This window comes from Dasypus novemcinctus, chromosome 12 (assembly GCF_030445035.2).
Source record: "Dasypus novemcinctus isolate mDasNov1 chromosome 12, mDasNov1.1.hap2, whole genome shotgun sequence".
Taxonomy (NCBI): domain Eukaryota; kingdom Metazoa; phylum Chordata; class Mammalia; order Cingulata; family Dasypodidae; genus Dasypus; species Dasypus novemcinctus.
This window is the reverse complement of record NC_080684.1, coordinates 18993936-19066024: the sequence shown is the minus strand read 5'-3', so window position 1 is coordinate 19066024 and position 72089 is coordinate 18993936. Positions and strand designations below refer to the sequence as shown.

General features: G+C 36.7%; 2 protein-coding genes across 2 annotated transcripts; one reads left to right on the top strand and one right to left on the bottom strand.

Moving 5' to 3' along the window:
- Positions 1 to 8902: 8902 nt before the first annotated feature.
- LOC131280788 (olfactory receptor 8S1-like) lies at positions 8903 to 9862 on the bottom strand. The gene has a single exon (XM_058309274.1). The coding sequence runs from the start codon at positions 9860 to 9862 to the stop codon at positions 8903 to 8905; it is 960 nt and encodes a 319-aa protein (XP_058165257.1).
- A 37794-nt stretch (positions 9863 to 47656) lies between these two features.
- LOC101423671 (olfactory receptor 8S1-like) lies at positions 47657 to 48592 on the top strand. The gene has a single exon (XM_004484432.2). The coding sequence runs from the start codon at positions 47657 to 47659 to the stop codon at positions 48590 to 48592; it is 936 nt and encodes a 311-aa protein (XP_004484489.2).
- The last annotated feature ends 23497 nt before the right edge of the window (positions 48593 to 72089 follow it).

Sequence of the window (72089 nt, the reverse complement as noted above, 5' to 3'; positions counted from 1 at the left end):
ATCTCCAGTCACAGAAAAGCTCATTAGGTGTCTTGCACCGTGAGTGGAGGATGGGCACTGGCCTCTGTGGTGTGGAGTGCTCTACTTAATTGACTTCACTCCAGAAGGGCAATCTCCTTTCATTCTTTCAAGGATGTTGCGGGATTCTCTACTGGTCTCCTGGGCCCTGACTACTGGAATGCCTTACTCAACTGCCATCTTGCCCTCATCCTTTAACTTATTTTTGAGGATACTGAATCTTTCCTCATCTATGTCCTGCCTACTGATATTTCTACCAAAGGTAGTTTTCATTTTTGTTATGATGTGTGTATTAGTCAGCCAAAGGGATGCTGATGCAAAATACCAGAAACTGATTGGTTTTTATAAAGGATATTTATTTGGGATAAGGAGCTTACAGATACCAGGTCATAAAGCATAAGTTACTTCCCTGACCAAAGTCTATTTGGAGCAAGATGGCTGCCGACAGCTGCAAGGGTTCAGACTTCTTGGGTTTCTATATTCCTGGGGCTTGCTTTACTCTGGCTTCAAGATTTCATTTCTGGGGCTGGCTTCTCTTTTTCCTCCTTAAGGTCAGCTGTAGACTATTAGGTGAATGGCTCTGTCTCTTTCCCCAGAGCTCTGGTTTAAGACTTCAGTATCAAACTCCAATATCAAAACTCCAACATCAGAGACCCTTGCATCAAAAGCCCCAACTCTGTCCTTAGCCGTGCCTTTTATCTTTGAGTCCCCACTCTCCAAGGAGTAGGAACTCAATGCCCTAATGACATGGCCCAATCAAAGCCCTAATCATAACTCAATCATGCCCAGGTATAGATCAGATTACAAGCATAATCCAATATTTTTTTTTAATTTATCAATTATATCAAACTGCTACAATGTGTTTGATTTCTAGCATTTCTTTTTGTTCTTTCTTAGATTTTTCATCTCTCTGCTTACATTATCCACCTGTTCTTGTATGTTGTGCACATTTTCATCATATCCCTTAAGATAATTATCATAATTATTTTAAAGGTTTTGTCTGATAATTCCAAATTCTGTGTCATATCTGAATGTGGTTCCGATGGTTGTATCTCTGTTCTGACTTTCTGCCTTTAGCATGAATTGCAATTTTTTTCTTTAAAGTTGGAAGTGATGTATTTGGTAATAGAAACTGAAATAAATAGGCCTTTTGTGTGGATTCTGTAGTAATCTTTCTAGTAGTCAGGTTACACTTAATGTTTGCTGTAGGGGAAGGAGACAGAGGCTTCGTATTCCTACACTGTCCTTGCCTTTGTCTCCCTTGTTGTCTTTAAGCTTCCCTAAGAACCTCTCCTCAGATAGACTCTTCATTCTGGTGCCATTTCAGTGGTAAGGTGGTGGAAAAAAAGAAGAATCGTAAAATCTTGTCATTAAGTTTTAGTCTTTATAGAGCCTGTATCTCTGGAATATAGCCTTCAGTATTTAGCTGGCAGCTTAGAAAGATGTCCTAGTCAGTAAGTCAGATAGGATTAGCTTAAATATCTTTTCAGGTCAATTTTGAACATGAATCTGTCCTGGGCCTGTGTGTGACAATCGAGATTATGAAGGAAGTGGGATCTTTACAAAGCCCTTGTTCTTCTGAGTATGTCCATCCCTGCCACTTTTTCCCCCAGCTTCTGATAGGTCTATTGCTTCCTCCAGCTGTTACCCATTACACCAGGTGACAGTGGTTAATATCTTTTCTTTTATATTCTTTAAATAGATACCACCATGGAAGTTGCCTCAGTCCTGAAAACACCCACAACACAGGTTAAACAAAGACAAGCTTTGTGTTAAAACTTCAGGAAATTACCGGACTGGTCAAAACACAGTCCCACACTTCTTTCAGAATTAAGTCTACATTGCCCTCTCTTATACCAGAACTTGCATTAGAATTGTGAGATACCATTTTCAAGGTCATCAAGTTTTTAGAATTATTTGTTATGAAGAGAAATATAATTTATACAGATGTTTGCACTTGGAAATTGAGTGCTGCAATAACAAATACCTATACAGGTAACTGGTTTCCGAATTTGGGAGCTGAGAGGTTTTTGTGTACCATGATAGAGAAACGTTAAAATATCTGAATGGACAGTTAGTAGAAACTGGACTTTGAGGATGCTGCTTGGGATTGTTTAAAAGGAATTAAGGAATGAGTTATCAGAAATTGGGAAAATGTGGATCCTTGATACATAATTGCAGAGATTCTATTTACAATGTGGTTTGCAGTTACTTGGAAAGCAGAAAGTGTACTGAATAAATTTGCTTATTAAGAAACCTAAATAAATTAACATATATGACATGCTCATATGTTTGAATCATCAGTTTTGTTATTTCTAAATATTACCCAATTTGATCTATAGATTCGTTATAATTTCCATCAAAATTCCATAAAGCAAATTATAGAAATTATCACAGGTTCTGCCTACAGGCTAGGAGTGGATATTGTATATGAAGTAAGAGAAAGCATTAGAGATCCCTGGGGACATCTTAGAGTCCTGCCTGCCGCATACATGGCAAAGGTCTTCTTCACAAGTTATAATGAATTCTTACAGATTAGTACTAAGAAGACAAAATTAAATAAACATGGGCAGCATATTCCAAACAATCATTGTATAAAAAAGATACATAATTTGACAATAAATACATAAAAAAAAAGATCAACATCATTCAAAGTTAGGGAAATGCTAGGTAAACCACAAGCTGTTCCCAAAAACTTGTATTAGTCAGGTTTTCTAGGGAAACAGAACCAACAGGAGATATCTATAAATATTATGATATTTTATAAAATTGTCTGATTGTCTCATGCTACTCTTAGAATACAAAAGTTCACATTCCATAGGAAAGACTGCAAACTGGAAACTCCAATGAAGGTTTATTACAAGTAGTAATAGGTTAATACAAGTAGAGACAGGAATTCTCTTTTCTGACTGCTGAAATCATCACTTCCTATTTAAAGGCCTTCAGATGATTGGAGAAGATGTCTCTCCTTGCAGTAGACAATCTCCTCAGTTGACTATAAATATAATTAGGAGTAGATTAATTTACTAATGATTTAAGGCCAAGAAATGTCTTCACAGTAATAATTAGACCCCTGTTTGCTTGACCAAGATGACATAGGAGCCTAACCATCACAGTCCACCCCTTGTCCACTTGGCAATCATTCACATCATCTTAAGCCATACTTAATCTCTAAATAAAAAAACACCTGACATATTTTTTGCCTAATAACACTCTACTGCTCTGCGCAAAACTTTAAATATATCAAAACTCTCCAGAATAGGGTGCAAATCCTTGGGTAGTATTCACTCTTAAATTTGTTATTCTATAACTTAAATATTATGACATAAAATTAATATGACTTACGTGATATGAAAAGGGGATAAGATAGGCAATAAAATAAAGATCTTTTATGTATAAAGCATATACTAACCTACCCATAACAAAACAAGGAAGAAATATTTATTACCATTACAGTCCTTGTTTCCCTAACTGGTCACATGGTCGTAGTTTGTACTTCTCACTACCTTCTTCCACTACTCATTCCATGTCCCCACAAGATATTTAACTATTGGTTCTGGCAACTTTATTTATAATAGCCCAAAATAGGAAATGACATATATGTCCACCAGCAGGTAAAAGAATGAAATGTCATCAATGAATCTCAGAACTAGTATGCAGAGTAAACAAAAAGCCATACAGTAAGTACATGTTATATGAGTTCATCTATGAAACTCTAGAAAAATATAAATTTGATTTTAAATTACAAAAAGCAGATCAGTTATTACCTGCACCTGCTATAAACTAGGCCCAAGATCACTGGATATGCTAAACTCCATTGCATTTCCTCATACAACCAAACACATAGGATATTTTAAAGTTATAACATTTGACTAGAACAAAAACACTAAATGCCTTGTAATACATTTCACAGAATGTGCGAAAGAAATCTAAAATTAAAATTCCAAAGTATTTCTTAGGGATATTATATGCAGCTAGCTAAATGGAGATATATAACTTGTTTATGAATTGAAAGACTCAGTTTGTAAAGGCATCAACACTTGTCACCTTGATCTATAGATTCAATCCCAACCAGAATTCTAGACATTTTTTGCTGTCCACAATGTGATTCTACAATTTATGTGATAATACAAATGTTAGAATGGTCCAAATTCTCCAAAAAGAATAAACTTTGGAGGAACCCAATGTTACCAGATGTATAACCTATTAGAATGATATTATTAGTACACTGTGTTTTTGGAATAAAAATAAACAAAATGGTCAATGGAATGAAAGTAATTTTCAAAATAAAAAGACACATTTTACAGTCCTATGTATGTATGTATGTATTATATATCTATCTATCTGTCTATCTATATATTTATACAGTTATCTGGTTTATGATAAAGATGACGTTTCAGTGCAGTGGGGAATAAAATAGTGCTTGGGCGATTGCAGTTCCATATGCAAAAAAGAATGAACTTTGATCCTTATTATACATTATGTACACTAGCCAATTCCGTAAAAACACAGAAGAACATTTTTGTAAGTTTAGAGTAGAGAAAAATTTATTAATTGAACATAAAATTTCAAACTATAATGGAAGAAGGAACACTGGACTGTATTAAAATTAAAATTTTTGTTCATCGAAAGACAACACGAAGAGAATGAAAGGCAATCACGGAATGGGAGTAAGAGAGGTGTTCAACTTCATTAGTTACCTGGAAAATGTAATATACAAACAAACGAAAACATATTTCACCCAACAGATACTAAAACGAAAAGAAATTTAAAAATCATAGTGTAATCACAAAATCAATCAACTGGAACTTTAATACACCAAAATCGAAAAGTGCTGGAATCTATCTACTAAGTTGAAACATATGCATAGTCTATAATCCAGCAAAGATAGCCTTGGTTATACACTCAAAACAACGAACACCTCCTTCACATAGAGACAAAAAGAATATTCATAGCTACACTTTTCATAATGATTGGATACCAAAAACTGCTCAAATATACATCAACCACAGAATGGTTCAATAAATTGTGTATTCACACAAAAGAAATCTATTCGGCACTGAAGAAGGTCAACAATGTACTAATACACATAACAACATGGGTTGTACAAGTAGATTCTGGAGTGAATGATATCAAGCTATACTGTACAAGAACAAAAGAAAGGCAAAGTAATCTCTGGAGTTAAAAGTTATGATAGTGAACTCTCTGACAAGGATGATATTTCACATGGGGCACTTGTTTTGGTTGTTGATTCCTTAATGTTGGAGTCTCTGAGAAAATTCACATGGTGTACACTAAGAGCTGTGCATTTTCTCTATTATGTTATACTTCAGTAAAAATAATAACAAAGAATGTTGAAAATCTCCTTGGTAATTGATAGTGCTCATTTTATAGAACTGAGTTCTATTCAATGAGAGAGGAAAAAATGATTCCTGCTTAGAAACATTGAGAGTGATCAACAAACGTGTTCAATTAAAATCTCTATGAATAGAAAGTATGAAAAGATAATATGCCAAAATATGGGAAGTTAAATTATTTTGTAAGGCATCTCACAGCATTTCATATCATGAGCAATCAGGAAATTCTACTTAATGTGAACTCACCAGATATCCAGTTGCATGCAGTTCTAATCTAACTCCTCCTCAACTCTATCAATACTTTGCTATTTGTAACATTGTAAACATTTTCCCAGGTTTTTCCTCAGAGCTGCAATCACCAACTACTTTCCCAGGCTGTAGATTCAGGGATTCACTAGAGAAGTGCCCATATCATATTTTATGGAGAAGAAAACTCCAAAATGATCCTCATGTTCTCATTAGATGACAGAGTAAAACTGTGACATAGAATAATCTCACAGCAATGAAGTGGGAGCTTCAGGTGGAAAAGGCCTTCATTCTGCCTGTGGTGGAGCTGATCCTGAGGATGTGGAGACAATGTGCATGTAGAGAAGACAATCAGAGAATGGAACAAAGCATGCAGACCAGGTGCCATAAGAGCAGGACAAAGGGAAGAGAACAGCTTCGTAGAAGTCCAGGTTCACTGTCAGAGGGAGGATACCTGCTGTGTATAGCACGCACAGGTTATATGAGTTCCACACAAATTGCATATACAGCTTACTATTCACTAATTTTCTTAGAGCACAGGATAGCTGATAGCAGCATTATGGTCATGGGCCACTGATGAGAGAAGGCAAACCACTGTTGCACCAATATGAAACTCAGAGAAAACTTGAGCTAGAAAGTCCTTCTCACACATGGTTTTATTCTGAGATAAGAGGTTTATCCTTCAGGTTGGGCAACAGCAGAAGAGAAGCAGATATTCAAGACAGCACAAAGGAGTGGAAAAGGGAGATTCAGCAGAGTATGGATGCAAAACTCTTTTTCATCCCAATGAGATGAGACACATTAAAAACTGTGTGGACACTATAGACAGGGCAGAAAACCCTAGGAATTCATCATCCAGAGACTTAAATCTTTGCAATGTTCATAAGCCATTTGAGCATGAATCTCAGCCAAGGTGCAGGCAGCATCTATACTCCAGTTCATTATACTAACCCAGGACAACTAACAAAAGGATGGTGGACAACGCCCATCCCAAAAAACAAAGAGCATCTACAACTTCAGGGAAGAAACTTCCACCCATCTGCTTCATGAAATCTAAGACCCCTCTAAATTGGAAGCAAAACAGGCATCACCATCCCCAAATTCTCAAGTTTTAGGAATGAATGAACATAAAGGGGGAATGAAACTATGGACTAAAGTAGACTTATTATTCTAGTAATGGAAGAACTTGTAAGATTGCCATAAAGGCAGTGATCACCATTGGTTCTGAGGGAAGGGACAGGAAAGAAAAGGTGTAACATAGGGTATTTTGGGGACATTGGAATTGCTCTGCAGGGCATTGAAATAACAGATACAGGCCATTATACTTTATGCCAAAACCTATAAAATTGTGTGGTGCAAAGTGTAAACCATAATGAAAACTGCTTACCACGGTTAGTAGGAATACTTCAATGTGGATTCACCAATTGTTACAAATGTACCACCCTAAAGAAAGATGTTGAGGAAGAGTGGGGAGTGGGGAGTGGGATATGGGGGAATCCCCTATATTTTCAATGTAACATTTATATAACCTAAAGTTTCTATACATTTTTTTTAAAAATTAAAAAAATAAAGAAAATAAAACACTATGTATAGGAAAATAAAGGGTAAGGATATGCAGCCAAATTAATTTTCTTTAGGGTAAGGACATGCAGTAAATTAATTTTCTTTACTCCATGAAATTAATATTTCATTAGTTTCCTGTAAAAGTTGTTAGTATTTATAATTTCAAATTCTAATTAATATTTATTTCAAAATATGTGTATTAATATGTTTTACAAGTTCCTCTGTGTTACAATTAGGTTGAAAAATTAGTTGATTTGATTTTTAACTGTCTGGGTATCCATTGTGTTCTTACACTCTGCTCTGGATATGGTAAACCCTGAGTATAAACAATGTACATTGAGTTGGTGCCAGTTTGATTAAAAAATTAAACAAATATGAGAATATTTTTAAAAAGGAAAAAGATTTGAAACATTTTATTAGAGAATATATAAAGCATACCATATAAATAATTGTTGAACTGTGACATCCTAGAGGAAATTACTTTTGGCCCAAAAGGTGAAAAACGTATTTTTTTTCCTGAAAAGGCTAAATATATCTTCAGACCAAAAATGAACTTGTAGGCATAAATTATTTTTATTCGTAAGAAATTTAGAAAAATTTACAGCCGTAGAGTATACATAAACATGCCAATAAGAATGAGCATTAAGGAAAAATTACTTTTTAAAACATTACCTCTTATATTTTGTAATTGGGTAATCAATAAACTTCAGAATATTCAGGGAAGTAGAGGTATAGGCGTTCTACAGGAGGCATTTTGGGGCTAGTGTGTGCCTGGGTGAGAAAGAGGACAACATGAAGTGGGGGGCAAAGAGAGGGAAGGAGAGGGCCACCAATCCTGCCTGTTAGACACTTAGCTGAGAACTCGCTGAGCTCCCCATATTTTAGGCCCCTCCCACGTCCCTTTCATCTTCAATTCTTAAATCTTTTGCCTTAAAGTGGAGTTTTGGGGGAAATTTGTCATTCACTGCAGCCTGAAGTTAAGTTCCTGGGTTAGTGCCTGGATCAGGCACACCCCTCACTTAAGGCAACCTGATGTTCTGCACTGCTCAGCTGGTCTCAACTTGTAATTCCTGTTTTTCCCTTTCTGACTCTTTTGCTGTTCACTAAAACATGCTCTTTTCCTCCCCAAACTGTGTTTTCTCCTCTTACATCCTAACATCCTGCTCAAAGACCAAAATATTCTTTTGCCAAATTGTCTATGTAATGAAATCATAGCACTGATGTTTCTTTAAATTTACTTTCTAAGGATGGTACAAGCTCAATTCCTGGGAATCCCTTATACATCCCTCATTTCTGGGTTGTCCTACCTCCCTTGGGTGCTGTTCTGGGCACAGGACTCTCTGTTCCACACACTTCACTTACCTAATATTGCAGCTCCCTCACAACCCTCTTTTCTAAACTCAAGACCAACCAGCTAGTTCTATGTTCCCTACTCTGATGTTTTAGACACTTGGTGATTTTATTCCATGTTGCTCATTGAAATTCACAGAAAAATGAATCAAGATGATTATGACACAATAATCCATGGAAAAGGATTGGATTAATATTGTTGTTTGATACTTTGCTTTGTCTATAAACAAAAATGAATCAGAACCATAATTCTTGATATCACCTCCACATAGCACTGCGAATTTTTTAGTTAAGTTTCTGAATCCAGTATCAGGGAATAACAGGAAACTCTCCTATTGTCCACGCATCAGGTAAATTGCTGTAGTAAATTATTTACACATCACTTCCTGTGTGTGGTTAGTTAATTGGAGATATTTTTTCAAGGTCCTTCTCACAGCTGCTTTCACCTCATTATTTTTTAGACTATAGATGAGTGGATTCACTAAGGGAGTAATTACATTGTATTGTACAGAGAAGATCAACTCCAATGGTGATCCCGAGGTTGGCATAAGATAGCGCAGGAAAGCTGAGCCATAATACAGGAGCACTGCAGTGAGGTGGGAGGAGCATGTGGAGAAGGCTTTGCCTCTACCTGAGGAGGAGGTGATGCTCAGGATGGTAGAGACAATGCAAGCATAAGAGACAATGATCAGTAAGCAGGTTCCAAGTGCATGTAGGACACTGGAGCAGAGCAGGACAATAAAATTAGTGGTGATACTTGAACAGGACAGAGGGAAGAGTGAGGGCAGCTCACAGCTGAAGTGGGGGATGGAATCGTCTTCACAGAAGTCCAAGTTCATAGCAAGAAGGGCATTGATAAATGCATCCAGAAATCCCAGGCCCCATGACCCCCACACCAGCCCCTTACAGAGCTGGTTGCTCATCATCTGTCCATAGTGTAGAGGGTGGCAGATGGCAACATAGCGGTCATAGGCCATCGCTGAGAGCAGGCAGGCTTCTGTGCCCCCAAACTCAAACACAAAGAAGACCTGTGCCAGGCAGCCTCCAACAGAGATGGTTTTCCTCTGAGAGAGGAGATTCTCCAGAAGCTTTGGCACTGTGGCAGAAGAGAAGCAAAAATCCAGGAAGGAGAGGTGACTCAGGAAGAAGTACATGGGTGTGTGGAGCTGAGGATCTGTCCTGATGACCAGCAGCATCCACAGGTTCCCCATCAGGGTCAGGATGTAAATTCCCAGGAACAGCACAAATAGCAGAGCCTGGATCTGAGGGTCAGCAGACAGTCCAAGGAGGACGAAATTGCCGATGGTACTGTGGTTCCCCAAGGCCATTTAGAAATGCCGCTCTCTAGAAATAAAATAAGTATAGCCCTGCAACCGCTATTGTCCACATTCATTGCATAGGCTGTCATCCCATTAACTTTATAGATGCTTTCACTGATTCTTTTGAATTCTTTCTTCATGTGCAATTTGCTGCTTCAGTTCTGAAATTTGAGACATCATACTATGGGCTATAATCTATATCAAAGATTGCTGAGGAAATTCACAAAATTTCCCAATCTGGACCATAACTCAGTTTCTTACCTGCCATTGAAACTGTGGTCAACAATATTCCTAAAACTTTGTAGATTCTAGTGGACTTTCTAGCAGGATCTTCCAAAACTGTTTTTTTCTGCAGTTACTCCGTCTTTTACTCCAGCTAAAATCTACCCAGCGTGCATAACTGCGTGATGGTATTAGTGATCTTCCTTAGGTTTTTCACAGGGCACTTTCACAAACATTTTCTATTTCATAGTTTAGACATGCCTGAAATATAAAGGCCTTAGCATTTTTGTTTGCAAGTATGCATATGTTTCTTCGTGTGTGTGTGGTTTTTTTAAATGTATTTGGAGGATGGATAAGAAGGAATAAAGGAGGAATTTGCATAATCTATTTTGGTGGGTAGAAAATTGAGTATCAGTAACTTGACCAAATTGAAAATTTGGACAGTCAAAATTTGATTCCACTGTGAATGTTTCTGGGACAGGAGGTCATAATACTGTAAAGAATCTTCTGACCATGGTTTTTTCCTCGAAATCCTTTATCATCTGTTATCTATGATTTTCATGGTAGTCTACCTACTACCCTACAGAGAGGCTAATGCTGAAGGCAGACTAGAGTACTTGCCTCTGATCACCCCATGGGCATCTCTCACTCTCTCTGCCTTTTCTCAAGCATCTGCATAGCTTGGAATGCCCTCTCTTTCAACACAGGTCTCATTTACATTTTGGCTCACACTGAAATTACAATTTCTTTCTGAGATCTTACTTGAACACTTCTCTCTCTGAACTCACTATGATATGCAGCAATAGGAAAGCTATTGTTTACTGAGTGCCTGATAAGTGTTAAGCATACCTAAACCATAGTGTTCAATCCTCAGAGAAAATTGGGGGCAAATCATCATCTTGAGACTTTTCAAATAATGAAACAAAATATTTACATATATTTCTAAGTAATTAACACCATCATTCCAACTCTCATGTCTCTGATGGCAAAGACCATGCTTTCTCTATAATGACTTTCTATCTCACTACTTAAATACTTCATAGAAATTGCTATTTTTTCTCCACATTATGATCTAATTCACAAGAAACAACTTTCATCCTAGTATGCCATCACATGAGTCACATGACCCACTCTTGCTACCATAGTTGGTGTAGTATGTGTGTTTCTTTTTTTCTTGTGATCAGTAGTTGTATTGTGCAGTATTTTGTATCCATGACACTTTATCCATTCAAGGGAATTGCATATAATAGAATTCCAATGAGTAAATCTTAACTGCAAGAAATAGTGAAATGAAAAGTACAGACTCTACAGCTAATATTTTTTGGTGAAAGAATCCAGATCCTTAAGCTCAGTAAAGACTCACACTATGAAGTGGAAAGTAAAGGAAAAGATATCTTGTGTGTGTGTTTTATGTGTGTGTGTGTGTAGGGAGCATCAGATTGTTGTAGCAATGGAAGGTTAGACAGTGGACTTCCCTGATGTATCGTCATCTACCAGATCCTTGCACCTGAGTCTTCCCATACTCCCTGTTCAATTTTTGAGTTTACTAGAAAAGACACAACTTAAATCTACAACCATGCCCATCAATCTGTCCTTCTATTCAATCATCCATTCATTCATTTTGTAATTCATTCATCCCATTCATAATCCTCCTTTGTATTTGGTAATTGTCATATTATCTCTCCAAAAGCCCATTTTTACAGAAAACAGATATTTGGAGATTGTCTGCTGTTTGTCAGACTATGTTATGCATTTGAGAGGAAGACATCTTTGTATACAAAGAAATTTGACTGTTATATAAATATTTTTTGTCTTTTAGAGTTTCTCACCCCTCCTTAGAATCCAGGGTTAAATTCTCTTCTTATGCTTTTTACTCATGCCTTGCTTGAACCCTGAATTGGGGCTCTACACTCAGATTGTACCTTTTCAAGAACTCCCATGCCTAGCTTGGTAATTTCAAACACCGTCTGACCAGTCCTTTGGATTTTTAGCCTCCCCTGTAATATCGACCTTTTTCCTGAGACCACAGATTCTGATATGAGTGTTGTTCAAAATCTCACCAACAATTTTTAATCTGGAGATGCAGTCACCTGCCATTGTCTTTTCTACACATTTCCCAATGTTAATATTAAATATTTATACAACTTTGTTTCCGTCAAGAGCTTCTTAGTTTCATTTTACATCTCACTTCTACTTAGTGGGTTAATACATAGCATAGATGGCTCAAATTAACTCTGCTTTAGTTCTGAAGGTGAACAACGAGCTGAAAAATATCAATATTAAAGATCACCTCTATCACTACATTGTTCAAGTCCATTTGGGAAAAAAAATGTCAGTTGTATCTATCTACACTAGCAAACCCTAAGACAAAAACAAGAATTAAAAAAACAAAAAAAGAAATTAAGGCCACTCTTCAAGAATTTGAACATATTTGTTTTAGAAAAATCTCTGTGAATTAGCCAGGTAATTGCTTCAATTCTTGTGAATTTATTCTTTGTCCACGTTATTTTCACCTACCCTTCCAGGAGGATCACAGTGCCTTCAATGACAATGAAGTTTGAGTGACTCGGCCCAGATTCCTGGTAGTTAGAGAAGTGATGATCTGTATTCTTAAAGGGAGAATAGGGATCAATGCAAAAGTTAGTATTAGTTCCAGTGACTCTATGATAGGGAAACTGGCTTTACCAATTTGCACTGGAATACACATTAGAACACTTCTGTATAATATCACTTTACAGATCAGCAGATGTTGAATTTCTGGGTTATATTAAATGTAATACCATTTTACTATCTATTCCACTGTTTAAACTAATACAACAGCAATTCAAAACAATCACAATATTAAAACTTTTAGGTTTAATGATTAATGATGGTGATGATAGTGATGCTGATGACATTGAAGAAAATAATACTAGACAGATGTTACGTGTGTTAACAGGGAAGTGGATTTGGCTCAACTGATAGAGCATCTGCCTATCACATAGGAGGTCCAGGGTTCATGAGCTGGCCCTTGCACAGTGCTGATGCACTCAAGGAGTGCTGTGTCTCACAGGGGTGTTCTCTGCATAGAGGAGCCCCATGTTCAAGGAGTGCACCCAGTAAGGAGAGCCGCCCCACTCGAAAAAAGCACAGCCTGCCCAGGAGTGGCACCGCACACATGGAGAGCTGAAACAGCAAGATGATGCAACAAAAAGAGACACAGATTCTTGGTACCACTAACAAGAATAGAAGGGGACACAGAACAACACACAGCAAATGGACACAGAGAGCAGACAATGGGGGGCTGGGAAGAGGAGAGAAATAAAAAAAATAAATCTTTACATGTGTTAACATACTTATTTCTCACACCAGTCTTATGAGATAGTGGCCATTTGTAACCTTTAACCTTCTTCTTTTAAACATACGCATGACTGAAGCAGAAAGCAGTAAAATAATTTGCCCAAAGACAAAGTATCAAAGGGTAGAGTTTGAATTTGAGCCCAGTGTTTGGCGAGTAATTTATCACATCCTTTCCATGGGGACAGGTAGCTGGGAAAGACTCCTTGAGTAAGCCACATAAAACATCAGATTCTTAACACCTTGTCAGCCTCAAATGTAATTAATTTTAAAGTGTTAGTTCACTTCAGCAATGCTAATGCTGGGATTGATGAGTTAATTGGAAGAGAAAAGAAAGAGATCCCAGAATTCCTGTGTTCTTTGAATTGGAAATTTTTCTACATGTCCAAAAATGGGAAGATATGGATCATCAAAGACAGTATAAATAGTAGGGTTTCAGGGAGGTCCTTGGACTGGGGAGTAGTGGATGGAGTAAAAACATCACTGAATATAGTTGTTTCCTTTAGTATTTGTTATCTTTAAATCCTCTATTTGCTACAACATTTACATTATTTTCATCAGTTTTGAAGATTGAAGGAATTAGTAATAAATGAAATGCAACTTTCTATGGCATATACAAATTGTCCCTAGAAAATGACCTACAATCTACCACATACTCTGATGTATTCTCCCCACTCCTCTCCCAAAGATTATGCTCCTGCTGCTGGACCATGCTTTCATTGTACTTCTAGAACTTGGAGTAATTCTGAGTTTGAACACAGATTGCATGAAATCTTTAATCCCAATGCCCAAGGTAGTCACTGAGGCCAGAGCAATTTCCCCAGGTAGCTGTTCACAGTAAATGAACTCACAGACCCCACTGTTCAGAAAATGTAAAAGTCTGTCCAGATTTTTGGGGTTCAGTCTTCAGCACATAGAAAATGTACAAAAAGACTCCTGGGGAAAAAGATGCATTTCAGGGAGCCAGAAGGAGCCCTCACTTAAGGAAAGGAATGAAGTGATCAGAAGAGATGCAGGGAAGGGGGCTGAAGGGGAACATCAGTCAATAATAGAGGACATTACCCAGCTCAGGGATTTTCTGGCTCATAAGATTTGCTGCAGTGCTGATCTTCTCCTGCGGCCACTCGTCTCTGTGTTCATGAGGACTAAGTACAGGAACTTCAAATGAAGTTTTTTTTTTCTATTGGAAAATCCCAGTACTTCAGAAGCTTCGGGGCTCATATTCTTTGAGTTCTGGCTGGGTCCTGTCTTTCCTTCCCACTTGCCTAAAGGTCTAAAATTCTCAACAAAGGTGAGAGGGACATCTTTTTGATAGTTTAGTGCCAACTACAGGGGAATCTCTTTACAGTTTTGTCTTTCTAAATACTGTGCTAGGAGAAACTGTGAAGTAAATGATTCACACTTTAAACTCTTAAAAAGGGCAGGTATAGATAAGGCAGTTAGTAATTGGCTGGCTGAGCTGACAGTCCAGGAATCAGAGGAGCCAGTGTCCTTTATTCTCTGGAGTAACAGCCTGAATTCCAACTTTAGATCATTTATTAGACAAGCTGAAATTTGTATAACCCCCTGGAGATTCTATTTAGTAGAGTATTTTAGCTGCTAGGAATACCATACAGTGATTTAGCTTAAACAATGGGAGTTTATCAGCTTATGGTTTTGACACCAGGAGAAGTCCACATTTGAGGTATCATAAAGGTGAGTCTTTCTCCTTAGAGACTGCAATTCTGGGCTGACAGTTTGCTGTCCTGGCTCCTTAGCTTCCCCATCACATGGTCATGCACATTGTGGCATCTTTCCTTTTTCTTCTCTGGGTTCCTTTGACTTCCAACTTTTCTCTGTTTCCATCTTCTCCATCTGTAGTTTTCTCTATAAAGCCAGTAATGGGATTAAGACCCATCCTGAACAAGTTGGGCTGCACCTTAGCTAAAGTCCCCTCATCAAAATGTCCTAGTTACAATGGATTTCCATCCATAAGAAGGGTTTCAGAACATGTTTTCCTGGGTACAGAAGGCCAAGCCACCACAGTCCACCCTTTGGACCACCAAAAGACATACTCTTCCCAAATGCAAAAACATTCATTTCATCACAACATCCCAAATCCTTAAGCAATGTTAGAACAAAGTCTCATCAAAATCATATCTATAATAGAGAAGATTGGGGGAAAAACACACCAAATGTAAGATAAGGCCTCTGATTAGTAGTCAAGGTTTTCACAGTATTTTTTCACAGTTTGTAACAGACGTCTCATGACAATGCAGAGTGTTGACAGAAGGTTGATGAATGGACCCCTGTATGATGTTATGTGTGTTCGCTTTGTAAGTTCACAACTTTTACTATACATTTAATTATTTATTATGTTCATATGTAAATAATATAAAGATAATAATCAGATTGGTTAGGGGAAAAATATTTTGTTTAGTAGTAATATTTTGACAATGCTCTTTAATCATTAGTTAAAAAGGCTTGAAAACAATGCAAGTTATTGGTGGTAGGGTGAGATGTTATATATGTTTGTTTGATGTTATATATGTTTGTTTTGTAAGTTCACAACTATTACACACCTATTGTTTATATTGGTTTATGTATGAGTGATATATTTCAATAAATTTAAAAAAATTTTTTTTAAATTATGTATATACATCTGGCCCATCCTTGGGAAAGGTTTCTCTCCAATGGACCTGTTAAAACTAGTAAAGAAATCATCTGCTTCCAATATACTAATGTAGGGCAGGTATAGAATAAATAAACACTATCATTCCAGAAGGAAGAAACTGAAATAAATTAAGTAATCAGGAAAAAATGAAAAATAATAGATAGAATCAATGTAACCAAAAATTTATTCTTTGGCAATGAATGAATTCCCAAATTCATGAATGGTCTGAAATTGGAATCAGTTCGGGGGTTTGGTTAAATAATGCATGTTGTGTGCATACAATAGAAAACCACCAGGCAGACAATATAAAAATTCATTGTTTTCATGCTTATTTTAAGAATATGACTCATTGGATATTTTAAAGTGCAAACAACATTTTTATTTCATATTTATTGCTGTTAAAAATAACAATTCTGTAAACATGACTTTTTGTGCATGCTTTTGAGTATATTCCAGGATTATATTGCATTTTCCCATGATTCCTTCTTTCTTCTACCACTTGCTCCTCTTTTTCAAGGTATAGCATAAAAAGGGATAAATTTTACTGTTAAAATTATATGGTTTGATGTGTTTGGAGTAGCAGTACCTATGGGGAAAATAAACATTTTTTCAGACACTTCATCCAGTCAAGTCTCAGAGTAAGAACATTTTACTTCCTTCCAGAAGAAAGTCTGGACAAATATTCAGCATACTTTTGATTTTGTGGTACTTTTCATGAATTAACTGCTCCACCTCTGAATCACATTATTACTGTGGATGATAAAACTAGAGATGGAGAAAAGAAGATTGTTTTCAAAGTAAACTTTGCATTATAGAGTAGTTGTAAGACTTACAGAGAAGTTTAAAAGGTAGCACGAAGAGATCTCAAACCCACCACAGTCCGTCTCTCCTATTGTTGAAATCTTAGGCTAGTATGGCACATTTGTCATAAATAATGAGCCAATATTGAAGCATTATTATTTCAGAGTCCCATCCAGGATACCATACTACATTTAGTCCTTAATCTTAGGCATATTTTAGTTTTGACAGTTTTTCATATTTTCCTTGTTTTTAATGTCCTTGAAAACTTTGAGGAATACTGGTCAGGATTTTTTCAGAATTTCCATCAGTTCGGTTTGTCTTATGTTCTTCTGATGGGTAGATTTTGTTGGTGGGTTTTGCGGAAAAGATCACAGTAACAAGGTGCCATTCTTATCACATCCCAAAACCAAGGTACACAGTTTCAACATGACTTACCACCATTGATGTTGACCTTGACCACCTGGCTGAGCGTGTTTGTTAAGTTTCTCCATTCTAACACTGTTCTTTTATCTCCCGTTCATCCTTTACCCTTTGAAATGAAATCACTACTTGCCATCCATATTTAAGGTGTACAACATTATGCTTCTGCTTCTTGAGGGAAGAATCTATACCTAAATTAGTAAGAATTCTTCTAAAGAGAAATTTGTCTTTTTCTCTAATTTATTTATTATTTATATATAATATATATTATTGATATTTGGATGAGTACATGAGTATTTATTTTATATTTTTGCTTCTGATCCAATGCTATTTAATTTTATTGCTCAAATTTTCTAGCTTTGCCCAGGGGGAGCTTTTCATTTGGCTCCTCTGTCCCATTGACATTGCAGAGGTCACTGTTGTTTTTTGAGCACTTCATTACACACAAGATACTTCAGACTTACCTTGAATATTCCCTGCCCCATCCCTAGAATTTTCCATTTCTCAAAGATTCTTGACTTCAATTATTGGAGAACGGTATTATGAAATCAAAATTTTGGTGCATATATTTCATGAAATATATGAATAAGAACATATGAATTATAAAGCCTATCATCTCTTTGCTCTACCTTAAGGAAAGAGAGCATACACATGTTTCTAATGACCGTAGCTCTCTATACATTCTTTTTTTCCTTCACTTGATCCCCACTGATCTTAGAAGTTGTTTAAATATATTGTGAATCACTGATGAGCACAATTAATAATTTCAAAGAAAATAAACACATAAATATGAAGAGAAAATGGACACGATAATATTGAAAAAAAAGTTTGCAACCAATACAGATGTAACGGTCAATGTTCTTATGACATAAAGTACTCTAAAAAATTTGTAAGAAAACTACTAAACAATTATTAATAAAACACATTAGGAATGTATCAAATTATTTCCATAAAGTGTATAATTTGCACATAAGAAATGATTATAATTGGTAATAAAGCAGAAAAAAATAGACCTCACAAGTAAATGAATGAAAATTAAATCCACAATTATATAAGTTCTTGACTGTCAGAGTATTGTGTATTTTAAAAGCAACTCAAATGTAATTTAGGGAATTTGGGGAGTCACAGAAAATTCCATATACTGTCATTTCAGTGTAATTTGATATCAACATTGCTGGAAATTACTTTGGATTTGATATCTGAAGAGTTCTCTTGCACTTTGATATAAAGTAATGCCTCTTTGAAAATTTACAAAATAGAAAGGGCTATAAAATTTAAAATGTTTTATATAAGTGAAATTCAGATTTTTATTTTTTATGATCAAGATGATAAGTAAAGGAACAAGTAAAGGATTGTAGGAGGTACTTGCTATCAAGGATGAAGAAAAAGTGTTTTAGCAAGCAGGGAGAAACAAAAGATGTCTCTATAAGATGGTCAGAATGACAGCAGAATTCTCAGCATCATCAGTGAAAGTCAGACTACCAAGAAATAATAAATTATTCAAACAGAGGAAGTGTCCACTAAAATTGTGTATCTATCAATAATATCAATGAAGGGACAAATAAAGATATTCACAAATTAACAAAAACTGAAAAATTTTACAACCTAGAGTTGTGCCCTAAAAGAACTTTTAAACAATATACTCAAGATTTGCTCAAATGTGGCCAGTCTCGAAGCCAAACTCAGCATGTAAATGCATTGCCTTTTCCCCCAGCATGGGACATCACTCCCAGGGATGAGCCTCCCTTGTGCAGAGGGATTACTACCAAGTACTAGCTGATTATGTAACTAGAAAATGACCTTGAAGAAAAGGGTCAACTCAGACCAGCAGAATATCTCAGTCTACATATAATACCAGGAGTTAAAAATGTTTTTTGACTGAATAAAAGGGGGAAATGGAAAGGACAAATGAGTTTATATGGCTATGAGTCTTCAAAAAGAGTTGGGAGGTTATCAGAGGGGTCGCCCTTATGCACACCTGAGCAGAGTCCCAGAGACAGATAAAGTAGATACAACCCCAGGTATTGGTTCTTCTGAGGGCTACAGAGACCCACAGGTTCTATGGCCATGGCAGAGGGAGTTCAGTGCCATCTCAGTTGGCCCTACTTTGGAGTTTGTGTTTCTGTGTGATGGAAGTGGACTCAGATGTGATCTTTGTCCACAAGCCTCGCTGGTTACTTTTACTGGAACTGTAGTTGGTGCTGAGGTTTAATATATACCCAGGGGACCTGAAACTCTGGACTGACCATGTGATAGCCAGTCCCTGAGCCTCAACAGACTTGCAACTCCTACACTCTGGTTTTTTGGACTTACCTCACTCATCTAACATGGAGGTAAAGAAGGTCAACCACCACACCAGGGAGCCAAGAGTGCCTACGACTGAAAGCAGGAGGATTGTATCCAGCATCCATGTGGAATTTAAGCCCCCTCTTGATATAGGTGTGGAGTGGACACAACCATTGTAAGGTCCACAGGATGGAGGAATAGGGTATGGATTAGAGTGGACTTACTGATATTCTATTCATGAACTATTGTGATTAGTAATCGCAGAAAATGTGGCATTGGTGTGGAGAAAGTGGCCATGGTGGCTGCTGGGGGTAGGGAGTGGGAGGAAGAGATGTGATTTGGGGGCGTTTTTGGAAGTTGGAGTTGTCCTGGGTGGTGCTGCAGGGACAGTTACTGGTCATTGTATGTCTTTCCATACCCACTGGGTGGACTGTGGGAGAGTGTGGCCTATGGTGTGGACCATTGACCATGAGGTGCAGTGGTGCTCAGAGATTTATTCACCAAGTGCAATGAATGTCTCATGATGATGGAGAAGGTTGCTGTTATGGGGGAGGAGTGGGGTGAGGGGGTGGGAGGTATATGGGGACATCATATATTTTTTAATGTAACATTAAAAAAATAAATAAAGACAAAAAAATAGAATATACTCAAGGATAAAGTAAAATAATACCAAAAGTATATTTGAGTTATAAGAAGAAATGGCTGATATTTAAAATGGTTAAAAATAGTTAAATCTAAATCAACACTAATAATAATATTAGTGTTTATTTTGTGGGGTTAAGAAATAGACAAGTGAAATATCTGGCAACCATAGGTATATGCTATTAGCAGTATTTAATCTTTTAGGTTAACTGGTGGGGTCCCACATGGTGTTGCAACAAATAAGCAAACAAAAATTAAAATAAAATAATATAAAATATGTACAGGTATGGAAAAATGATAATACATTTTGAACAAGGGATTTAGGTTAATTTAATTTTGTGACATGATGTCCTAATGAGGACAAGAAAAGAAAACAGAAAGGATGGACTAGAAAGAAAAGAAGAAAGGAAGGAAGTCAGAATCTCTGACCTTAAATATTTAGGAAGAACTACATGATGAATAATATAAATGACTATTAGAAAAACTTAATGCTTGGGGCATTATTAAATATAAAATGGCCTACATAATTAATGGCATGTTATTAAACTTGAAATTGCTTTGAAAAATGGAAAATAAAATTATTCATAAGTTAAAATGTTAGATACACTATTGCATGTAAATATGGTTAAAATTCGATACAAGAATGCATATAAGAAATCTTTTCAATAGAAAAAAATGGAAGAAAATGGAGTAAATGTTAGCAAAAATTTCATTGAGTGGTGGAATAACTTGTTTGTATTTTGAAATTTCTGGGTTGAAAACCATTTATAGATTATGCAAAAGATGTATGACAGTGCTATAGAAGAATCAATTATTATTTTTAAATTTAAAGTAGTGAGAAAACACACAATGGAACTGAATATTCCTGAAGTATCCATTATGGTTTTTCATTTTCATGGTGAGAAACAGAAATAAAAACTGAGCAGAGACTATCTTGCTTCATATGTCTGTATGCTGTAAAAATGGATGCAAGTAAGTAATAACAAACATAAAACAAGAGTCCTCAAAACGGGTAATTTGGGTGAATCATGTATAAAGAGTCAAATATTTATTGGGCACATCTTAAAATAACGCTATTAAAGGAAATAGAAAATTAGTTGAAAATCAGTTCTCAGTGTAGGCAAATATGGAAATAGACAACCAATAAGGCAATACAGTGGGAATGGTCTGAAACAAGTCTGTCTTATATGAAATTCTGGAATTTGGTAATGCAAATTATCAGGGAATATTGTGGGGATTAGTTCTACCACCTCAGCAAGGGCATGGTTAAATGCTTTATGAAAGCTCATCTGTTCTTGCTTCAGAGCAAAAATAGCTTGGTCCTTGCTTATCTCTGCACAAGCTATCTCTTTTCACTTGAAGTTTGAAAACGGCTTCCTCTTGTCCTTTCTGTCGCTAGCTAGAATGTGAGCCTAGAGACAAGGTTTCTTGTTCCAAGACAAAACATCCTTGAGAAATTTAACTTTAACCACAGCCCTCGGCTGAATCCAAAAATACATGCCATATAAGCAAGAGAAATAAACCAGACAGAACCCTCCCTGCATATGAGTTTTGGTGTGCGAGTCTTTCATTCCTGCAGCAAATATTTCACAAGATTACTAGATAAAATTTTATTTGGGCAAATCTTTGGGTAAATAATTTAGGTGAAATTGGAGGCTCCAAACATTCAGTAGCTTGGTGCAGAGACACCAGGTGGGGCAAAAAAAAAGGAAAGTGGAGGACACCAATGTTGATCTGGGTCTCTAGGTTTCTTGCATATTTTTTCCAAAGGCGTAACAGTTTGGAAAGTAAGCATGGACCATTAAGCTTATTATTTTGCCTCATCATAGAGTTACTGCAATTATATCTTCCCTTAAACTACTTTTGTCTCTGTTCATTGATTCAGTGAATCACTCAGACACCTGTGGAAGCCAGTGCATTTGTTGACCTGGGTTTCCCATTGCTGTCCTTCCGAGGGTGTCCCTCCTTCTCACTTTTATGATTTTATTCAATTCTCCTTCTTTAATATTCCTCACATTCTCCTCCCATTATTCCTCCCATTTTCCTTTCTATCTCTTCTTCTTATACCTGCTCTAATCCTTTCTAATTTCTCTTTTTTGCTTAAGAGAAGTCATATTTGATGATTATCTTTTAGGCCAGTTATTTTTCTGCTGGCCCTCATTCTCATACTCATCTTATATGTTCAGCCTTGTATTACTTGGACTAGATTTCTTCAGAGGCCATTTCCTAGATTCCCTTGCTGACTGGCTTTTATTTAGATTTGGCTAATGGGAAGCATGGCTGAAAAAAAGAAAGACGCTGCTAATTTGTTTCTGGCACAGGCATGGACTATGTCTTCAGTAACCTCAGCATCAGCTGCACTATTTTCCCTCTTGGCTACATTCCAGCTGGCCTCAGCACCTCCTCATCAATCCCGCAGTGCTAACCCGTGGGCCCCATCATGCTGCTGGCTGCACTAGGTAGGCATAGTGGAATTCTCTCCTCTTTGCCGTATTTCAGCTGAAGGTACCTGGGACATGATGACAGAGTGTTTAGAAAGTGTCTTTAAGTTTTGTTTCTGCCAAATGACTCCCTTTTCTAAGTATTCTTAGCTCCTTCTGCCTTTTTTTAGGCTTCCTCCAGTCCATGCTCATTTCCCCATCCACTTCCAACCTTTCAGGTTCAAATTTATGTTACTTTATTATCAGTGGCCCTGACCCTTAGTTCTAACAAAACTTGCCCCATAGGGATCCAAATAAGAATTCAGGTCACAGACAATTTTCTCAGTACCAAGCCTAAAGGGATAGCTTCACAAATAAAAGCAAAGCAAATTCTATAACACATTCTCTTGGGTTTAAATAATTATATGATCTATTGCTCTATCCCAAAACAAATTAAGTATGAGCCAGAGATTGCAAGTTGCTTTTGTATTATTTAAGAGTTTTTTAAGGTGTTACAAGATATTTCTCATAGTTGACATGAGAAAAAAGTAATTTCCTCGATTTCTATTATTCAACTGTTTTGATATAATTCTTCCCTATTTCCAAATCACCTTCTGCATATTCTCTGTTATCTATAACATTAGAAACCTTTCTGTAGCATTGTTTTCAGACCTTTTTTTACATCCTTGTCTTCAGTGTACACAAGGGATTTACTAAGGGAGTGACCACATTGCACTACATGAAAAAAACTAAATTCCAGTGGAGAACTTAAGTTTGACATGAAATAGCAAAGAAAAGCAGAACAAGCTCTCTCCAATGAGTTGAGAGGAGGAGATGGAGAAGGCTTTGTTTTAACCTGTAGTAGAGCTTATGCTCAGGATGGTGGAAAGAATATGGGCATGAAAAAAAAAAAGAAAAGAAAACCAGTACTAATGTTCCAAGGGTATGTGAGAGAGCAGAGAAGTTCATTAGTGCAAAGTTGGTAGTCATCAGAGCAGGACCAAGGGAGCAGAGAGTGCTGCTCACAGCTCAAGTGAGGCAGGACATGAGTCTCACAGAATTCCAAATTCCAAGCCAGAAGGGTGTTGATGAGGGCATCCAGAAAACCCAGTCTCTTTGAGTTTCCCCAAAGACCCTTCCAGACTCCTACAGAACTGTTTACTCAGGATCTCTCCATAGAGCAGTGGGTGGAAGATGGCAACACGGCAGTCATAGGCCATTGCCAAGAGAAGAAATACTTTAATTCCTAAAGTGGCAAACACAAAGATGACCTAAGTTAGGCCTCCCTGTGAGACATGAGTTCTCCAGAGGAAAGATCAACAAATATCCCTGAAGGAGTGGTGTCTACAGAAGAACTACATGAGGGTGTGGAGGTGGGAATCACTCCTTATTACCATCTGTATCATTAGGTTCCCCATCAGTATCAGGAAGTATATCTCCAGGAAAAGCATAAAAACAAAGCCTGGATTTGGGGGTCAGCAACAGCCCAAGAAGAATGAACTCACTGATGGTGCTGTGGTTTTCTAAGGCCATTAAAAAAGATATTCATCTGGAATAAATACAGAATCAGGGGTGAAGTATTCTCCAAGGTCTTGTGCCACTTCAGAGTCCCTTTATCATTGTATGCACACATCATTTCCTCTCCAGCCCTCTCATCTTCTTCATGATTTTCTTACTCTGTCCCTTGCTCCCTAAAACCTTTGCATCACTCACATATCCTATACAACTTCTGAACTCTGAACAACCAATCCTTGCATTTTTCCCATTCCACAAATGACTTTGGAGAAATTCATATAATTTTTTAGAATAGCATATCTAATTGATTCCCTATCCTTGAACTCACTACTCCTTCTATGCTGTAGCACGTCTTAACTTTATACCAGCATATTTCTTATAGAAGTAGTTCTAATCATCTTTTTCCATAATCACACAGTGTTTGACGCTCCCATTAAAAAATCCACAATAGTCCAAAACCACTTAATGATAATACACAGTATTTATTTTATTTGTATTCTTCAAATAAGAATATTTGATATATTTGGCTATTTAATTCAATGGGAAATTTTGATATGCATGCATGTGTGTATTTGGTGGGAAAAACTATGAAAGTTTAGTGTGTTTTTTTTTAAAGCTTTATTTTTTATTTATTTCTCTCCCTTCCCTCCTCTCCCCCCCTCCCCCATTGTTTGCTCTCTGTGTCCATTCACTGTGTGTTCTTCTGTGACCACTTCTATCCTTATCAGTGGCACCGGGAATCTGTGTTTCTTTTTGTTGTGTCATCTTGCTGTGTCAGCTCTCCGTGTGCGGCGCCATTCTTGGGCAGGCTGCACTTTCTTTCGTGCTGGGTGGCTCTCCTTACGGGGTGCACTCCTTGTGCATGTGGCTTCCCTACACAGGGGACACCCCTGCATGGCAGGGCACTCCTTGCGCGCATCAGCACTGTGCATGGGCCAGCTCCACATGGGTCACATCAGCACTGCGCATGGGCCAGGTCCGCATGGGTCAAGGAGACCCGGGGTTTGAACTACGGACTTCCCATGTGGTAGGCAGACGTCATATCCTTTGGGCCAAGTCTGCTTCCCTGAAAGTTTAGTTTTAAATATTATTCCCCAAAGAGTTAGCACTGTTTAACTTTGTTTTGATAGAGAGAATTGTCATAACATAATATATGATGGCACATGTTTATTAAAAAAAAAAGTGGGAGTTGGTGAAATTATTTACTAAATAGAGACTATAGGGAACTCATTCAAATATAAAAAAATATTTATTTACTGCCTATAATGTCATAGGTATTTATTGGAGCTACAAGATGAATAAGAGACTAAATTTGCTTTTGAGCAACTCACAATCAAGTCAAGAAACTGATTTATGAAATATATCAGGAAAGTATATTCAGTTATTGCAACAAAAGCCCTATGAGGGCAAGTTCTTATATATTATTTCTCCAGTGACATGAATAGTTCCTGGTATGTAGAGCGGTTCAGAAAATACTTGTTTTATTGACTTACATTCTAGCTAGCTATTTCTCTTTTTCACTGAGTTACATATTTTACATTCAGTAAATGCATAGATCATAAATAAGTGGACACTTCAATAAGTTTTTAAAAATGTATACACCCAAGTTACCATCATCCAAAACAAGGTATAGACATTTTCATCACCCAGAAGTTTTCCTTGAGCCAATTTTCAGTCAATTAAAATACTGCTGAATTCACTAAAAGAGGCAACTGCTATTCTGATTTCCTGATCTTAACATGAATAGATTTACAAAACATATATTCTTTTGTATTGTGGCCTTTTTAGCATACCAAAATATTTTTGAGACTTCCCTGTAGTATTGCAAGTATCAGTAGTTTCTTTCTTCTTATTTCTAAGCAGTATTCCTTTTGTATGAATATACTTTGCTTATCAATTCTCCAGTGTTGGACATTTGAGTTTCCATTTTTATGTTTCTTTTGAATAAAGCTGCTATGAACATTTCTATACAATTGTTTTTTGTGGACATATTCTTTCATTCCTCTTTGGTATATACTTAAAAATGTATTTGTTGATTATAGAGTACTTGCATGCTAAAATTTGTTAGAAACTGCCTGTTTCCCAAAGTCATTGTGTGCTGCGATACTTTCAAAAACAAGGTATGAACTTTCCATTTGTTTCACATCTTTGCTGTCACTTAACATTTTTATTATTTTTGATGCTAGAGAGTTATGTAGATGTGAAGTAGTAACTCAATGTGGTTTTAATTTGAATTTCACAGCTGATTATTTCTATTGACCACATTTTTATATGCTTATTGGCCCTTTGCATATCTTCTGTTTTGAAGTGCACAAGTGTTCTGCCCATTTTCTATTGGGTTATCTGCCTTTCTTGATGTATATGAGTTCTTCCTATAAAGTAAATACAGAGTGAATTCTTTTTCAGTTATATATATTAGGAATATTTTATCCTACTTTGGGGTTTGCATTTTCATTTTCTTCAAAGTACCTTTTCATGAGAAGTAGTGTGTTATTTTGATAAGTCTAGTTTACTAATATTTTCTTTTATGGCTAGAAATAGTTGGTGAGAGTGAATATTCTAGACTTATTTCTGGTATTAGTGGGGAACATTCAATATTTTACCACTAATATGATCTTAGCTGTAGGTTTTGCACATAAACTTCATTACGTACATACACCATTTCAGAATAAATGTGTTTCCTTTTTTCTCTAGGTTTGCTGACACTTTCTACGTTGACAAGTGTTGAATTAGTCAAATGTTTTCTCTGCATCCATTGAAATAATCATGTAATTTTCTAATTTATATTGTTAATGTGTAGAATTATATAACTTACTTTTAAAATAGTTTTATTGAGGTATAATTGATGTACAGTAAACTACATGCATTTAAGTGTATAAGTCTTGACCTAAGTTTGCACTTGAGACACCATCATCACAAGATGAGAAACAGATCCATCAGCCCCGAAAGGTTCCTTATGCTCCGTTTTTAAAAAACAAATTTATTGAGATATAGTCACATTTCATACAATGCATCAAAAATGTACATCCTGGGGCTTTTGGTATAATCACAGAGTTGTGGTCGCATCACTGAAATCAATATTAGAGTATTTCCATCATTCTAAAAAGAAAAAATATTCCTGCGTCCCAGCAGTCACCTCTCAATCTCTCCATCCCTTTCTGCCGTGCATATTTGTCAATCCAATTCCATCTCAACAAATCTATGCATATTTAAACTTTATATAAATGAAGTCAACAATATGTAGTACTTTTTGTCTTGTTTCTGACATTTAGCATAATTCTCTTTTTTACAAATGATGAAAAAAATTGATATATTACTATTCACTACAGTCCACAGCCTGCTTTTGGTGTAACTTTGCTAAAAACTACCCCATTATTAACATCCTGTAAGATCAAAACACATTTGTTCTGACTCATGGAAAAACATTCTTAAATATTCATACTATAAACCACACCTGTTGTCTTCAAAAGGTTTCACTAGCTACACAGTCCCATGTTTCATACTTTAGTTTCCTTCTAGTAATATAAACTTTCCCTTTTAGCAACAATCATATCCCCATAATGGCGCTCCTAATTACATTCATTCTAATTTGCTATCATCACCTCTATTCAATTCCAGGCAATTATAATCAACCTTATTACAAATCAAGCCTCAGCTCCTCATTCTCTATCCTCATTCTATCTTCTGGTGAGCAGTCTTCTGGCTATTAACTTCATGACTTTGCTTATTATATCTAGTCCATATTGCTTAGTTCATACAGTATTTGTCCTTCTGTGCCTGGCTTGTTTCACTCAATGTAATGTCCTCAAGGTTCATCCATGTTGTCATATGGATCACAAGTTCATTTATTCTTACAACTGAATAATATTCCATCATATGCATGCACCATATTTTATCCATTCATTCATTTATGGACAACTGGGTTCTTTCCAAATTTTGGCAATTGTGAAGAATGCCATTATGAAAATCAATGTGCAAATATCTGCTCATGTCCTTGCTTTCAGCTCTTCTGAGTATATATGTAGGAGAAGGATTGCTGGATCAGATGCAGATATATATTTAACTTCCTGGGGAACCACCAAACAGACTTACACAGTAGCTACACCACTCTATATTCCCACCAACAATGAATAAGTGTTCTTATTTCGCCACAGCCTCTCAAACATATAGTTTTCTGATTTTTTAATTGTGGCTATTCTAGTAGGTATGAAATAATACCTCTTTGTAATTTTAATTTTCATTTCCTAGTATCTAGTGATATTGAACATATTTTCATGTGCTTTTTAGCTATTTGTATTTCTTCTTTGGAAAATGTATTCAAGTCTTTAGCCCATTGTTTAATTGGGTTGTATGTCTTTTCATACTTGAATTGTAGGATCTCTTTATATATAATAGACATTAAATCCATGTCGGATATGTGGTTTCCAAATACTTTCTCACTTTGAGTAGGCTGCCTTTTCATCTTCTTGAAAATGTTCTTTGAAGCACAAAAGTATTTAACTTTGAGAAGGTTTCATTTATTTTTTTCTTTCATTGCTTTTGCTTTAGGTGTAAAATCTAATAAACCAATATCAAAAGATCTTGAAAATGCTTTTCTACATTTTATTCTAGAAATGGTTCTGGTTTTATATTTAAGTCTTTGATCCATGTTGGATTAATTTTTGTTTAAGGTATGAGATAAGAATCTGCTTAAATTCTTTTGGATATGGCTATCCAGTTTTCCCAGCACCAGTTATGGAAAAGACTTTTTTCCCTGTTGAGTGAGCTTGATAGCCTTGTCAAAAATCAGTAGACCATAGATGTGAGAGCCTATTTCTAGACTCTTAATTAATGTCCATTGATCAATACGTCTATCTTTATGCCATTAGCATGCTATTTGGACCACTGTAGCTTTGTAATATGTTTTAAAGCCAAGAAGTATGAGTTCACTGACTTCATTCTTCTTTTTTATTTTTTTAAGTTATTGTGGTTATTCAAGGTGCCTTTCCCTTCTAAATAAATTTGGTAATTGACTTTTCCATTTCTATAAATAGGTTGTTGGAATTTGAATTTTGATCGGTATTGCATTGAATCTGTAAGTCAATATGGGTAGAATCAACATCTTAACAATATTTTGTCTCCTAATCTATGAACACAGACTGTCCTTCAGTTTGTCTAGGCTTTTTTTTTCCTTTTCTCTTTTTATTTTATTTTTTAAAGATACATACATCACACAAAATGTTACATTAAAAAATATGAGGTTCCCATATATCCCACTCCCCACACCCCCACTGCTCCCACATCAACAACTTCTTTTATTAGTGTTGTACATTCATTACATTTGATGAATACATTTTGGAGCACTGCTACACAGTATGAATTAGAGTTTACATATCCATTCCATTCAGTGGGTTATGGCAGGATATATAATGTTCTGCATCTGTCCCTGCAATATCATTCAAGACAAATCCAAGTCCTGAAATTGCCCCCTTAACACACCTCTTTTTCTCTCTCTCTGCCTTCAGCATCTCCTGTGGCCACTGTCTCTTTTTCAATGATATAATTTCTTCCATTGCTTGAGTCAGAATAATTCTATAGCGGAATACCAATAAGTCCACTCTAACCAAGAATTTATTCCTCCATCCTGAGAACCCTGGGATGGTGATGCCCAGTCCACCTCTAAATCGAGAGGGGGCTGATGGATGGGATTATCCTGCTTGCAGTTGTAGACCCCCTCATTTCCTTGCTGTGGTGGTTGACTGTACTCACCTCCTTGTAAGTTGACCTGGGTACGTCCAACAAACTGAAGAATAGGTGCTGCAAGTCTGCTGAGGCTCAGGGCCCAGCTGGCAGATGGACAGTCCAGAGAGTCAAGGCTACTGGCCATACACCAACCCCAGCACCAACCACAGGTTCAGTAAAAGTGACAGAAGAGGCATTTGTAGAGAAGTCACATCTGAGTCCAGTTCCATCACACTCAGTAGCACAAATGCCAAAGTAGGGCCCATTGGCAAGGGTCTGAACTCCAGAGCCATCTGCCATGACTGTACAAATTAGGTGTCTCCATAGCCCTCAGGAGCACCACTACGCGGGGTTGTAGCTATTTCAGCTGTCTCTAAAATTCTGCTGACATGTGCATAAGTCCGACCCCTCTGATGACATCCCAAGTCATTTTGAAGTCTCTTAGCCATATAAACTCATTTATCTTTACCATTTCTCCCACTTATTCAACATCTTTTTATAGTTGAATCACAAGCTGGTGCTTGGTATTAACCCTCAGTACCAGGGAGTCTCATCCCTGGGTGTCATATTCCACACTGGGGGGAAGGTAATAGATACATATGCTAAATTTGGCTGAGAGAGTGGCCACATTTCTTCTAGCAATGGTTTGTAGTTTTCCAAGTACAGGTTCTTTACATCCCTGGTTACATATATTCCTAGATATTCGATTCTTTACATTGTAAATGGAATTTGTTCCCTGATTTCTCTCTCAGATTGCTCATTATATGTGTATTGAAACAGTACTGGCTTTTGCATGTTTATCTTGTATCCTGCTACTTTGAAGAACTCATTTATTAATAGCTCTAGTAGCTTCATTGTAGATTTTTCAAGTTTTTTCTAGATATTGGATCATATCATCTGCAAATAGTGAAAATTTTACTTCTTCTTTTCCAATTTGGATTACTTTTATTTATTTTTCTTTCTAATTGCTCTAGATAGAACTTCTAATACAATGCTGAAAAACAGTGGTCACAGTGGGCATCCTTGTCTTGTTTCTGATCTTAAAAGGAAAGCTTTCAGCCTTTCATTTTTGAATATAATGCTGGCTGAGGGTTTTCCGTACATGCTTTGCATCATGTTGACAAAGTTGTCTTACATTCCAATTTTTGAAGTGTTTTACCAAGAAAAGTTGCTGGATTTTGTCCAATGCCTTTTCTGCATCAATAGATATTAGCGCATCATTTTTCTCCTTCAGTTTGTTAATGTGATATATTTCAGTAGTGTCTTTTCTTGTGTTGAACTACCCTTGCATAACTGGGATAAAACACAATTGATCAGGGTATCATTTTTTTAATATAATGGTGGATTCTACTTACACATCTTTTGTTGGAGGATTTTGCATCTATATTCATTAGATAATGGTCAGCAGTTTTCTTTTTTTACCTGGCTTCAGTGTTAAGGTGACGTTGGCTTCATAGAACAAGTTAGGTAATGTTCCCTCTTCAATTTTTTGGAAGAGTTTGACCAGTAATGGTATTAATTCTTCTTGAAATCATTGGTAGAATTCACCTGTGAAGACATCTGGTCCTAGGATTTTCTTTCATGGGAAGTTTTAAATTTATTTTTATTATTTTATTTTAAAGAAATTTTAGATTACATAAAAGTTACATGTAATAATTAGGGGCTTTCCATATGTCCCACTCCCTCCCCCTCCCACACTCTCCCACATCAGCAACATCCTTCATCTGTGTGGTATATTTGCTAAAATTAGTGAACATGCATTGAAACATTGCCACTAACCATGGCTTATAGTTTATGTTTTATTTTACACTCTTCCCAGTGCAATTTTGTAAGTTATGACAACATATATAAAGGCCTGTATCTGCCATTGAATCATCATGGAGGAGAATTCCAGGGTCCCAGAAATGGCCCTGTATTACACCTACTTTTCACTCAAGGCCCCTCAGAGCTTTGGTGGCCACTGCCTTTATATCAGTGATACCAGTTTTGGCATTGTTAGAATAAAAATAAGTCTATAGTAGAAAAATAGTAAGTCTACTTCAGTCCATTGTTCATGCCCCAATCCTGAGGATTCTGGGATGGTGATGACCACTCAGTTTCTAATTGAGAGGGTGATTAGGTCTCATGGGACAGATGGATGAGATTATCTTGCTTGCAGTTGCAGACACTCTGTATTCTTTGGAACAGGTGCTGTTCATCATGATCTCCTTGTTTGTTGTCCTAGGTGAGTCCAATGTACTGGAGAGTAAGTGTTCCAACACTGTTGGGATTCAGGGCCCAATTGGTACATGCACAGCCCAAAGATTTAAGTCTCTTGGGCATACTTCTATCACATATAGTACCAATAATAGGTTCAAATAGAAGGGGCAGAAGAGCTATGTGTAGGGAATGCACAAATGAGTGCAACTCTGTCACGCTGGGAAGCATAAATTCCAAGGCAATTACCACTGGCAGGGTAGCAAACTTCTGAGCTGCCTGTCCTGTCTATAGTTCTGGATGTCTCTACAGCTCTCAGGAGCCCTGCTATTTGAGGCACTAGTTACTGTGGCAGTCAATGAGATCCTGCTGAAATAAGCATAAATGTAACCTCTGCAATGACCTCCTGACTCACTTTGAAATCTCTTAGTCACATAAACACATAAACCCCTTTATGGTGAAGGTTATTTTCCAGTTGCATTGTTATTTTGCACTTGGAGATAATCCCTTGGTGCCAGGTTGGCTCATCTCCAGGTGTCATGTCCCATACCATGGGGAAAGATAGTGCATTTATCTGCAGAATTTGGCTTACAATGAGGCCACATCTGAGCAACCAGGAGGCCCTCAGGAGGTAACTCTTAGGCAACCTGTAACACTAGGTTACAATTGCAAAAGAAATGTTAATAAGTACAATCATCAATATCAAGGACCAGGCACAATGGACCATCCTTCTCTAGGCACCATCCCTGTATTTTGGGGAGTCATGCTGTTCCATTAGAGAATTTAGAAGAACCCAAGGATAGGAATTTGATCTACTTTCAGTTATTGTGTGCATCTCTACCCACTGAGACAATGCCTCACGAGCACTTGAGCACATTCATATGCCTTGGAGTCATGCACCAGATGTATCCCCTTCCATGTATTGCCCTCATCACCAACACCCCATACCAATGATCCTTCCCTGCCACAGCTGTGACCCTCTGTGATCCCAAACCTCTCTAAAGATGAAGCAAAGAAAATATCCAAATAAAATAAGAAAATGAAATAATAATAATAGTTTTTAAAACAAAAAATTCAAAAATATTTTAGAAATGTAAATAATAAGTTTTTTAGGTATTATGTTGTTCAGCACTGTAAGATCTGTTTTCTTTTATTTAGAGTGACATTTTCCCCTCATATATTTCCCCAGTGTCTTTCTTTTTTCATTTTATATTTCATAAATCTTTAGGATACTAAAAAGTCATGTAGAGAATGTGGGGGATTCCCATATACCCAACAAACTCCCTCTTTTCCTCTCACCCCTATTACATTTTACATGCAGATGCTAAATTTTTCTCCCTTTTTGAAGAATAAGAATCATAACTACTTGCAATAATATTGAAGGCTTGACATATTAGTCTTTCTTTTATTAGGCACTGCCTATGTTTTTGAGAGACTCTTGTTCCTCTATTTGAGAACATAACTTGACTCCCCAGGATGGGAGTCCAATATTTTCTTCTTTATTATGTGGTTCTCCACCCACTGATACGTTACACTATGACAATATGAATATTTACATATTCCATAGAAGCCTGCCTCAGGTGAACACTTTCCTGTATTCCCCCCTCCCATCAAACATCCTATACCAGTAATCCTCCCCAGCCATATCTGCCAAAAGATCATTCCTGACATTGTAGTTTTAACCACAGATCTTTAAATCCCCAGAGATCACCTACTTCTCCCCCAGTTCTCCCCCAGTTCCATGGATAGACCAACCGAACCCCCCTCCCTATCCCGCTTACAGGCCAGCACTGCGGGATGCAATAACAACCCAAATGTCCATCAACAGATAAATGGAAGAGCAAATTGTGGTATATGCAACAATGGAATAGTACTCAACTATAAGAGGTAATGCAGTATTAACACAGAAGACAACATGGATGAATCTTGAGGACCTTATGTTGACTGAAGTAAGCCAGGCACTGAAGGACAAACATTACATGACTTCACTCATACGAATTAAACAATTTGAACAGATCCTCAGAGCTAAAGTCTGGAAGATTCATTTACAGGAGACAGAAAAGGAGTAAGGGGTTGCGAGCCAATGCCCATATGGACAAAATCTTCAATAATGTGGAAGAACGTAGTTGTGCAATGGATGGGCATGGCAGTGGAAAAGCGATGCTATTTAGGAGGTTTTTGACAACTGATTCAATCTCGTGATTCGTTTGTTGTGGTCTTCTATTTTTTCTCAAGTCAGTGTTCTCTCGGAAGTTGTCCATTTCATATAAGTTGTCTAATTTGTTGGCATAGAGTTTCCATAGTAACTTCTTATGATCTTTCTTATGTTTGTGGGATCATTTGTAATCTTATTTCTAATTTAGCTTATTAGCACATTCTCTTTTTTTCTTTATCAGTCTAGCTAAGGCTTTGTCCATTTTGGTGATCTTCTTGTAGAACAAACTTTTGGTTTTGTTGATTCTTTTGGTTTTTGTTCTCAGTTTCATTTATTTCTGCTCAAATTTTTGTTCTTTCTTTCTCCTTGCTTTGGGATTACTTTGCTATTGTTATTCTTGTTCCTTAGGCAGGCAGTTAGGTCTTTGACTTTAGCTCTTTCTTCTTTTTCAATCTAAGGATTTAGGACAATAAATTCTCTCTCATCATTGTCTTCACTGCATTCCATAGGATTTGCTATGTTTTATTCTCCTTTACATTTGTCTCAAGATATTTACAGATTTCTCCATTTTTGAATTTTAAGGCATTTGGATTGTTTCATCCTTTTCTGTATTGTGAATGTTCATAGTATGTTATGAACATTCATTTACAAGTTTTTGTTTAAACATCTGTTTTCAATTCCTTTGCATACATACCTAGTAGAGGAATTTCTGGGTCATCTGGTAATTGTATATTTATCTTTAAAATTTTTTTTATTATTTATTCAGTTATTTATTTTTATTTATTTCTCTCCCCTTCCACCCCAACTCCCCAACTTCACCTCCCTGTTAGCTGACATGTGTAAGTCCAACAAACCAGAGAATAGGAATTGCAACTCTGCTAAGGCTTGGGGCCCAGCTGGCTCATGGCCAGTCACAGTGATTAAAGAGGGTGTTGATGTGGGAGGAATGGGGGGAGTTGGGGGTGAGAAATGTGGGAACCTCTTATATTTTTTAATGTAACAATTTTTGTGATATATGTATCTTTAAAAAAAGACAATTTAATAAAAAAATTAAAAAAATACATTAGAGGCACATAAGAGCAGATTTGAATTGCTCAAAGATAAAAGTCGTGATTTTGAAAATAATGCATGTAACTGGAAAAGACAGGAGAACAGAAAGAGAAGAGAAAGGAAAAAACAGAACAGAGTTTGAGGTAATTGAATGACAATGTGAACCCCACAACATTATTGGTTTCCCAGAAAGAAAAGAAGTAGGAAAAGGGGCAGAAGGAATATTTGCAGAAATAATGACTGGAAACTTACCAACCCATATAATAGAGAGAAATACCAATTTTCAGGAAAGAAATCCTAACAAATGGAAGAAATCTTAATAGGGCTATGCTGAGGCACTTACTATTCAGAATGACAAATATCAGAGTAAAGAGAGGATTCTGAAAGCAGAAAGAGAAAAACAAAACATTGCATAAAAGGGAACCTCAATAAGATTAAGTGCTGACCTCTCATCAGAAACCATGGAGGTGAGAAGAAAGTGGTATGATGTACTTAAGGTACAGAAAGAGAAAAACTGCCAGCCAAGAATTCTGTATCTGGCAAAACTTTCCTTCAGAAATGAGGTTGAGTTCAAAATCTTCACAGACAAACAAAAACTATTTGCATATATTACCAAAAGACCAGAATTACAAGAGATACTAAAAGGAGTACTGCATCCTGAAAGGAAAAAAAAAGGTGAGAAATTTAGAGATGAGTTTAGAAATGAGTATTATTAGGAAGGGTAAACTAATGGGTAAGAAGACAGAGAATAGAATGATATGACAACAGAGAGCAGAAGGCCAAAATGTATGAAGAAAATAATACCTTTACAGTAATAATATTGACTGTTAATGGTTTCAATTCTCCAATCAAAAGAAATAGACAGATAGAATGGATAAAAAAGATAAGCCCTTCATTTGCCAGCTAGGCCCTGAATCTCAACAAAGTTCCAATATCTTCTCTTCAGTTCCTTGAAATCACTCATAATTAACTAAAAAGAAGATGATTATGGACAATGACCATCTCAAGGAACAGAGAGAGTCTGCAACTGCAAGTAAGACAGGCCCATCCATCTGCCCCATGGGATCTAAGCCCCTTTGCAATTAGAGGTGGAGCAGGCATCCCCATCCAAGAATCCTCAGGGTTGGAAAATGAAAAATAGACTATAGTAGACTTACATTTATTCTACTATAAACTTATTGTGATTCTAGCAATGGACGAACTTTTATCACTGGAGTGGAGGCAATGGCCACTGGATGTTCTGAGGGGAGGAGGGAAACAGATGTATTATGGGGGCATTTTCAGGACCTGGGAATTGTCTTAAATGACATTCCAATGACAGATACAAATCATTATCTATCTTGTCATAACGTACAAAATTGTGTGTAAGTGAGTATACTACACACTCAGAGGCAATGCTGCAAAATGTATTCACCAATAATAATGGATGTACCACAGTAATGAAGGATATTACTAATGTGGAAAAATGTGGGTAGGGTAAGGAGTGGAGCATATGGGTAACCTCTATATTTTTTATGTGACAATTATGCAATGTAAGTATCTTTAAATAAATAAATAAATAAATATATATATATATATATATTTTTTTTTTTAATTAGTCATTTATATGTTGTCTACAAGAGGTCCACTTCAGCTGTAAGGACAGAACCAGGTTAAAAGGTACAAATTGTTTCCATAAAAGAGTCAAAATAGTGATACTATTATTAGATAAGATAGATTTCAAATGCTAAACTACTATAAGGAATGTAGAAAGTCACTATATATTAATAAAAAGGGCTTTTCACCAAGAAGAAATAACTATATTAAATATTTATGCACCTAACCCAAGTAGCCCAAGATACAAGAGGTACACTTTGGCAAGATTGAAGGGAGAAATACATGTCTCTGCAATATTAGTTGGAGAACTCAATATGCCACTCTCAGTATTGTGTAAACATCTGGACAGGGAATAAAGAAAGAGAGAACTTTAATAATGTGATAAATGAACTAGAGCTAACAACATCTACAGAGCATTGCACACCGAAACAGCAGAACACACTATCTTTTTTTTTTTAAGATTTACATAATTTATTTATTTATTCCCCGCCTCCCACCACCACCACCCCCCCCCCCCCTTTGCAGCTTGCTTGCTCTCTGCTCTCTGCTCTCTGTGTCCATTCGCTGCACATTCTTCTGTGTCTGCTCATCTCCCTTTGTTACATCATCTTCATGGGCCAGCTTTCCATGGGCACAGGCCATCAGTTCTCTGCGGGCACAGGCCAGCTTGCCTTCTCAAGAAGGCCTTGGGACATGAACCCAGGGCCTCAAATATGGTAAATGGGAGCTCAATCGATTGAGCCATAGCCACTTCCCAGAACACACTATCTTTTCAAGTGCTCTAGTATCCTTTTCCAAGATAGAAATATGTAGGGTTACAAGAAAAATCTCAATAAATTTAAAATGTTTGAAATTATACAAAACACTTTCTCTGATCATAAAGGAATGAAGCTAGAAATAAATAATGGGCAGAAAAAAGGAAAGGTCATAAATATATGGAGATTAAACAACACACTCTTAAATAATCAGAGAGTCAAAGAAGAAACTGCAAGAGAATCCAGCAAATATCTTGAAATGAATGAAAATGAGAGCATGACATATCAAAACCTACAGGACTGATTTAAGTCTCTAGGAAAAATATTTATCTATCATAGTCCTGATTATAGGTTCAAGTAAAAGGGCCTGAAGAGCCAGGTGTAGAGGTCCATAAATGAGTCAAACTCTATTATACAAGGGAGCATAAATTTCAAAGTAAGGTCCACTGACAAGGTGCCAAATTCCTGAACTTATCTGCTCTCCATATAGTTTCTGGATGTCTCTAGAGCTCTCAGGAGTTCCATTATTTGAGGCATGGTTTCCTGAGGCAATCAAGGAGATCCTGCTGAGACTTCCATAAGCATAACTTCTAGAATGACCTCCTGACACATTTTCAAACCTTTTAGCCATAACAACTCATTTGTACTTACCATTACCCCCTTTTGGTAAAAGTGTTTTTCCAGATGCATTAGTAGCTGTCACTTGGTAATAATTCTTCAGTGTCAGGGAGGCTCAATCCCAGGAGTCATGTCCCACACTGGGGGGAAGGTAATATGTTTACATGCTGAGTTTATCTTAAAGAGACCCCACATTTGAGCAAAAAGAGGCTTTCAGGAGGTAACTCTTAGGCAGTATATAGTACTAGGCTAAGTTTCAATTTGACAAGAAAATGTCCATAAGCACAATCATCGATATCAAGGACCTGGTGTAATGATCTGTCTTCCTTCACTAGGCACTGCTCTTGCACTTGGGGGATTCTTGTTGTCCTATTAGGAAATGTAGCAGAACTCCTCAGGATAGGAATTCAATATTCTTTTGGTTATTGTGTGAATCTCCACCTGCTGAGACAATGACCCATTAATTCTTGCATATATCCATATGCCTTAGAGGCATGGTTCAAGCAATGTGCCAGTTGAGCCTTGAATTTTAGCAGAGTTGCAACACTTACTCTCCAGTTCCTTGGACTCACACAGGACAACTAACAAGGAGAAGATGATGAACAGCACCCATCCCAAGGAACAGAGAGCGTCGGCTACTATAAGCAAGGCACTTCTATCCATCTGCCCCATGGGATCTAAACCCCTCTCAGTTAAAAAAAGAGTGGGCAACACCATCCCAAAATCTTCAAGACTGGGAAATCAACAATGGTCTAGAGTAGACTTGTTATTATTATTCTAGTATAGATTTATTATTCTAGCAATGAAAGAACTCTTATCATTGATATTAAGGCAGTAGCTACCATAGATTCTTAGGAATGTGAGAGGAAAGAAAAGGTATAATATGGGGACATTTTGGGGCCATTGGAATTGTCCTGCATGGCATTGCAGTCATGGACACAGACCATTGCATATTTTGTCATAACCTACAAATTTGTGCTGCACAGAGTGAAAGCTTTAATATAAACTGTAATCCCTAATTAGTAGCAATGCTTCAGTATGTGTTCATCAATTTTAACAAATGTACTACACTGATATGGGATGTTGTTGATCTGGGAAAGTGTGGGTGGTAGAGGGAGTGGGCAGATGGGAATCCCTTATATTTTTTGTGTAACATTTATATAATCTAAAGTCTCTTTAAAATAAAAAATAATTTTAAAAATAAATAAAGACCTATGGACGCCTGCAATGCTGAGAAGGAAATTTACAGCCCTCAAGACTTACATTAAAAAAGAAGAAAGAGCTAAAATTGGAGATCTAACTGCACACCTGGAGAAAAAAGAAAAAGGGGAGCAAAAAAATCACAAACTAAGCCAAAGGAAAGAAAGAGATATGAGCAGAAATTAATGAAATTGAGAACAACAACAACAAAAAACAACAGAATCAACAAAGCCAAAAGTTGGTTTTTTGAGAAGATCAACAAAAACAACAAATCCTTAGCTAGATGGACAGAAAAAAAGTGATATCCAAATAAATAAAATCAGATATGAGAGAGAGGACTTTATCACTGACTCTATAGAAACAAGAGAAATCATAAAAAGATACTATGAACAAATATATGCCAAAAAACTAGACAATGTAGAGAAGATGGACAAATACCTAGAAATACATGAACCAACTACAATGAACCTAGAACTAGAAAACCTCAACAAAACTAGCACAAGTGAAGAGACTGACACAGTCATCAAAAACTTCCCAAAGGTGAAAAACCAGGACCAGATGGCCTCACAGGTGAATTTTACCATCATTTAAAGACGATCTCACACCAATCTTACTGAAGCGCTAACAAAAAATTGAACAGGAAAGAAAGCTACAAAACTCATTCTATGAAACCAACATAGCTGTAACACCCAGAACAGATAAAGATACTACAAAAATAAAGAAATCACGGACCAATATCTCTAATGAATGTTGAGTAAAAATCCCAAACAAAAAACTTGCAAATAGAATAAAAAAGCACATAAAATACATTATACACTATGATCAAGTGGCTTTTAGCCCAGGTGTGCAAGTGTGGTTCAACACAAAAAAATCAATTAGTGTAATAAAGCACATTGCTAAATTGAAGAAGAAAAATCACATGATCCTCTTGATTAATGCAGAAAAGGCATTTGACAAAATATAGCATGCTTCCTTGATAAAAAAAAAAACACTCCAAAAATAAGCATAGAAGAAAGCTTTTTTAATATGGTAAAGTCCATATAAGAAAAACCTACAGTGAGCATTGCATTCAATGGTGAAAGACTTAAAGCTTTCCCAATGAGATCAGGAACAAAACAAGGATACCCACTGTCATCATTGTTATTTAATATTGTGCTAGAATTTCTAGCTAGAGCAATTAGGATAGATAAAGAAATAGAAGGCACCCAAATAGGAAAGGAAGAAATAAAACTTTCACTATTCACTGAGGATATGATCCTATATGTAGAATGTCCTGAAAAATCCACAACAAAGCTACTACAACTAATAGATGAGTCCAACGAATTGGGATACAAGATTAATGTGCAAAAATCAGTAGAGTTCCTATACACTACTGATGTGTAATCGAGGAGGAAATCAGGAAAAAAATCAATTTTTAATAGCAACTAATGCAATCAAATATTTAGGATTTAATGTAACCAAGGACATAAAGGACCTGTTTTCAGGAAACTACAAAACATTGCTAGAGAAATTGAAGAAGACTTAAATGGAAGGACATTCCATGTTCATAGATCAGAAGTCTGAATATTGTTTAGATGTCAATTCTGCCCAAAGTGATTTACAGATTCAAAGCAATATCAATAAAAGTCCCAATGAACTTTTCTGTAGAAATTGAAAAACCAATTATTAAATTTATTTAGAAGGGTAAGAGGCCCTGAAAAGTGAAAATGGTTTTTAAAAAGAATGAAGTTCGAGATCACTCACTTCCAGACTTTAAAGCATTACTTAGCTACAGTTGTAAAAACAACATGATACCGGCATAAAGACAGACATATTAACCAATGGCCCAAATCAAGAATTCAGAAATAGACCCTTACATCTACAGTCAAGTGATTTTTGACAAAGCAGTCAAGCCCTTCCCACTGGGCCAGGACAGTCTATTCCACAAATAGTGCTGGGAGAATTGGATAGCTATATACAAAAGAAAGAAGACCCCTATCTTACACCTTATATAAGTTAACTCAAAATGGATCAAGGACCTAAATATAAAAGAAACAACTATAAAAATCCTATAAGCAAATGCAGGAAAATATCTTCAAATCTTGCAGTAGGCAGTAGTTTCATAAACCTTACACCCAAAGCATGAGCAACAAAAGAAAAAAATAGACAAATGGTGGACCTCCGCAAAATTAAACCCTTTTCACCTCAATGGATTTTGCCAACAGGGTGATGAGGCTGCTGACTCAATGGGAGAAAATATTTGCAGTCATATATCCAATAACTTTTTAATATCCATGATATAAAAAGAGATCATAAAACTCAACAATAAAAAGACAAACTACCTGCTTAAAAATTAGGCAAGACTTGAAAAGACCAATGTCCAAAGAGGAAATACAAATGGTGAAGAAACACATGAAAAAATGATCAACATCACTGGTGATTAGGCAAATGCAAATCAAAACTACAATGAGATATTATTTCATACCTATTAGACTGGCCTACTATTAAAAAGTCAGAAAACTGTAAGTTTTGCAGAGGATGTGGAAAGATAGAAATGCTTATTCACTGTTGGTGGGAATGTTGAACGGTACAGCCACTGTGGAGGACTGTTTAGCAATTCCTAAGGAATTGACTTGTGATATGACCCAGGAATACCATTACTAGGTATATACACAGAGTAACTGAGGAGGGACGTGAACATACATCTGCACACCAATGTTCATAGTAGCACTATTCATGAATCCTGAAAGTTGAAAACAGTGCAGGTGCCCATCAACTGATGAATAGATTAAAAAATTGGGGTGTACACACGTGATAGAATATTAAGTAGCGTTAAGAAGAAATGAATTCATGAAGCATATGGCAACATGAGTGAACCTGGAGGACATTACATTGAGAGAAGCAAGCGAGACACAAAAGGACAAATACTGCATGATTGCATTATTATGAACTAAATATATTGTATAAACTTATGGAGTTAATAATTAGAAGGTAGGTCAGGAGAAAAATAGTAGGAGGGTAGTGAATGGAAAGCTGATGATTAATCTGTACAAATTGGTTTAAGAGGTTGTAAGTCTTTGGAAATGATGAGAGCACATCATGGGGTTTGTGACTAGCATAGCTATTATATGGGTATGAGTGGCTAAAAGAGAAATTCTAAGGACAGTTTAAAATTGGAAGGAAGCTAAAAACTGACCTGGGACTGTATAACATAGTGAAACCTCATGTAAAATATGAATATGTGTGATATTTCCTATATAAGTCTGAGTTTACAAAATATAAATACAAACAAACTAGAGAGAAGGAAACAGAACAACAGCTATGTATGGCAAGAGAAGCATAGAGAGATTCAGAGGTGATGAGTTTTATCTGATTGGTTGGGTTTTGTTTATTATTATTATAATTGGAATAATGAAAGTGCTCTAAGAATTACTGAAGTGCTGAATGCTCAAATATGTGATTACACCAAATACCACTGACTTTATACTTTGGATGGATTTATGCTTTATTAATATGTACTGAATAAAATTGATTTGTTCTTTAAAAAAAACAGCTGTCTCTAGGTTTGGAAAGATTGACCAAATTAAAGAGATGATTTTTAAGTAATGAATATTGAAAACATCACTGAATATATATGCTCTTGGAGGATGACTCTATATAAATGTACTTGAGTTCCTTCACTGAAAGGCAAGATTTGTGTCTTATTCAACTTGTATCTTCAAAATACTATAGAGAGTAAATTAATATTTTTAACTTTTGAATGAATTTTCCACAGACTCTTTTTAAGTAATTGAATGCACTGACTCAAGGTCTATTGTATGCATTAATAAATGTGCCGTCCTATAAAATATGTTATGGGGGAGCAGTTGTAGCTCAAGTGGGTGAGTGCCTGTTTCCTACATATGAGGTACCAGTTCAATCCCTGGCCAGCACCTCCAAAACAATTAAGTTAGGTTTTTACAATTCTTCCTATCATAACCAAGTTAATAGTGGTGACTGTTTCAGAATAAACTTTAAAACAAAAATTTCATACTGGAACAATTCTTTCTTAAGAGTTGATGCTGCCTCTTATGAGGTTCTTTAACCTAAAGTAGGAACCTGTGATTGTGCAGTTTTTGCAACACAGTTTTATAGGAGGAGGGCTCAAGGCACATCAGATGTAAATTATACATTACACATAACTGTTTCTGATCTTTTAAAACTCTTAATAAAAAAAAATCATCCCAGATCTGTTTAGAGATACAGGACATGCGAATTTTGAAAAATAAGCTGTGTTGTCACTACCCTTGCTGGAATATTTCCAAATGAGATATCCCACCACTCTGTGTCCAAGAGCCACGTACTTCCCAGCGTCTAATTTCAAAGCCCCACCAGACTCCAGGGTAAACAGTCTGAATTTCAAACCTAAATTTCTAAGTCCTGTGTCTGTGAAAATCCCCTACAGCTCATACATCAACTCTTCTACTTAATGAATTTAAAATTTGTAATCAGGCTATGACCTGAGGGAATAGTCTCTTGTATTGCTCAGCTCTGCCAGCTCCACCTGCTCCACCAGGTAATCTAGCTTCTCTTCTGCTAGAATATAGCTGAAAATCACTTCATGATATTCTTTGCCCAGTATGTTGAATCACAAAGGCAGCATTAATGAAGAGAATCCTTTGTGACTGGGTCTCGATTTTAAGAAAGAAATCTCTCACTTGCCTCTTTTCAGAATTTGAATGTTTTCTTAAAGTATTTTGAGACTACCCAAGAATGACAGGACCAAAACAGATTTTGGATCAAAAGTATCTTTAAACTTCATCTGGGATATTCTATTTGTCATCCCTTGTTGTGTTGGCAAATTGGAAACTTAATATTGGTACTTTCTATAATAAAGCTAAGAAATACAGCCTGACCAAGAAGACTTCTTATACCATAGTAAAATCAGAGCCAAAAGGTGACTTTTGTGCCAGAAAAATATCAGTGCTCTATAGTTTCTCCAAAGGTTCCTCTCTTTCCTACCTGGAGATATTTAGGGTCTGATTTCTCTCCTCATCTAGTCTTTAATTCTTGGTATTCTGTGGAAAATTATTTTACCTTGAGTTGTCTCATTACCCTTTCTTAGTTCTGAAGACTGATTTCCAGATACTGATGGTTTTATGGAATTTTTCCCTTCTGTTGCTCTTAGCATTTACTAAACGAATCCTCTCTAGGCTATTTAAGCACTGTTGAACGCATACGCTCTGTGAAATCTGCCTTGATCTGGGCAGTTAAGACTAAGAGGTGGAAGGTACCTAGTCTCTGAAGGAATGGAGAAAGCACAGTACACTGTCAACCAAGAAATAACAAACTAACCTACAAGGCAACAAAGACATTTAATTGGGGTCTTAGAATTGCAATTTTGGGGGAACAGATACAGGTAGAAGCCCAAAACTTATCCTGTCTTGGTATTTTCAGGCAAGGGGGATTTTAAAGGAAAAGAAGTTTGGACAAGTTGTTTGTAGTTGGTAGATATTTGGAGTACTCTAATTGTCCTTCACGTTGGATAGTTACTGAGTTCCTTATCACATAATTTCTTTTATGGCCCAGAAGTCCTCAGGGTTTTGAGGAGCACTGGTGCTTGAGGCTTTGCAGTCTTTGGCAGTTCTTGTTGAGACCTGCATTAGAGTAAATTCCAGAGTGACCGCCAACTCCATTTTAAATCTCTTAGTTATAGTAACTATTTTGTTTTATTTTGTTTCTTTTAACAACACCCAGAGTAGAGGGTGAGATTTAGTGACATAGGATTACCCTCCTAGTCTAGATCTTAAATGAATGTGCTAGAGATTCTGTACTTTTCTGGTATTACATCCCATCCCATCAAATCTGGTCACCAAAAATATTAGTGGTAAAAGAAGAGAAGAAAGCAGGACCCATATAAATTTCTAAGGAAAATCCTGAGGTAAGTGAACTTTAACTTCCCCAAGCCCACAGACCTCAAGCTCTGTGGCCCCTCACCCCATCTTAGGTGCCCCAGGTTCCCCCAAAGTCTTAATACTTTTCTGAGTTTCTTTTTTTCCATTTATGAGTTACCAAGTCCGATTATGTCTTCCAGCACTAGACCTGTCTCATTCTATTTTCATCATTGTACCTATCCAGCCATGTATACAGGTAACTGACATTATTTTGTGACTACATGAAACAGATAAATTGTGAGTCATTTTTCCTTAGACTGCTCTCACTAATATATCTCTTTACAAGTGGTGTATGATCACTAGATATAAAGAAGTTAATATTTCATAATGAAATTAATGTGCTGCGCTTCTCACAATTGACTGAATTTTAAAGTTAGGCACATATTTAAAGAGTTGTGAGTTAAGAGTAATGTAAATTTCAGTCATTAGCCATAGAATGGAAGATGATTCTTTTGTGACTATTCTTAAACTGACCCAGAAAATTCAGTCTCTTGCTCCTCTTCTCTTCAAAATGATGTCTGAAATTGACATGCAGGATAACTAAATGTAACCTGTTTGAGAAATTCTCAAACACAGCTACCCAAGCAATTTGGCCAAATGCACACGTTATTAAGATCAACCTGGGCTCCACATTCTTTTCCTCTACTCTTCTCCATGTAGCAAACTTCCCTTCTCTTCACCTTTTCTGAATTTCAAAATAGGCAGTCAACTTCAATGTGAATTGAAGCCACTGTGTTTCCTCTTGTAAGGTAAGTAATTTGAAATTGGGCTTGTCTTTTCACTGCAAGGTTGAAATGAAACTCTGTCTTTACTTGGTCACAGTCTGAGTGTCTATGTTGAGGATGAGGATGAGCAGATCATGGAATCCCACAAATCGGGTCTCCCCTTGCCTTACTGATGGCTTCTTTGCCTTTTAGCAGGGGAGAGTGTCTAAAATATCAGATTTCTTAATTCACAGCTTTTCAGAGAAACTTTAGAGGCACTGGAATTTTCTCCAGCTGATTACTGTGATCAAAAATGGGTCATTTTCAGGATCAAAAATGGGTCGTAGATGTACTGGAGTTTTCTCCAGCTGATTACTGTGATCAGTAATTGTTAGAGAATATATTGAAAAACAGGAGCTGATATCTTGACAAAATCAGAGCAAATTCCATAGGCTGAGAAATTTTCAGTTAAAGTGAACTGATTAACTTCAGAAGGTTATTTTACTATTGAAAATATGGAAAAATTGTTTACTTAAACAGAGTTTAACATCTCAAGACAAGAAAATTGGATTGTTACATCTGGTCATTCATCTAAAAGCAGAATTGGATTTATTTTGGCCACTTTGCATAAAATTACTCACAAGACCAAATTGAAAGGTAACTTGAATTTGGATCTGCTAGGGTTTGTATCATGGAAACTTGCCTAAATTCTAAGGAGGAAAGTGGGGAAAACCAGGAAGAACACATACAGAGTTACAGGCTGGCTCAGTGGGAATCAAAATTGTTATGGGGAGAACGTCTGACTCTGTATTATCAGGTATAAATTGGAGGATTCAGGGATGATTCAGAATTCAGTTGGCAGGACAAACTTACTGTAAAAAAAGTGCATGTCGGAAAAGAAGCCTAATGAAGCAATAGAGTCTGGGTGTATAATGATGGGTCAGGTTTCAAGTTGGGAATGAAAAAGGGTAACTATTAAGGGAATTCCCCCACATGTGAGGTTTGAAGTCATTTAAGTCATGATTGGATAGCAGAAGATTTCAGCAGAGGATCAGCTGAAGTAAATGCAGAGTGACAAGGAAATGGAAAACAGCCCAGTGTATCAAACAACGAATATGTCATGTAAACAGTAAGAACATAACACATAAAGCATGTGATAGTTAAGTAGTATTGCACCATGGAAAGTTTTCCAAGGGGCATAAAAACTGGGACTGAGGAAAGTAGACACTTAGACCTGCTTATCCAGGAAGTGTGCCAAATGCAAAGTTGACTATTGCAGGATAAAAGCTGGGGCCTGTTCAAGGAGATGGAATTAATTAGTTATGAACTAACCTGAGAAAGTATGCCATTTGTACTAGAAGAGTGCAAGGGGAAAAATCAGAAATGAGTGGATTCTGGGTTCAGGAGGTATGCAGCAAGCTATTCGTTTAGGGAAATATTCCAGGGAGGGAAGGAATTAAAAAAAAAAAAAAAACATGAAGAAAATGAGCTGGCCAAGGAGAGATCCATATACATACAATGAAAAAGGAACTGAGTGGCGCGATCATAGGTGAATACTTCACCCCTGATTCTGTATTTATTACAGAGGAGCATCTTCTCTAATGGCCTTGGGGAACCACAGCACCGTCACAGAGTTCATTTTCCTCAGGCTGTCTGACAACCCCCACGTTGAGGCTCTACTCTTTGTGCTGTTCCTGGCCATCTACCTCCTGACCCTGACGGGGAACCTAATGCTGCTGCTGGTGATCAAGTCTGATCCTCACCTCCATGCCCCCATGTACTTCTTCCTGAGTCACCTCTCCTTCCTGGACCTCTGTTACTGCTCAGTCACTGAGCCCAATATGCTGAAGAACCTCCTTTCTCAGGACAAATCAATCTCGGTAGAGGGCTGCCTGGCTCAGGTCTTCTTTGTGTTTGCCACTGCTGGGACAGAAGTCTACCTGCTCGCGGCCATGGCCTATGACCGCTATGCAGCCATCTGCCACCCCCTGCTTTACAGCCAGGTGATGGTTGAGCAGTTGTGCGAGGGTCTGGTGTGGGCCTCCTGGGGCCTGGCTTTTCTGGATGCTCTCATCAACACCCTCCTGGCTGGGGATCTGGACTTCTGTGAGGTTCGTATTATGTCTCACTTCAGCTGTGAGCTTCCCTCTCTCTTTCCTCTGTCCTGCTCTGATGTCTCCACCAACTTTGCAGTCCTGATCTGCTCTGCCCTCCTTCATGCCTCTGCAACACTCCTCCTCATCTTCTTCTCTTACACCCGCATCGTCTCCACCATCCTGAGCATCAGCTCCACAACAGGGCGGAGCAAGGCCTTCTCCACTTGCTCCTCCCACCTCACTACAGTGATCTTGTTCTATGGCTCTGCTTTTCTTCGTTATTACATGCCAATATCAGGGACCCCAGTGGAATTTGTTTTTTCCATACAGTACAGTGTGGTCACTCCTCTGGTGAATCCCCTTGTCTACAGCTTGAAGAACAAGGTGGTAAAAGCAGCTCTGAAAAGAATGTTGCAAAAAGGTTTACATAATTTCGGATAGCAGAGAATGGGCAGAGGATTATTGGGGCACAAGGCCGAATTACATCAAGATAGTTGAGTAACAGACTTTAAGCAAAGTTTGCTTTGCTCATGGAAGACAGGACAAAATAGCTTGTAAGAACTCTTTCCTTTGAAACATGCTCAAGTAAATGCCGAAAGCTCTTTGCTTATACTTAATTTCTTCAGGGACGTAACAATACATCAGGTAATTATAATTCAGAAAATGTGATTGCAGACTTATTCTCCCTTTTATCTGTGAAATTCTCATTAGATTTAGCACTGAGAGTATTGCCTATGACCTGATTCTTCATTGGATCCAAAGCTGATCTGAGATTTAGGGGACAAGGTTTGCTAGAAATAAAAAAGCCAGAACCTCTGACTATGAGGAGACATAATTTGAGACTCAGACATTTGGAGCTTGACTCAAAGAGGCTGGGGAAAATGTAGAAGGAGCTGAGAATGGCTGAGAGAGGCAGTCACCTGTTAGGGTAAAGCCAAGACTCAGAATCATTTCATATACTCTGTCTCTGCTGGCACCTCCACCTGGAAGATGGCAAAGGGGAAGTCAGCAACCCGCTTGTGCCTGGGGTCACCTCTGTTGGGACTGAGGAGGAGGTGCTAGGGCCAGCTGAGGGTACTGTCAGCTGGTGCTTGGCTGCTGAAGACATATTGCCTAGGCTATGCCAGAACCAGATTAGTTACTTCTTTTCTTTCCCCACCCTGTTTTTGTTTTCTTTTTGTGTATTTTTTTTTTTTTTTTTAATACTTAGCCGCTGGATATGAACAGAAGCCAGCTGGCAAGGGTATGTTCTCTTCAGGCACCTAGTCTAAGCAATATAAAGCTAACCACACAGAAAGCGCTTGTGGTCAATGGTCAACAGAAAACTAACTGGCCTAAAAGATAATCACGGATGTATGACCCTCCTCAAGCAAGAAAAAAGATTGGTAAAGATAAGACCAGGCATGAGAAAAAGGGACAGAAGGGAGAATGGCAGGAATAAGAGAAAATTAAGAAAATCAAGAAAGGAGAAGAATTCAGTGAGGGTTGAAGAGTGAGAAAGAGTAACACATTGGCAAAATAGGAATTGGAAACCCCAATTCTCTATATGCACTGGAATCTCCATGAATGTAGAGGGGAGATGGAAGTAGACACGATTCCTCAAACCCTGTGCTAAGGCAAAATGTTTGGCTGTCATAGCCAGTGGTCTTTCTTCAAATTGAAATCTCAGTACTTTCCAAGCAGCCTTGAGAAAGAGGCCCACTTCTGTGGTCCTCACACTCATGAGTATATGTTGCCACAAGGCAGTGCCCTCTGCAGACCTCTCCCGGAGTTGGGAGATGCTCCAAATTCACCTAAATTCTTTTCCTAAAGGAGATTTGGATTAAAACAATTTTATCTCTTAATCTAGGTTCACTGAAAATCTTCACCAGCTAATTTCACAATTTCATGTCCAATAGGCCCGTTTTAGGTCTTTTTCACACTTTTCCTTAATTTGTGTCCATTTTCTGTTTCATCTACTTTGAGAATATCAAGGGTTTTCAACTAATCCCCTTTATCAAGATTTGAGTTTTTTTGTCTCATAAAATTATGAGTTGGCAAATTATCTGCTCTAATTCATTCCAATAAGATGTGAAGAACTCCCTAGAAAGAATTATGGCTTAAAAAGAAGTTAAAAATCTAAATCAATAATTTTTCCATTCTTAGACAATGTTATATCCAGTAGTTAGAGATGTAGTATAAAAACAAAAATTTTGTTATAATTAATTTCTATTATATTTGAATTATTATTAATATTTATAAAGATTTGTTGCTATGCCACTTATTTTTTATAATTGATCATAATAAATCTATCCTGGCCTTGCACTCTCTTTTAAAATTTGTAATTCCTTTCAATCTATTTTTCTAATTGTTTTACAATTTTACCATAAAGGACTTTTTAACAGTGAAAAAAAAGCCTTTGATTATGTACTTTGGATAGATTATATGGTATATAAATATATCTCAAACAACTACTTAATAAACATATAAACAATTGTACAAGAATAGGCAGAGAGAGTAGCTGCATACAGCAAAGGAAACAGATTGAGAGGTGAGGAATTTTCTTGTTTGTCTGGTTTATTGTTATTATTATTACTGAAATAATTAAAATGCTTTAATAATGATTGAAATGATGAACACACAACTACATGATTATACCAAATACCATTGAATCTACATTTTGGATAAATTGTATGTTTATTAATATGTATCAATAAAATTGATTTGTTGCAAAACATTTTTTTAAAAAGTGGGAGTAGCCCAGTGGTTGAGCATCTGCTTCCCATGTGCTAGATTCTGGTTCAATCCCTGGTACCTCCTCAAAAAAAAAAGGCATTATTTAAATAAATGTTTATGAAATATTCAATTCTTAATATGTTATTCACCAAAGTTAAGGGTACTTGCTTTATTTTTGCTAATTTCAAATTTGCATGCCTTTTTACACTGTGGGTACAGGAAGGAATTCAGCATGTGGTAAAAATTTGTTCTTCATTCCCAACCATAACAATGAAAATATGTAATAAATATTGCTAGTGTTTTAAGTTCCATTTTGCTTTATCTTTAACTACTTTAATTTTTAAAGCAATATTGGTTTCTGTACCATACTAAGCAATATTCACCTATGCCTAATCTCTAAAAGCTTTTCAACTTAAAATTTTGAATTAAAAAGTTCACCTCATAATGAAAATTACTGCTAATATTTTCTCCATTTTTAAAAATTTGAAGTATCTATAATGTACATCCTTACAAAAATAATTACAATCATATTTATCTACAATATTATCCAGCATTTTTACTTATGAATAAATATATATGTTTCAAAACACAATTTTAAAGTATATCTTTATTATATTTCACTAACTATGTAGGCCATTCCTTATTTAATAACTCCCCTAATGTCAAATGTTTTTCTATAGACCTATGTTATCCAGCAGGCAAGTGTTCAAAATATTTAAGGTCAGCAGTTCTGTCCTCCTTTCCCTCCTGCTTTCCTCCATTTCTTTCTTTCTTCCATCCTCCTTTTAAGTATTTTTTTCTCCCCCTTTAGGACCTTATGTCACAGAATTAAATTAATCATAATTTCATTTATCATTGATCTATACATATACATCTTTCATTTTATTTTACCTTTTAAAGAAATGTTTGTTTTCTTATTTTTAGTAATATTATAATCTCTCTGTGATCCCACCAGTTGACCTAAAAACTAAAATACTGCTCATAAGATACATCTGTCTTGGGCTTCTCCCCCATCCCAAACAATACTGTTTGCAAATATTTGACTTATTTTGACACTATAAATAGGCACTAATTATGTATTAGTAAAAATTGGACATTGTGTAAATTTAATCTTTTTATGTATTAACCATTTTTTCATACATTCTTTTGGGATTATTTCCCTTATTCCTCAATACAGTCTTTAGAAATTCTTTTAGAATATATAACAAGAATATGTAAAATTTTTCAGCTTTTGTTTATTTGTGAATATCTTTGTATATCTTTATATCTTTATGCTCTTGTCCTATACATAATTTTAAGAGGACAATTTTTTTCCTTAATATTTCGAAGTATGATTTCTTGTTCTGTCTTCTGTTGTTGCTCTTGACTATTTGGTTGTCATTCCGACAATCATCAAGGGACCATCTCTCCTCTGTCTTGTTGCTTTAAGGAACTTATCTTAGTCTATGATGGTAAGCACCTTCTGAAGTTCTTCAGCTTTTCCTTCATTACTCACCTGATTATAAAAGACAAACATTAAAATTTCACTATTATAAATAATACTGGTAAACATTTTAGACTTTTCTGTAATTTGTAAATCTTCTAGACAGGAATTAATATGGCAATGAGTCTGAAAACCATTAAGACAACTTGAAAACGTTTTCCAAAAACAGCGAACCGTGTGGCCTGCAGGGGGCGCTGCTGGACATCTGCGTGGAGCAGGGCAAGAGCTGCCACAGCGTGGGCCAGCTGGCCCTCGACCCCAGCCTGGTGACCACCGTACAGCTGACCCTCGTGCTGTGCCTGGACTCTTGCCTCTGACCCGAGATCCAGGGGCTGTTTAGCTCGACCAACTCGCCCTTCATCCCTGGCATCAGCCAGTCCCTGACACTGAGTACAGGCTTCCAAGTCATCAAGAAGAAACTGTAACGAACTATAGAAATGACCCCTGAAAGGTCAAAGAAGAAAACACAGCAAATACACACAGAGAACAGACAACTGGGGCGGGGCGGGAGGAAGGGGAGAAATAAAGAAAGAAATCTTAAAAAAAAAAAAAGAAGAAACTGTATAGCTCGGAGCAGCTGCTCATAGAGGAGTGTTGAACCTCTCCTAGAAGGGGGTGGGGGTGACACCTCCCCATGGCAGGAACAACTGAATTTTGAGGTAGACAGTCAGGAGTTGAGGGACTGCTGCCTGTCATTAGAAAACTGACAACAGCCACCTGAGGAGAGGAAGGCCAAGGTGGGGGAAGAGTGCATCCCACGATGCTTACTGAGGTGTGTGCAGGTGGTTCCCTTTTGAGGGCACAGGCCCTTCAGTACTGTAGCATGAAACGAAGGCTTAGGAGCCAGCCAGGCTTCTGGCTGGATGTGTAGCATGTACCTTATTATTTCACAAATTACACTGTAACAGCTATCTATGAATTGTCTTGTATCTCCCATACTCATTAATTTTTATTTTATTTGTTGTGGCAGTTTGATATGGTTATGAATTTCAAAAATAGATACTAGATTATGTTTGTAATCTGGTCTGTACCTGAGCCTGATTGAGTTATGATTGGGGCTTTGATTGGGCCATAACATCAGAGCATTGAGTCCTCACCCTTGGGGGGTGGAGACTCACAGATAAAAGGCGTGGCAAAGGACAGAGTGAAGGGTTTCTGATGTTGGAGTTTGATGCTGAATTATTAAGCTGGAACCCCAGGAAGTAAGCACACAGAGGTAAGAGAAGCAAGCCCGGGGAAGGGAGGACCTGAGAAAGGAGAAGAACACAGAGGAACAGAGATGGCTCCTTAGACCTGGCAGAAGCCCCAGGGAGAGAAAGAGAGTCATTTGCCTCACAGTCTACAGCTGACCTTTTGAAGAAAATAGAAGACCTGAGCCCAGAACAAAGCAGGACCTGCGAAGAGAGGAACCCTGGAAACCTGAACACTGGCAGGTATCAGCAGCCATCTTGCTCAAACATGTGAAAAGAGGCTATGAGGGAAGTAACTTATGCTTATGGTCTTGTATCTGTAAGCTCCTACCCCAAATAAATATCCTTTATAAAAACCAATGAATTTCTGATATTTTGCATCAGTACCCCTTTCACTGACTAATATACTTGTCTTAAACAATTACAGTATTGTGACAATGAAAAATATATCTTTGCAGATTTAATTCTCCTTCATTTATTTGAGAATCTGAATATTTTGTTTTCTACTAAGCATAATTTGTTCTTCTTATGAGTCCTAATTGCATTCTTTATGCAAGGGGTTTGACTCATTCTTCATCTATTTAGCTAATAAAATTTAATTATTTTCTTATATATTTGATAGAATTCTTTATATAATAAAGATATTAACAATGATATCTATATTGTTTGTGCTAATTTTTATGAATATGTAATTTTTTTCTTAATTTTTGTGATTTATTTTCTTTGAAATTATTCCTTTACTTTGTAAACGGTTTTCCAATAAGAAGCATTTACAATATATTTTAAAGACTAACTTCACAATCTTTTTTTTTTCGATACCAGTAATTCTGCATTTGTAGCAGATCTCCTTAATGCTTACATATGAGGAGGCTCTTCATCTGTAGCAGCTTTAATGACTAATGTCATCTTTATTCCTTGATCAGAAATATTCATCCCTCATATGCTTTTCTGTAATGTCACCTCACACGGTAAATTAAACATAATTTCATTCATCATTGATCTACATATGTAACAGATAGTGTTTTGTCATCATTGTTTTAGAGAATGGAAGTTGACTTACTACATACTCTAAACTAGTAATCTGATTTGGAGCTTATATCTGTTGTGCCTTGACTATCATTTTTATTTCAAATACTAGGAAAGCAGTGAATGTTTTTCCAGGAGATTCTGGATAAGCTGTGTTTCAGTAATTCTCATTCACCCAATGTAGACTGCATTTACTTTAAAATTCTTCTTATTGTGATCATGTAGTAGTAATGATATCATTCAAGAAATGTCATATTCTCTTATTTCACTAAATTAAACAACTCTCAAAGCCTCTAACTCTGAGTCAAGAAAATTTGCCTTCAGTCCAGCTGTAGGTCCCCACACTCATCCATGGGCTCATCCATGAATTCGGTGCCTTTGTGGTTCTAGAAAACCAGGAAAGGCCTGGAAAGTCCCTGTCTTCCCTCATCATTGCTGCTGTTCTGCTGCTGCCTAGCTGTCTGGGTCTTTAGCATGGAACAGACCCTCTGCTGAAAGAAGATACAAGAATGGCTTTCTGTGGACCATCCCACTGACCAGAGACTTGCTCTCAGTGACCCCTGAGTCCTGCTCCAGATCTAAGTGCATTGTGTGTACACTCTGCTGGCATCAAAAGGAAACTTCCTTTAGGAGTCAGGCCTCCACCTCCTGTGTTGTCTTCAGAAAGTGTTCTGAGCTTCAAGGAAGCTACCCCGTGTGCCCAGGTGCTTCCACCACCTGCACTAGCTTAGTAGACTCCATTGTCCCCGCTTCACCTTGGTCACGTCTGACCTTGAATAAAGGTAGTCTTTTCTCTCAGACCTGAAACCCCCAGGTTTGTTGGGGTTAGTATGGGAAATACAAATATAAAGAGACCTAAGGTCATTAAAAACATGTGGGTGCTCTTTTTTCCTTGGAATCAGTGGGCAAAGAGATAATAGGTTTCTCATTAACAGATTTTCCTATTTGTGTATTTTTCATAATGTTGTTCTTAGTCATTACATGAAAGAAATAAGGAGACTGTTATTTGCTAAGCTGTTTGTATGTACCAATGATGATAGTAGGCAATTTATACAACTTATACCTACATGACACTTATGCTTCCAGAATTTTGATATATAATTCAATTTTCTTAAAATTTTTCAACTGTTTAATAGTATTTAACATTATGATTTCCTTAATTACAGAAATAATGCACTTTTGTATTTGCAAATATGAAGAATTCTGAAAAGGATAAAAAGACATAATTCCAATATGTCATCTGTCATTTTTTCTTTGGTAAACCATGAAAGCATAATTAAAATATTCTCTTCCCTGGATAGAGAAATATTTATGGATATCTGTGTATTCATGAGTTGGCATATGTCCTTGTTCTGTCTGCTGAGAAGGCCTAGAAGCAATAACACCCCAGGAGCAATGACCTCACCCTGCACCAAGATCTGGTTTCTAATAATATTTTCCAATAAAAGGAACCAAGATTCCTTGGACAAAGGGCTGATTCTAGGGTTGGAGCAGGAAATATAATCAGATAAGCCTGAGGCATCTTGTACTCTCAGAAAGTAAATATGTGCTTAATAAATACACAAAACGGCAGAGGAACCAAATGAAAGAGCCTTCAGTACCTCAGGGACAAATTGAGCAACAAAATAAATAAGAAAGAATTATACTACAAGCAAAAGTGTAAAATGATTACCCATGTGTTCACAGTGACAAAAATAAATGATTGAACATAAGTAAATTTGGGAAAATAGAAAAAATCTCTGTCTAGAAGAATTCCAAATAATTGATGTAGATACTCCACCCTCATTGAGGTGGATCATAACTCCCCAATCTCTAAATATGGGCTGCACATAGAAATTTCCTCCCCAAAATGTAATAGGAAAAGGGAGAAAAAGAGTTACGTTACAGTGAAGAAACCTGATGTACATTTCCTTGGTCAGATCATCAAGGTTAACGTCAACAGTGTTGTCATGCTGCAAGTACCTACCATTAATAGGTTGTGACGGGAATAGCATTTCACCTCTTTGGTCCTCTTCCACCCCCAATGCCAAGCTCTAGTCTAAACTAAGAACAACATTAGATATAGACAAATTGACAGGCATTGTACAAAATAACTGATAAATACTCCTCAAGGCTGTCAAGGTCATCAAAAACAAATAACGTTTAAGAAACTGTCACAGCCAAGAGGAGCCAAAGGAGGCTCAATGACTCAATGTAATGTAGTATCCTGGATGGGGTCCTGGAGTATACAGGTACCTTCCCTTCCTTTCTCTAAGGTAAACGCAAAGGAAATCTGAATATAGTATGGGTTTTAGTTAATAATAATGTATCAATATCAGTTCATTAAATGTTACAAATGTAGCAAGCTGGTATAAAATGTTAATAATAGTAGAAACAACGTGTAGGGAATATGGATATATGATACTGCATGTGTCAGTCTGAAACTATTCTAAAATGGAATATTCAGTTTTAAAAAATCTTCGTTACAAATGCCTAACAAGCACATGAAAAGATACTCAATATATTAGTCATTAGGGAAATGAAAATAGAACTATGACAACCACGTCCAACTACTAGGATGCTAATGAGTTTATGAACAGGAAAAATCTAGTGTTAGTGAGTATACAGAGAAATTATAACAGCCATATATTGCAATTGAGGATGTGAAATGTTGTAACTGCTATAGAAAATCATTTATCCATTTCTTAGGAAGTTAAACATATTATTATCACATGGCTCACAATTCTATGGTTTGTGTATGTCCCAAAAGTTGAAAACAGGTGTTCCAATAAACTTGTACATTAATGAATGGATAAACAAATGTGGTAAACCCACACTATGGAATATCAATCAGTCATACAAAAGAGTGAAGTACTTATAAATCGTACATACAACATGGGTAGACCTTGAAAATAAAATGCTAACTAAAGAAGCCAGTGGCAAAAGCCATATATTGTTTGATTCCAATTGCATGAAATATGAAGAATGGCAAATCCGTAGAGACAGAAAGCAGAGTAGTATTTGCCAAAGGCTGGGGTAGGGAGAAATAGTGTGGCTGCTCATTGGATATGGGTTTTCCATTATGGGCAATAAAAAGTCGGGAGTAGAAAGTGGTGATAGTTGCACAGCATAGTGAACTGCTTAAAGCCAAACAATTGTGCATTTTTAAATGGTTAAAATGGCAAATTTTACATTAAGTGTATTTTACTTCAATTAAAAATATCTTTCCCATCTCCTACCTTGTCATCCAGAACAATCAATATTGTGATTGATGTGGATCAGCTCATTCTTGAGAAGTACCACAAAGTCCAAGGTGTTGAATTAAATGCATCATAAGCAGAAGAATAGAAATAATGAAAAAAATTAAAAACTAAAGTAGAAATCAATAAAATTGACAACAGTAAATAAGTCAATAAAATCCATTAAACCAAAAGTTGGTGTTTGGAAAGATCATGAAAATTGATAAACAGCTCACCAGGCTAACGAAAATTAAATGGAAAAGAAAGAAGGCACAACTTACTGGTATATGAAATAAGACAGAGGCTTTACTACTTATCCCAATAATATTAGAAGGATAATAAATGAATATGATGAAAATTCTATTACCACAAATTTGATAACTTATATAAAATGGACCATACTCTAAAGATACACTCCAATAATATAAAAACTCTCACAAACAGAAATTGATAATCTGAATAGGCTTATGTGTATTATTGAAATTGAATCAATAATTAATAACCTTTCAAAATAGAAAGCACTAGACACAGATGGTTGATGGTTTCACTGGTGGATTCCTCCAAACATTTCAGGAAGAAATAACACCAGTCATCTACAATCTCTTCCAGACTATGGAAATAGATGAACCATTTCTTAACACATTCTATCAGGCCAGCATTACACTAATACGAAAACCAGGTAATGACTTCACAAGTCGGGAGAAATACAACCAATACCTCTTTTGACAGAATCCATCCCCTTCACTTTTCTCACTTCTGGAGGCCATCTGAGTTCTAAGCTTGTGGCCTCTTCCTCCATCTTCAAAGCATATTACTCCAATCTCTGTTTCTATGATCATACTGACCACATGTAGTGGATGATGGCCTGTACTGTGTACTGTGGTTAACAGTACTAATATGAGAAGGTTCTCTCATGAACTATAACAAAAGTACAATATTAAAACACGGTGTTAATAATAGGGGATTGTATAGAAAAGATATACCAAATGTAAGCTATAGGCCATAGTTAATAATTTTATCATGTTCTTTCATAATTTGTAACAAATGACCGACAAGATTGCAAGGTGTTGGTGGAGGGGTGACGTGTGAATTCTGCACATTCTGCATGATAGTTTTGTAAGCTCGCATGTTCTCTAATAAGAAAAATGTATTTAAAAATACATAAAAGGCATTAAACAGGAGATATGAGCATACAGAATTAAAAACAGGAAACTAGAAGATAAGATGATCAAAATAATACAGTCTGAAGAGCAGATAGAGAAAAGAATTTTAAAAGTGACCAAACCTTAAGGGGCCTATGGGACAACATGAAGCATAACATCATATGCATTACAAGAGTCCTAGAAAGGAGAATGCCAAATTGGCAGAAAGATATTTGAATAACTAATGGCTGAAAATTCCCCAAATCTGACAAAAGACATAAATATACACATCCAAACTGTGCAACAAGCCCCAAACAGGATAAAGCCTAATAGACCTACTCCAAGGCTTATACTAATCAAATGTTGACTGCCAAAGATAAAAAGAAAATTCTGAAAGCAGCAATTATGCACAAGATTTCCTCAGTAAGATTGAGTGCAGAATTCTCACCAGAAACAATGGAGGCATGAACACAATGATAAACTATATTTAAGATAGTGAAAGAGAAAAACTGCAAGTCAAGAATTCTTTACCTGGCAAAGCTATTCTTCAAAAATGATGAGAACTAAAGACATTTACAGATAAACAAAAACTTCCAGAGCTCAACAACAACATTCTTGTTGTAAAGAAATGCAAAAGGGAGTTCTTCAGATTGAGAGGAAAGTACAGCAAATCATAAACTGGAAGAGTATGAAGGAGCAGTAGGAAGAAAAATAAATTGCCAGTGAAGGTAACTACAAGAATAAAGGCAAAATCCAGTAGTATGGGATTATCAGTATGTCACTGTATTCTTTTTTTCCCATAATATTTAGAATACAATGGAATAAGACAGCATATTTCTATGTTATTGATATATAAAGTATGAAGAAATAATATATGACAAATGCAATAAAACAAGGGAAACAGAGGAGTATAGGAGCAGAGATTGTATGTGCTGTTGAAGTTAAATTGATATCATTTTGAAGTAAGTTTTTGACATAGGATGTTTAATATAAAACCTAAGGTATCCACAAAGAAAGTATTTAAAATATAAACAGAAATGGAAATGAAAAAGGAATCCATCAGTCACATCACAAATGATAGCTATACCAAAAGGAAGTCTGTGATAAAGGAAGAGAGGAACAAAAATGTCATAAGACTCATAAATAAACAACAAATCGACTGAAGTAAATTTGGATTATCAATAATTACACTGAAGGTAAATGGATTAAACTCTCTAATCAAAAGACAGATTGGCAGATGGATGAAAAAGTATGATTCAAGTAGATGTTGATTATAAGAGACTTACCTTAGACCCAAAGACACAGAAACGTTGAAAGTGAAAGGATGGAAAATATATTCCATGCAAATAGTAACCAAAAGAGACCTGGGGTAGCTATACTAATATCCAATAAAATAGACTTTAAGTCAAAAACAAAGAGACAAAGAAAGACACTATACACTAATGAAAGGAACAATCCACGAAGAAGATACAACTATCATGGCCATTTATGCACCTAATCCTGTGCTCTAAAACATGAAACAAATATCAAGAATACTGATGGAAGAAATAGACACCTCTACCATAATTTTTGGAACTTTCAATACACCACTTTTATCAATGAAGAGAACATCTAGACAGAAGATCAAGGAAATGGAGAACTTGAACAGTGCTATAAAGGAACTAGGTCTAACAGACATATAAAGAACACTTCACCCACCATCAGCGGAATATAAGACTCCTTGACTGCACAAGGATCATTCTTCAGTAGAGACCATATGGTAGGTCACAAAACAAGTGTTCTCATAAGATCATCACAAAATCCTTTGACCTCATATTCTGCCCTGTATTCTTGACATTTGTCCAGATATCAGAGTCTGAAGTGAGGGCATCTCAAATAACTCACAAATTAATTAATAACAAATTAATTCTGCAGTTCCATCCACCTTCCCAGCCTTCCTTCTGATTTTTTCAGTATTAATATTGGGTATTTACACAACATCCCAGACAACTTCTTAGATTCAGTTCACATCTTCCCAGATTCAGTTCACATCTCAGTTCTGCATAGTAGTAGAGGCAGTAAGGACAGCTCAAATCTATATTCAGCTTCAGACTAGGGTTGGGGCCTCTTCATCTCTGTGTAAAATCCTCACCTCCATATTGCCCCTCCAGTTCTGTCAACTTCGTATTAAAATCTGTTTTGCTTAAGATAGCTGTAGTAAAGTACAGTGTCTGTGTGTCTTTACATTTTGATTTCTAAGATTTATAGAATGCTTTAGCAGGTGGTTTATGTAGAGGGCTAGGAAGCTTAGGCAGGTGTTTCTCTGTAATTCTTTTGATGGTTCTTCCTCTCTGCAATTTATCTCTTTTCCCCGGGAAATTCCTGCCTAGGACATCCTTCCTACTCAACACACTTCTTCTCTAAACTTCACCGTTTTCTCCTGAACCAAGATCTGCTGGATTTATCCTTTATTTTGTGCACTTCTGTTTTAAGTGATTTTACTCCATGTTTTTTCAATAAGCTGCCCAAGATGTTAGGAAGAAAGAGATGAAACTATCAACGCTGCCAAGAGATAATCAAAGAAACTGACTTTGAACCACCAGAAAAACCTACTCATGGATATTAGCAGAACTACTGTGCTCCCCTACAAATGTAGAACTCTCTCTCCTTGCCATGTACTAGATAACACTTCACCAATCTTGTGGGGAATGTCCTTGAACCTAGACTGTGTACCAGCAAGGTGAGTTCCTCTCTGACACACCTTCAGGGGCATCTGCCTCCAGGGCTCTGGGGTCCTGCTGAGGCGTGCATAAGAATGAACCCTCAGATGACCTCCCAACTCTTTTTTGAAGACTCTTAGCCATATAAACTCATTTGTGTTTGCCGTTTACCCCTTTTGTGGAGCAAGAGATTCAATACCTCTGTCTCACTCCAGAAGGTCCCAGGATTGATTCCTGGTGCTGCCTATATTGTTCCTTCTACTTTGCTATAATGATTAACTGTGATTCTAATTATGCAGTGGGTTGATTCATTTGTGAGAAGCATTGGCTAATATATCTTCTATTATATCATCTCAAAATGGAGGCTTGTAATTTTTAAATCCACATCTTTCTTAAAGTAGCATATTATACATATATGATCCTGTTTTATTGACACATATTTTGGCAATATTACATATATCAGAACATTCTATATGTAATGTCTTATAATAAACTATAAATTTCTTATTGTTAGTTTGTAGCTATCCACACAAAAGGCTATCTATTCAAAACAGTTATCTCTGAATTTAAAAAATAAGATGTTATTAAATAAAAAAGAAAATACTGGCATAATTGCTGTTAGTTCTGAAAACATACCATTTGTAATTTTTGAGATCTAGAGTGCACCATGATGGTTGTTAAATACCCAAACATATCATATTCTTCTTTCTGGCTCACTGATCAACGTGGAAGAAAATGGGAAAAGGCTTGGATGGTTCTATAGGAATACACTGTCAAAGAAGAGAAGTTATTTTACTTTTAGTTATCATGTGGTTTAATCATTGGTTGAGACTGGAGGGGAGACACATAACTTATGAATAAATGAGACCTAGAATCATTTAAAAAAATAAAAAATAAAAAATAAAAAAAAAAATAAAAAAAAAAATAAAATAAAATAAATAAATCTACTACCTATTATGTTGGATTCTTTTCTGTTATGCAGTTTTCAGAGCTGCATTTAATTCCTTGTTCTTTAGCCTGTAGACAACGGGATTCCCTAGGGGCATAACCATAAGGTATTACAAGGGAGAGTGAGCTCCAGTGGGGAACCTGAGACTAGCATAAGATAGAGAAGAAAACCTAACCAGAAAATGAGATTGTTGCAGTGAGTGAGAGGAACAGGTGGAGAAGGACTTACTTCAGCCTGAGCTGGATCTGATGCTCAGAATGATAAAAACAAAGTGGCCCTAAGAGGAGAAGACTGGGGTCAGGTACAAAGGCCTGCAGGAGGGGTGAGCAGACCAGAGCACAGTGGGTGGAGCTATTATAACAGGATAGAAGCAATAAACAAGGTACCGCACAACTGTGTTTGTGGAGAATTTGAGTCTAGCAGAATTCCCAGTTCTAAGCTAGGGGGTGTTGATGTGAGCATCCGGAAAGGCCAAGCCCAAGGTTGCTTTTGCAAGTCACGTGCACAGCTGATTGCCCATCAGCTGTCCACACAGCAGAGGAGAGCAGATGGCAGCAGAGCGGTCAGAGGCTTGCACTGCCAGGAAGAAGAGTGCAGTCCTTCATCTTTCCCTTACCCAATCACCATTCATCCCATACAAAGAAAAATTGAGGGAGTCTGGGAAGTGGCAGATGAAGGAAAGGAAATGTGATGTTCAGGATTTATTTTGTAATACTGTGACACTCTATGTTTTGGCTGAGTAGGGCTAGAAAATGAATTATTGTCTAATATAGTAGCTTGCACCTAAAGAGCCTTTCCCTTAGGGAGAAACTCACATCTGTGGGCTCATTTCTATCCACATTTAGAGATCCTTAAAACCATGGTACTTATGCATCTATCCATTTGACTACCAATCTATTTGTTCATTCATTTACTTTGTCAGCTAATCTTTCATTTACTCATCCTTTCATTCATCTGTCATTTCAGTCATTTATGCATTCACACATTCACCTCTTACTTCATTCCATTCAGCCATTACTCATTCAATAAATGTTTACATAGTTCAGAGTGCTGTGCTTAAAATATCTTGGTAATCAGCCTGGGCTGAACCTCAAATGAACTGTTCTATGCATGCACTTTTATGTGTCATAAATTGCAAATAATATTTTCCCTGTATGAGGACTAGTTTCCTATTTGACCTTTCACTGCACATCAAACTTCAAATCCATTCCATAAACTAAACCTCTGCAGCTTTGGCAACACTTTTATTAAGATAGTAACTTAAAATAACCCTGGCAATTATATATTTGAATGTGGTAAAAAGGGGGAAATTTTAGGTTGAATATATGTTATTAGAATAAAATTTTTAAAGAAAATCCATGGAACAGCACAGCAAAAGCAGTGAACCCTAAGTTATACTATGGATCATAGTTAACACTATAGTTACAAAAATGTGCTTTCATCAATTGTAACTAATGTATCACACCAATGCAAGGTGTTAATAATTGGGTGGTGTGAGGAATCCTGCATTTAATGCGTGATTGTTCTGTAAACCCACAACTTCTCCAATGAAAAAGAAATCATTCTGACCTGCCCATTTAATTATGAGCCTGCTGTTTATCCTCTGGCTTTTACCCCAAACAAGATTCTGGTATTTGTTTCTCCTATTAGACTCAGAGTAACAAATTCTATTTGTGCTGGTATAGCCCATGAATAAATCCTTATTCCTGTTTGGTTTTCCCCATCATTGCTATGTAGGAATTAAGAATCATCCCACATTCCAAGTCCTTCTCAGATCTCAGATCTAGGTTACCTCTCAGTTTCATCCAGTGGTTAAAGTGCAGTCCAAGCAGTTACTTAGCCTGTGTTAATTTCAATTATGCAGTGAAGAAGAGGAATCAAGTGAAAAATATTTCATGATGCATTTCTCATCTCTGTGCTTATAAAGTCCTGTTGAAATAAGCAATTTCTTAGACATCTACATCAGCAATGTAAAAAATGAATGGTCTATTCAATTCCACTGAAGTATTTATAAACACTTCATTTTGCTGGTAAAATATGTGCAGACCATTCCTTCATTTTGCCACATTTATTCTCACTGCAGACCTGGCTCACTCAATCTTTCTACAAGGCAGGTAGAAGCATATTTGTGGCAGTAAGGACCTGCTCATCTCAACCCCGAATATTAATCCTCTGTTGACAAAGTAAGGACACGTTTCATTTTAACTTTGCAATAAAAGATAAATGCTAAATTCAAATTCTAGATTAATGCAGATGTTTTAACAAACATTCAAAAAGCAAACAAAACCAATCTTCAATAATACTTTGGAAGCATAGAGACATTATTTTGTAGATATTAAGAGTAGCTAATGAAAAGGTTCACAGTGTATAGAAAAAATACTGAAAGTCCTAAGTATTTGGTTCTGGAATTTAGCTCTAGCTAGCACAAGGTGAAGAGTGGCATCATTGAGCCAGGATCAGAAGGTGAGATAAGGAGAGACCTACAGAATCTGGAAGTCTCCAGTGGCAGTGAGCCTCACAGAAATCACAGAGCATGTTCTCCAGTTCCTGACGCTTCCTAGAGCAAAAGACAACTTTTTATCTGTTCTTTCCATGAGGTAGGAAGACATTTGTATTCTGGTACTCTCTTTGCACAGGAGATCCAAGTGACCTTTTTTCCTTAGCTGGAGTTTTCAATGATGGCAGGAAAATAAATTGTCTCTAAAGGAGGAGATTCTTATAAGAGGTATCTCAAAGGCCTCTGTCATTCGATCAGTCCAAATTACATGGTCATCTTTTCTTTTAGCTGTCTCTGAGATTTTAAATACTAAGCTAAATTAGGCCAAGTGATTTCTAAACATAATCCAATAGAAAGCCAATTGTTAAATTTGCCAGATGAGATTGGGGACCCAGGAAATTTTATATACATGCCCCCTAGGCTTTTAAGGTCCTGTGTTTTTCATCCTCTAAGTACTTTTCACAGGTTTTGAAGTGTGGTGTTTTGTTTTCATTTTCATTTAGTTCTAAATATTTATTTTAAAAAAATTATCCATGCTTATTCCAAAATAATATTGTCAATCAGCCTTGTCACAATTCCTTTTAGTTATGCTTTTTATTTTAATGTCCACTTCAATATGGGCATACAAATGATACACTCTAAAAATTTCCCACTTAGAATTTTTGGGATGTGATTTCTTGACATCACAGACAGTTAGGATCAGAGTGGATGGATCTGCATGGCTCTCTGATTTCAGTTACCCACTAAACTTGAAATATGAAGGTGAAATCATATTGCCTCCTAATTATGATCACATTTTAGGAAAATAATTCTAGATCTTTCAATCTTTTATCAACTTTCTCTCTTCTTGTTCTTTTCCATAGATGTAGTAAAACCATTGCTATGCTAAGAGATGTTTATAATGTCATGATTTTTCAAAATTTATGTCCTATTCATATATTTATTTTTTAGGAGGATCCGGGGATTGAAACTAGGCCCTCACACGTGAGAAGTAGGTGTTCAAACACTGAGCTTCACCCACTTTGCTCATGTAGTTATATCATGTTCTCTTTGTTACAACCTAGACATTCTGGATAATTTCTTCTGATATTTGTACATTTACTGAAACTATCTTCAATTGTTCTTCATGAGCTGTATAATCTATCCCTCAAGTTTTAAATTATAGTTATATATTTCTCTTTTCTAGACATTGTATTTGGGTTCTTTTAAAAAATTAGTTTGTTTTCTTTGTAATCCTATATTCCTTGTACAAATTTTGAAGCTTCTACCATTTCTTTAATTTTTTGTAGTTTTTAAAAAACTTATTGAAGTATATATCACTCATACATAAAAATACATACATTATAAGTATATAGTGATAGTTGTGAACTTACATACAAAAAACATTTGAAACATCATACAGGGATATCGTACCTCATCCTGCTACCAATACCTTGCATTGTTGTGAAACACTTTTAATAAATGATGAAAGAAATGTTCATATTAGGTGTCTGATTATCCCAATATCTGAATTCTTTGTGACTCTGATAATAGTTTATATTATTTATGGTGGCTTTCACTTTTTGTAACTTGTTTTACTGAGCATTGAGATATTTTACTTTGAATTTTTCCAATTTCCTTAGACCTTTACCTTTGGTGTGGGTTAAAGTTAGGTTCTTTCAGAGAGAATTTCTTTTGTGTCATATTATCAGACCAGAACACTTTCAATGATATCCTTTCTTGAAGACTTTTTAAATTATTTATAGGGGACCATGTCTTACCCTGCAGCAGCAGGCCTGTGGTCCATGCCTCAAGACTCTTTTCTTTGTTTCATAGTAAACTTCTCACTCCTTTGCCTATCCAAATATATATATATATATATGTGTGTGTGTGTGTGTGTATGTATGTATGTATGTATGTATGTATGTATGTTTATGGGATTCTCTTATGCCCCACCCCCTAACCCTCCCACACTTTTCTACAGTAGCAACATTTTTCATTAGTGTGGTACATTTGTTACAACTGATGAACACATATCGAAGCATTGTACTAGCCAAAGATTATAGTTTACATTATAGCTTTTACATTTGCCCCACACAATTATATAGGTTTTGAAAAAATGTATAACGGCTTGTATCTGTCATTGCAATGTCTTACAGGAAAATTCCAATGTCCCAAAAATGCCCCATTTTGCATCTATTCTTCCATCTCCCTCCCCTAAGAAGCTCTGGTAATCACTGCTTTTATATCAATGATACAAGTTCTTCCATTGCCAGAATAATCCTAAATCTACTTTAGTCCATAGTTGATTTCCACGCTTATGTTTGTTTATTCTTCAATCTTGAGATTTCGGAATGGCGATACCTAACCTGTCACCAACTAAGAAAGGGCTTAGATCCTATGGGGCAGATGGATGGAATTGTACTGCTTGCTGTTGCAGACACACTCTGCTTCCTGGGTTTGGCATTGTCCATCATCACCCTTTTGTGGGTTGTCCTGGGTGAGTCCAATGACCTGGTGAGTGGGTGTTGCAAATCTGATGAGATTCAGGGCTCAACATATGAACAGAACAAAGATTTAAGTCTCTGGGACATACATTTAACAAGTATAGTGCTAAATATAAGTTCAAATAAAAGGGGCAGAAGAGCCATGTGTAGGGAAACTATAAATGAGTCTAATTCTCTTACAGTGAGGAGCACGAATTCTAAAATAAGGCCCACCGACAGGGTGACAAATTCTTGAGCTTGTCTGCCCTGTTTTATAGTGTCTGGATGTCTCTAGAGCCCTCAGGAGCTCCACTGTTTTGAGGCACTGTTTGCTGTGGCAATCAATGAGATCCTGCTGAGGCATTCATAAGCATAACCTCTGGAATGACCTCCTGACTCACTTTGAAATCTCTTAGCCATAAAAACTCATTTGTATTTAATATTTTCTCCTTTGGGTCAAGGCCTTTTTCCAGATGCATTACTAGTTAGGGCTTGGTAATAATCTCTCAATGTCAGAGAGGCTCATCCCTTGGAATCATATCCCATGCTGGGGGGAAAGTAGTGCAATGAAGTGCAAAATATTATTGATTCTTCCAAAAAATGGGTATGAGATCTATCTCAACAACTATTTTCTTTCTACCTACTATGTAAGTTAAGAATGGCTAGCTTCACTCCTGCCCCCTTTTGCATGACAACTTTATTTTTCATTATCTCCACATATAGCATTTTGCCCATTATGGTACAAGCACTTTATAAAGCCATGCCAATAGACATATCAGCATGAGAGACATATCTCATGCTGATAGACATATGCCTTAGGGTATGTCTCCAGTCTCCTGGGTTGGCAGACATCCTCAGAGTTGGCAGAAGTCCTCAGAGCAGCAGTTGGCATTTGCACTCATTTACTATAGTAGTTCATTTACTAAAATGATAATTATTCCCTTACCTATATCCATGTGTTTTTGCAATGTGACTTTGAAGCTTTTTACTTCAAGTGTTGTAATAAGGGTGTGGGTGTACCTCAGTGGCTGACTGCCTACTTGCTATATATGTTCAATTTCTCTCTCTTTTGTACGGATTTGGTGACAGAAGGTTGTTTTTTACCACTGCTTTTTGATTCTTGACTTGACCTAGATTGTTAAGATTAGTCCTGCTGGTTGCTTAGAACAGGGCATTGGACCCAGTAATTGGTTGTAGACACACTTCCTAGGGCCTGGGGAGAAAGGTTATAGAGGCTGGAAAAAGCATCTCGTTTATTTAAACTTTTCACGTGCACTTCCTTGGTCTGCCAGCAGATGGCAATCTTTGGCAGCTCAATTTATGGTTGGAGTGTATTTGTTGCAAGACAGACCAGATCAATGTGATAGAGCTTCCTGTCTGAGAGCTAGGAGCCTTGTAATTCAAACTTCCTCTGAGACAATTCTCCAGCATTCTCTGGCAGCCCCCTCCCTTTTCCTGGCTAGGAAATATTTCCACTCCCCTCTGAGTCCTCAACAGTCAGTCCCAGTTAGTACAGAAGGAAATTGGGAGGGTCATATATATTTAGCTCCTTACTGGCTCCCAAGGCAGCCCCATGTGGCCTGGCAGGGCTCCTGGGACACAGCAGATCACATTTGTGGGTCGAAATCTGAGTCAGCTTTAGCCTGTGTTCCTCTCTGCTCTTTCCTTGGGCAACCTCAGTGATCAGTCCCAACTAGAAGAGAGGGGGATTGCGAGGGTGGGATTTCTCCAGACCTTCTCTGGCTCCCAGGGCAAACCACTGTGTGGTCCCAATCAGCCTGAAGGGCTGATGAGACACAGCAGGCCAAATTTGTGCATCAGCTTTAAGCTGTGTGCCTCTCTCTCCCCTTGCTAGGGTGGTAGCTTCCTGGGGACCACCTTTGTCTAGGGCAGCATGACCAGAGGCCAGAGAATTCTGAAGTGTCTTTGGTGGGGGGGTTGGTACTGGCAGCAGCAGCCAGTGGTTTCTACTCACAGTTCTATTGTTGCAATTTCCCTCCTTTGTCCCTCTCTCGTCTGGGCAGTGTCCAGCCTTTGCCTGGTATCCTAGATATTTTTCTAGGCTGTTTCCGTGTATCCTCTAGTTAATTTTCTGGAGGAGAAGAGAATCCCATGTCTTTCTAGTCCACCATCTTCCCAGAAGTCCTCGCTGTCTCTTCCTTTCACCTTCTTCTCTGGGTCCACCTTACCAAAAAAATCATCAAAATGAATCAGCCTCCAAGGCAAGTCTTACTCACCTGGGATGTGCGTGCAGGCATGCAGGAAGCCTCAGGAGTTGGGGAATATATACAGCTTTTTATTATTGCTTATTAAATAAATTCTAATACAAAATAATTGTGGCACTGTGACTGGGATTATAGCTCACAACTCTAGTTTTAAAAACAATTGTCAATAATTGGGTCTGAAATCATGCCTGTGGGCTTAGCAAAGTTGACGGTAGGGTCAGGTCCTTGGGTCTGCAGTCTGTGCAGAATCAGAGGACCCCACACTCAGGAAGTCTCCCACCAGATTTTATGTTTTGTCACTGTCTTGACACTTTAAATGCTATCAATAAACTTTTGTCTTGCAAGTGAAGTCTTGTTAGGCAGTGGGGCCTGTGCATGAGCAGATGGGTGCAATACGCACGTGTGCTGTTCCTTCCCACTCCATTCTCATATTGCATTCAAAATCTCCCCTGAATACAGAACTTTTCAGACCCATGATGCATGAGAATTCAGCAAGACTCAACAAGAATATAAAGTAGATATATTATGTTTAAGATTGAGTAAGTGAAGTAAGTGGAGAGAAGCGAGGGAGGAAGGAGGTCTGCTGGAAAAAGAACTTGCTTTGGCTAACAGAAGGACTCTCTTGCATTTGTACCCTCAACCACAATTCTTAACTGCCTCTGGGTTCATGTGTTATTCAGTCCCTAGATTATTCTTTAGCTTTCTTTCTATTGACGTTTACTACCCCAGACTACCTTTTTCAGTCACAATCCCATTTATAAACCAGTGTATGGAAAAAGTGTGCTAAATGTATGCTATGGACCATGATTAGTGGTAATAGTCTGATGATATTATCTCATAATCTGTAACAAATGTTCCACCAGGGTGTGGAGTTGTATGGGAAATCTACACATCTGTATGATTGTTTGGCAAGTTCACAATATCTGTAACAAAAATATATTAAAAAAGCAGTATGGGTTTGGGGAAAAATACACCAAATGTAAGATAAGGAATATAGTTGGTAGTAATATTTTGACAATGCTCTTGCATAGCTTGTAATAAATATTTCACACCATTGCAAAGGGTTGGGGGAGGGGTGATGTATGAGACCCCTGTGTGATGTTATGTATGTTTATTTTGTAATTTCACAATCTTTACTATATACTTATTGTTTATATGTGTTCATGTGTGAATGATATACTTCGATTAAAAAAAAAAAAGAACTAGCTTTGAATGTGGAAAGAATGTGGTAACCGTGTTCCAAAAAATACGAATGACCAAAGAACCTTATTATATCTTCCTTATTCATGTTATTTCTCTGTTTTAGCCAACCTGTTGTGCTGAAAATGATGACATAGAAGGAAAGAGAAATTAGCAAGCCAGATTTCTGTTTTCTTTAAGTCCTTCCTTACATATCAGTCAGCTGAAAGTAGAGAGCGTTGATAGGAAGTATGCATGTCAAGAAGTGAAATAAAAACAATCGAGCTAATTTTTTGTTGCATTTCCACAGTTGATGAAAAGGAGAGTTTAGGTACAAAATTCGAATTGTATTATTTTGTGATTCTGGTAAACAAGTAAAATATTCTTATAATTGCATTTAAAACTGCCATTGTGCCATGAAAAGATAATGGATTTTTTAAAGTTTATATTAATAATTTTATTTGTATTTTTTCTTTCCTGAAAACAAAATTAAATATTCAGGAAAAATAACATGACGAGTTGAGATAAAAATCACAGCTCAAGGGAAATTTGTTTATTTTAGTACCCTTAATGGAATTTTCACTCCTGCATTTAGAACAAGGGATCCTGCATTTTCATGTGTACTATGACATGCAAATTATGTAGCTGGCCCTGGTGACAGAATCAACTTTGCTATCATCCAAATTTTTCCTTATTTATGCCTTTCTTTTTGGATTATATCAGAAGACTATGGGAGAGAAATGAGGAGAGAGTGTAATCTCTTGACACAAATAAATTTATGGTCATTTGGTCCTATCTCCTGACATGCCCAATAATTTTTTTTGAAATTTGTATATAAATATGTATGCAAAATTATAGAATACAAAAATGATCATAAAAATTTTGTAAAAAAACTTATAAAGGCCTCAGATGATAGTATATTTCACCAGGTAGTATTCATAATTTCTGTGCTAGGCAGATAGTGTGTGGGACTTAATACAATTAGGACTGAATTCAATCAAGTCTAGGTTGTAATTATTTAGAATTCCTTCTGTGCCTAGTCTCTGCTGTTTACTAAGGTGTGGTCGTTAAAGGTTTCAAGTGGGAGACTCATATGTTTACAAGGCTAATCCCCAGGTAAATTTTTGTGTCATTAGCCCTGAATGGAAGA

Coding starts and splice junctions, on each gene's coding strand:
- LOC131280788 (XM_058309274.1), bottom strand. CDS start 9,862: ATGGCCTTGGGGAACCACAGTACCATCGGCAATTTCGTCCTCCTTGGA.
- LOC101423671 (XM_004484432.2), top strand. CDS start 47,657: ATGGCCTTGGGGAACCACAGCACCGTCACAGAGTTCATTTTCCTCAGG.